Source organism: Grammomys surdaster, unplaced genomic scaffold (genome assembly GCF_004785775.1).
Source record: "Grammomys surdaster isolate TR1022 unplaced genomic scaffold, NIH_TR_1.0 125941, whole genome shotgun sequence".
Lineage (NCBI taxonomy): Eukaryota > Metazoa > Chordata > Mammalia > Rodentia > Muridae > Grammomys > Grammomys surdaster.
Window position 1 is genome coordinate 1,065,643 of NW_021620763.1, and position 72,089 is coordinate 1,137,731.

At 44.1% G+C, this 72,089-nt stretch overlaps 1 protein-coding gene across 1 annotated transcript; it reads right to left on the reverse strand.

Moving 5' to 3' along the window:
* Positions 1–1,157: 1,157 nt before the first annotated feature.
* Tspan2 (tetraspanin 2) lies at positions 1,158–39,017 on the reverse strand. The gene is made up of 8 exons (XM_028752983.1): positions 38,911–39,017; positions 24,242–24,344; positions 16,731–16,828; positions 15,900–15,974; positions 14,705–14,803; positions 13,131–13,202; positions 8,841–8,924; positions 1,158–4,870 (listed from the first exon to the last, which is right to left on the reverse strand). Exons 1-8 carry the CDS (start codon positions 38,977–38,979, stop codon positions 4,805–4,807), a joined length of 666 nt encoding a protein of 221 aa, XP_028608816.1. The 5' UTR covers positions 38,980–39,017; the 3' UTR covers positions 1,158–4,804.
* Between the last annotated feature and the right edge of the window lie 33,072 nt (positions 39,018–72,089).

Genomic DNA, 72,089 nt, shown 5'->3' on the forward strand with positions numbered 1-72,089 from the left:
TATTCATTTATTTTATGTGAATAAGTGTTTTACCTTTGTGTATGTATGTACAGCATGTATATGCCTGGTATCCACGGGTCAGAGGAAGGCATTGTCTCTCCTGGTTGTGATGGTTGTGATCTACCATGTTGATCTTAGGAACCAAATCTGGGTCCTCTGTAGGAGTAACAAGTGCACTAAGCCCTTAAACTTAATTTTCTCATTGAAGATTTTTTAAAAATAAAAAGATCCATCCCCCCCATGTGTGTGTGTGTGTGTGTGTGTGTGTGTACATGTGTGTGCCTGATGCTGTATTTGTGGAGGTCAGAGGACAACTTGTGGAGTCTATTGTCTCCTTCTACTACATGGGATCTAGGGTTGAACTCAGGCTTGGTAACACGGACTTTTGTCTACCGAGTCTCAAGCCTCATATTTTCTCCTGAGTGTCCTGTAGGCATTTCTTCTCAGACTGTTACCGTCTGCTTCTCCTCCTGTGTATCTCTCTCCTGGCCACCAAGTCAGAAGCCTGAGTGTTAGCCCAGGTTCCTCTTTCTCACGCTTTACTTCCTATCTCTGTTGTGACATCTGGTGAGGGTTCGAGTCTATCGCATCAGTTAAAAATCTTTACGACTGATCTTTGTCATCTGATCTCGTCCTTCACCACAGTTATCTTTAAAAGTCTTCATACTTGAAAGTTTAGTTTGTTAAAAGTTTTATTTATTAACTCACTGTTTAAAATTTTCTTCATTACTTTAGGACAAAACTAAGATTTGTATAGAACACAGATTAGACACATAGAACCAGGACTCTCCTTAATTCTGTTAGTTTGGGACAGGCCCTCCCAAGATGTTTTCATGTGCTATTTCAGATCTTCTTGTGTTTTCTTTAGAAAACAAAACCACACTTTTTTTCTTCTCTCTCTACCAGAGTGTAAGTTTTTTTTTCAAGATTCAGGTCAGAATTACGAATATCAAGGAAATCTCTCTCCTGACCACTCTTTCCAAGTTTGAGCGGGACCACTCTTGGTTAATGATTATCATAGTGCTTACAGTAATACAGGCCTGCTTTTTCCAAACTCTGCTTGTCAGGTCAATATTATCCTAAGAGATCATCAAATCAGTAAGACAGTAGCCTCAAACAGTAAAAACCCAAACCAAACCAAACAAAAAAACCATCTCTTAGATCATGTAGAATGTGTATTATGAAGTTCAGGCACATAGAAAAATATACTTATGCCAGATGTGAGTACTATATAGCTTTTGAATAAAACATAATTGGGGAATGTATTGAAGGTTATTGATGAGTTCAGCAAATGTTTCTATAGCTAAATGGAATCATGTGGAACTATCTTCAGTTTTGCATGATTTTTGGAAAATGATTTATCACAGAGACCTCTTTGTCAGAGTATCAACATAATTATAACAGCTAATATTCAGTAGTTCGTAGCTATTATATTTATATATTAGTTATTGACTTATTTAATTAACATGCAATTTAAATTTCTTTAACTAATTTTTTTTTTTGCTGTTTAATAGAAGTAAAAGAAATCATATAATATACAGGAAAAACACCACAAAACACAAAAAAGGTTCTGTCATATTAACTCAACAGTTTCTGAAGCCAAGCTTTGGGACACACAGGACTTGTTACTTGTATTTGCTGTGTTTTCCCTGTTTTCAGGGGGCAGCATCTGAGCTGTGAATCCCTTGGTTGTTATAAGGACACCAAACAATAACATTTTGTATTGCTGTAGTATTTTCACTTTTAAAAAACATCTATATACAAAATACCTTTAAAGAAAAAAAAAAGAAGGATGCTTAAAGAAAATAGAAAATCTTCAGTCTTAAAATACACACAAAACCCAAATTGATTCAGATGAGTGTAAGCTGTTTCTACCTTCAAGAGACACAAATTGGTCTTTCCTGGGTATGGGGAAATGGGCTTGGTGTTCAAGAGCGTGTCAATGGGGCCTTGAAAGCTGGGCTGTGGGGAGTACTAGTGGCTGGCCTCTGAGCCATAGAAGCCACCTTTACCAATGACAAGAGAGTGAATACTCTTTGAATATTTGGTAAACTTATTTCAGAAGGGAGAACATGCTATCTTCTTTATTGATTATTATTGAGATTATTATCATCTCTCTCTGAGTCTCACTCTCACCTAGCTACATCGATTAGATTCTCAGGAGGAAAGGATGGCTGTTGGTACAAGAGGACCACATTGGGCCCAGGATTAACTCGACAGGCTAAGCCATAGATGACCAAGTTTTTCTGGAGGAAGAAGGAACAGTTTGGGTGAACTGGTGTTAGCTGAAACACAACTATATGTAACTAGAACCCCAGAGGTCTTGTTTTTAAACCCACCACACAATAACAGCATGGAAGGATTGCCAGTCTGTTTTTACTATATTGTTTGGGTAAATTGGTAGGTAACACATTTAAGTAAATCACGTGAATGTGTTAAGAAGATAGATTAGGATTTTAAGATAACTCAAGTAGTGTAAGTTCATAGAAACTTTAATTTAAAATAACTTAAAATGTTTGGGTCTGTTCTCAAATTAGTTCAGATAAACAGAAATAACTGTAAATGTATATACATGTACATGTGTATGTATACAAACATTTATCTCCATAGTTTCAAACAGGTACACATGTATTAAATTACATATGTATATATCCTTAAGAAATATGTACTTAAGATATGTATAGGTTCAGGACATAGGGGTTATATATCTCTATAGATATAGCTTTATCCATTCACATAAAGATATATATCCATCTTTACTCAGAGATGGAACTCTCTAGTTTTACCCAGCACATTCTTTGGAAAGCTTAACCCTCAAAGAGGTACACTAATCACACATGACACGGATTTCTAGACTTATTCCTCTGTGTTAAAATATTATTTTATTCTTCTGTCTATAGTTACTGTGGTTTTCTTTAAACTTACTCACTCATCTAGGGAATGAAACTCACTTCTGAGGAACAGGAAATAACTCTGAGCTGGAGGAACCTGAGTACACACTTGAGCCTGTTCTCTGTCTTTAGAAAGACAGATAAACTAAAGCTATAGGAAAGACTGATCACTCTTTGTTTGCTTAAAAAGCTGGCATTTGTCAACCACTGGGGTATAAACATCACAAAGTGATTTTTTTTAAAATACTCTTTTGCGTACATAGGTAAAGTAGTCATACACAGTTACACTTATAACTCCCTCAGTTTTTCTCTGAAGCTAGTAGCAGTAGCAAGAATATCTGAAAAGACAGGTGGCGCTCTGTGGGTGAGACATCCCAGCAGTTGTGCGTCCTCAGCAAAACACTTTGTAAAAGTTTCCTGATGCATGGCACTTTGTTCTAGCACATACCAAAGTCTTATGCTCTTATTGGCACAGAAGCTACCCTGATGGTTTCCAGAATCCCTCACACTGTGTAAGGTCAAATACAATCTTAAGAATCCACAAACTTATATCGTTTAACAAGCCGTTCCGTTATGACAAATATGGCAATACAGAGCCTGCTGTGGGCTTTCCTACTTGCAGCCAAAAGACTGAGTAGTGGCTGGGTTTTCCACTTAAAATCAATCACTCAGGCTTCCAAAGAACCTGAGCATTTATTTATTCCCACAGGGATTTGCTGAGAAAGAATATATTTGTACCAAAATTGTATGCATGAAAGTATTTTTGATTCATTAACTTGCCTTTGTTGTGTGTATACATATTGAAAAAGGTGTTTATCTTGGTTTAGCCAGGGTACTCATGTAATATCTGAGTTATGGGGGATTTGTTTTTATTTTAAAGGATAAAACTGTATTCTTAATCTATGAAGAATTCTCTGCACAGATAAATAAGAAAAATGGGAAAAATGAGGAAAGTATGTAAACTCAAGTCATGAGGTATTCCAGAGGTACAGTGCCAGTGAGAGTCCCCCTCTGTCACTCTGCATGGTTCCTGATTTCCTCTGTCACCACATCTGAAGAAGCAGTAAGGAGGATGAGGGAAATGCCTGTGGGAAGGTGAGACTTCCAGCACTTCAAAGCAGGGAGAGAAGAGGGATGAAGCAACGTTTACATGTCATTGTATAACAACGTTTCTCCCCCTTAAAAGTTGTTATTTTTAGCCCTAAAAGTACTCACTTTTATGGGGCACATGCTTGTCTATGCGACTTCTTTTTCCAGAGAGGGGTTTTCTGTTTTTAAATGCTAAGAAAGCATGACTTTTTCAAATTAGATTTTTGCATGCTATATTTACTTTTACAGATGTGTTTAGTTCTGAAACTGTGGTTTACTGTATTCTGGGGAATATATAATATATATATATATATATATATATACATATGTATATGTATATATATATATATTATATATTCCCCCCCCCAAGAACCATTTATACTCAACTCAGACACAGTCAGTCTATGGCCCTTCAATTCTTATATCTTATTGCTTCCGTTAACTAGAAACCCTGCATTCTCTTTATGTATCTAATTTTCATGGCTAAAATCTGAGAAATGGACCCATTATTAAATTTCCTGAATAGCAAAGTTTCAGACATCTCTCATTGCTTTTTTTCTGGTACTTAAATAGGTTATTCTTGCATACAAGAACTAGGGTTTTCCAGGAAACAGATATCAGTATGTGCAATGCATATACTAGAAACACACATTCACTCAAGGGGCAAATCAGTAATGAGTCAGACATACATACATGTGCAAATATACAGTTGACAGAAAATTATTTTAGCTTCTAATATCCTGAATAATTAAAAACGAGCCGAGAGAGCTCTTGTGATAATTAGCACGAAAACTCTAGATTGCAATTTTCATGATGAAGTCTCTTCAAATCACATCGCGTGAGTTCCGTATTGCACAGCAAAGCACCATGCTGAATATCATGCCAAAGATCTGCAACAGAAACAGCCACTCCTTAGCGACTTTCACATGTGGATCCGATAAAAGATCAGCAAACTGTGGCACTGTCTAGCTCAAGTTACTCACCAACAACACTGGCTGTAAATGACATTTTCATATGTTCCTTAAGGAAGGCAACTAAGCAAGGCATCTGTGTCTGCCTTGCCGAGCTCCTACGTTATCCTTAACAAAGACGTCTGTTTTAAGAAAGGGCTCTGTGTCTGGCTTACGGTTCTCAACAATTATGAAAGACTGATACATTTCTGGTTTTTGAATTTTAGATTTAAGATGAATCTCAGATCTATTTTACTCATTCAGAAAATATGTTCTTAATTTCTTAGGTAGAAGTGCTTATGGTCTAAGTGTCAGAAAAGCTTTCATCCCTACATTAGTGGAGCCATGCCAAATAGCTTCCCTTCATTCTTGGTCCATTTCTGTACAAATGCTACATGGCTGCTTAACTCAACAGTTCTACCAAAATATAAACGGAAGCAACTGAGCTACAATATTCCTGACTTCTTCATCTCCTGGATAGTTCTCTGAGATGCCAAATATCTGGATGGAACCACTGCCCCTGTGGTTTGAAGAGAACACCAGAAGGTCCTTTAGGTATTCCCAGTCACCTTTACAAGCCCACAGCCAGAGGAATCCTGTCTGTGAGGACCTCAATAATGACTGGTAATGTTCGCTTTGAGAATTTGGCGCCATGCCTCTGGATCTCCTCAATCCCATCTAAGACAGACTAGGAACTGAGGATGGTTAATGCATCAAGGCAGGAATTGTTCTAGGAGGGCAGCTGGAGGTAAGGACTCGGCCAGCAAGGATTTCAGGCCCGCAACCACCAATCCCAATAGCACTGTGTGGCAGGGAAACACCCAATGGGCCCTTGGTTAAATGATTACACTGCAGTACTACCTTATGGAGGAAGAACTCAGGAAGAAACTCCTGGGGTGCTAACTCAAGACAGACAAGCAAGAACATTTCTCATTTTCCATGACTACAAGTCTGGATGCCCCCTGGGTATAGTCTGAGGGGTTCCTTCTGAGAGACTCCTTCACTCTCAGATTGCTGTGGTCACTAGTCAGGGCTGACTGCTTCCATGCTGTATAATTGTTAGTAGAGTCTACTTGAAGCCTCCATTTTGTGAAATGTTTTCAAATTGCTTGTGCTGGCTAGTTTTATGTCAACTTGACACAAGCTAGAGTTATCTGAAAGGAAGGAACCTCAATTGAGAAAATGGTCCCATAAGATATAGTTGTAGGTAATTTTCTTAATTAGTGGTTGATAGAGGAGGGCCCAGACTATTGTGGGTAGTGCTATCCCTGGGCTGTATAAGAAAGCAGGCTGAGCAAGCCATGATAAGCTAGGCAGTAAGTAGCACCCCTCCCATGGTCTCTGCATCAGCTCCAGGTTCTACGTTCCTACCCTGCTTGAGTTCTTCTCCTGACTTCCTTCAGTGATGAACAGCAATGTGGAAGTGTAAGCCAAATAAACCCTTTCCTTCCCAAGTAGCTTTGGCCATGTTGCTTGACTGTCACAGCAAAGTAACTCTGACTAAGATGTTGCTTCAGGCCCATCACTGGGGAGCTGCAGCTTTGAAATGAGGTTAGCCCCAGAGCATGTGGGGGAGGGTCTGTGAGATATCACTGGATTTGGAGGGCCTCAGCACAGTATTTCCAGTCACTGCCACACCCTGCGTTCTGGATACAGAGAATAGAAAGTGCTTGGGTATCCCCTAAGAACTACCAGTGCATGGATTTCTTCAATATCCTGTAGCCCTGCCTTTGAGTAGACCATGAGATAATCTACACATAGACTAGTAAGTAAACTTTATCTTAACATTAGTCACCATTGGCTCAGATTCTGCACATTAGAAATCTTCTCTTCACTGGACTCTGACTTCACTCTCACCTCTTTCCTTCCTCATCCATTCTGCACTACAGGTCCTTCAGGCCTAGAAGGTGCCTGTGGTGGTTTGAATAGGTTTGTTTCCCATAGATTCATGTGTTTGAATGCTTGCCCATAGGGAGTGGCACTATTAGGAGGTGTGGCCTTGTTGGAGGAAGTACATCACTATGTAGGTAGGTTTTAAGATCTCAAATATGTTCAAGCTACACCCAGTATGGTACCCAGTCTCCTTCTGTCTGCAGATTAAGATGTAGAACTCTCTCCTCCAGCACCATGTCTGCTTGCTTACTGCTGCTTCCCACCATGATGAGAATGAACTAAGCCTCTGAAATTGTAAGCCAGCCCCAATTAAATGTCCTTTATAAGAATTACTATGGTCATGGTGTCTTTTCATGTCAGGGGCAGCCCTGCTTATACACTGAAGGCCTAAAATCAGCCATAGGCCTAAAATCAGCAATAGGCCTGACATACATGCCTGCTAACACAAAGTCTTGGGTCTCTGTGGAAAAACACTGAAACAGATGCCTTAGAAGCTATTGTAAACAAGCAGCTTTGGTGGAAAATTGCCAGGCTAAATACATAGACCTTGTAGATAGGTAGCCTTGGTGGATAGTACCAACTTAGATAAGGACAAGTGAATCATAGTGATCTGTCCCCTGAACCTTCACCCAGCTGACACTCTGTTCTGGAAGATATCTGTACTCTCCCTGAACACCTATGTTCCTGCGTCATCCCCTTCCCCACATCCCGCCTTTTTGTGTATATAACCTATGTGTGAAAAAGTAAAAATTGCGATCTGATCAGACTATAGACAGATCGTCATTTCTTGCATTCACCTGTTTCCCCCCATCTTCTCTTTCAGGTGATCTCCCCGGACCCCTGTTTAATGCCCTGCTGGACAGGACATCTTCATAGCAATAGGACCCTAACTAACACAGTGCCTGATGCTCGGCCTCTCAGAAGAGTACACAAGACCTTAAAGTATGTGGACCTGATGGTCCTCCTTGCCACTCTCACCAAACCTGACCAGGGCTACCAATTCTTCCCATATACATTTCTTTTTCAAACAAAACAAAACAAAACAAAACAAAACAAAACAAAACAAAACAAAACAAAACAAAACAAATATAAAAGGTCTCATGCAGCTAGCCCAGGCATGTCTCAAACTCACTACATAGCAGGAGATGACCTTAAACTTCTGATCATTTTGCCACCGGCTCCTAAGTGACTGGACCACAGGTGTATGCAATACTGGGGACTGAACAAAGGGCTTTGTAAATGCCAGGAAAGCTCTCTAACAATAGGGCTTAGTTCCCAGCCTCTCTTCCACACTCTCTTCTTTTGTGCTGTAAAAGGACTGAGCCACCAACCAGTGATGCCAGAGCATGCTTCTCACCTTTGCAGATGATATTCCCTTTGTATGGATTCTGGGTTTGCCCAGAATAAAAGTATATAGAAAGATGATACTTCTTAAATGTAACACATTCAGATTTTATGTCAATTAATTTATAACAACAGGTTATAGGCAGTATTCCATTTGACCTTCATAGTAATCCTGTAAGGCTGGTATGTTTAAAATTTATATTCTACAAATTTCAAAGCTTAGAGAAATTAAGAAACTCTCCTTCAATCTTGGGGCTTATAAGAAAGTAATGGAACCAGAAGGTGAATCAAGTTTGTGTGATGTCAGTGTTTGCCCTATGCTGCCTGTCAGTGCACCCATGAAGAGACTTGCTATCATGTTACTGTGAATTAAGATCACTTACCAAGGTTATGATGGCAGGCTTACATGGGAAGTTATTGCAATGACAAAGTCAAGGTCATGATTGGGTGGAGACTGGAATTTGTGTCATATTTTATACAGTTGCTGCTGATGTATGTCATTAGCTTTGTTCTTAGGAGATGTTTTGTGAACAAAAGTCTTTACCCATTATCAGAACTGTCATCATTTAAGATACTGCCATTTCAAATTTGAAGAGAAATACTATGTAAGGGAGAAATACTATGTAAATCCTTCTTAGAAGGTAAACAAGGTTGCATTCTAGAACTTTCTTACCGTGAGACCCGCAATCCCAATACCAACAATTCCAATGAGCTGGAGCTTAACGCTGATTATGGTTTCAATTTTGTCGATGCAATTCTGTTTTGGAAAAAAAAAAGCCAGCAGTAAAAACTCAGGGTTAGGGTTAGGGTGACTTTGTGACTCATCCGGTGACCTAATCCTTTCCTTTGCTCTCTGGGTCTGTAAGTTAATCTGTGTAGGCTTCTGCTCATATGCAAACCATTCCTCATGGGTAACCTCAGCCTGACAACTGTAGAGCAGAAACATAATGTTGGGCAAATGAGATTCTCTTCTTTTGGGTAAGCTTTTCTATTTAGGCCAAAGGTCTCCTTCAGAGCTTTGAAATATGGTGCTACAAAGCTGTTTCTAGATACCCACTCTGCTTTCCAAAACTTAAGCCTCTTCTTACTTTCAGCAAAGGAAGATACAATATTCTCTAAATTATAACCTCATTTACAATTTAAAAGGAAATTTATACACTTGACATATTTGACTACGTAAGGTATGTGTAACTTATTAAGAGACTAAAAATCTGCATGGGGTCAAATTACTTATGGAAAGACAATCCTTAGGAAAACCAGGTCTTGGGAGTCAGAAGAGCATTCCCTATAGTGTCAGCTGGACTGTGGTTCCAATCTTTGACCCTTAGGAGATCTGTGAAGCATGGGTTGGAAGAACATTCATGGACAGGGCAGGTAAACTGGGCAGGGGACAGAGGGGATCTTCTGTAACAATTACTAGCTTCTCAGTGCCAAACACTTCTGCTTGGAGACTTCCTACACAGAGGCATACTCTCAGCCCAGATGCATCCTCAGGGCACACAGATCTTTAGCATCCTCTGATATCCACATATGTTAGGAAATGGTAACCACTTTCACACCTCCTCTTATATTTAGTGACTCTGCAGACCTCATTTAAGTCACTGGAGTTCACTGGTGGGTGTGGAGCAGTAAGATATCTTCTGCTCTAGGGAAGCATGGTGGAGAGGATGCAGACCCCAAGAGGAATGCTAATGCATCCGGTGAGGCCTAGAGCATTGCTGGAGACAGCAGCTTCCTGGCATGCCAAAGAAAGCCACAGTCCATCTGCAGCCCTTCCAGCCTTTCTCTCCTCACCAGAACTCAGGACTGCCTTGCTTCTGTGCCAGGCTCTGTGTAAGGTAGTGAGTGAGTGTGAAAAGGTACAAGGATCCCTTTCCAACTTCTCTTCCTTTCCTCAGAGCCAAAGCAGCGGCCTTCTCTGTGGAAGATTAGCTCCTTCTCTGGCTCTGGGTCTCTCTCTCTCAGGAAGCCTGCCAGTCATTCCCCTTCCTTTCGATGCACTCAGCCTCTTTATCTCCATTAACGTTTCCAAGTGACACCATGCTCAGTGTTTTCAATCTAAAGCAAGCAAAGCAACCTGTCTCCTGCTGCCCCGCCTCCAGCTCTGCCAGCAGCCTCTCTTTCCATCCACAGACGGCTTCTTTTGTGAAAAACAAATTACAAAACATGTACTGGCTCTCCTTATTCACAAGGGAGTACAGAGTCATTGAGATTTGGAAAATAGACATTAATAACATGAAAATAAGAAACATCTGTCCTCTGCTAAGATCATAACTAATACTGTTGATGATTCTTGTGCATAAAAGACCCACACACTCGGCCCACTTTCATATTGATCTGTGTGCTCTTACACTTAGCAGAAGAGACTAAAAATACCTTCTTACATTAAATATTTTTGAAATTGTGATTCCTAGTGGCCATAAAACATATCCTATGAAAGGATCATAATTTTAACAATATCCTGCTTCTGCATGTTAAGAAATCAGTATTTTGATTATTAATGTATATCTTGTAATAAATACCACTGCACAAAAATTTCTATCTGAATTTTCCTCCATTTTTTCCTTTGTGTATGTGTGTGTGGCACAGGAGCTGCCAATCTTGTCTTTTGATGCTAGCTCTGTCATGGAACTTGGGGTTCACCAGTTAGGATAGGCTGGCTGACCAGCGAGCCCCAGTGATCACCTGCCTTCCCAGCACGGGAATCACAGGCAGTTCCAACCCACCTGGATTTCTGTGTGGTATCAAGGTCTAAAGCCAGGTCCTCATGCTTGTCTGGTGAACAGTTCATTAGCTGAGCTATCTTCCCAGCTCCTGCACAGGTTAACACATTCTCTTTCTTCAGAATAAATTCTGAGAAATAGACTTTCTAGATCACAGAGCCTGTGCATTTAAGACTCTGGGTTCCATGACTACCCTAATCTCTACAATGACCAGTTTTTATAAGATGTTCACGTCACGTCATTCTCACCCGTGTTGTGTTATTACAAGAGGCCAAAGGTTTAACCTTTCACAGGTTAAACAATGGGGTCTTGTCATTTAAAGTTGCTGTTAATTTAAGATAGCTTCTGATTGCCCGTGCTTTTTATGGTTTACAAAGTTTAATAGTCATCTGCATTTCATCTTTTGTGAATTCATTTTTCTTGTACTTGGCTGACACCCCATAATTACTGCTCAGGGTAGAAGACACAGCTGTGCCGTCATCTGCACCACACTCAGCCTTTACCCGGCCACCCTTCGGCTGGTGTCCCCTACATGCCTCTCCTGGGCTCTCAGAGCACCACATAAACTCTGTCCATACCCCACTGTGCACTGTGTCAACGCTAGTGTTTCCATCTCCCATTGGACAGTAGGTTCTTTGTTGGTAGGGACCTTGTCTCATTCATCTTTGTATCCACAGTGCCTGACAGGTGGAACCAGTAAACACTGAGCCAGTCTCCTCCATGGCACTCCCCTCGTGTCTGACTCCTACTCCTAGTGTCCCTCTGTGGCTGATCCTCCTTTTGCCCAGTGTTAAATGGTATTGTTTCTTAGACTTTTATTCCCATTTTCCATTTCTTCAAAATCTCATGAGTGAAATCCATATCTACAGCTCTAAGATTACATAAGTCATAGATACACTTAATGTCTCTTTTAAGCCGCACATTGGATTTTCCAAACCACAGTGTTGAAAACACTGAATTAGGAGCTAGAGAAAGACCCATGGTCAAGAGTAGCAGACCTGAGTCTGGTCCCCAGCACCCTGTCAGGTGGTGCCCAACTGTCTGTAGCTACAGTTCCAGGAGAATCTGAATTCTCTGGCCTCCTCGAGTAACTACATCCATGGCATATCTGCATCCTTCTTCCCCATATATACATAATTAAAATAAACCTTTTAAAGCACTTAAAAGGCCCACATACAGTTTCTTTTCTCTATAACTGGTCATCTGTCCACCAATCATTAATTCAGTGAATGACACCTTCTTCTGTACAGGTGGAGAAGCCAGAACCCAGTGGTGGCTTCTCATCTTCTCTGATATCCATGTGGTCATTACTAGTGAACATGCTTCCTTTTCTTCTGCATTCTGTCCAGCTTTCTCAGTTAACTTCATGTGGGTGGCAAGGAGCAGAGAAGTCTATTCAAAGGGGTCACCTCAACTTCAGGATATTCATCATTGGTCAGTCTTTCTCTTTCCTATCACAGAAACTTGATAAAACAAAAACCCAACCCCTTGTGTGGCTCCCTAAGCTAACAGCACAAAGGCCAGACTTTTGGTTTCATGGGAGTATCTAAGGCCCTTAGCTATACCTCAGAATTGAAATAGTCTCTCCTGGAGAGAGGACTTTTTCAAGGCAAATGTCATAATTGCTTCTCAGTCCTCTGAGAGTGATGGCTTCCTCAAACCTCCAGGTGTAAAGCCCAGCTTGCCTCTCCCAGAAACGTTAGTTCCTCTGGGCTCCTGTTCTACAGCATGGCCCTCTCCCGGCTGCCTTCTTGGCCTTCCTTTGCCAAGAGTCATATCCTTCCATGCAAAGCTTCCCTAATTCTGCTGCGTCTCCGTGTTTCCTTGGACAGACTTTTTGCATATCACTACAGACATGGCCTAGCCTATGACGCCACTGAGGAAGAGACCATCTTATCTCTTTCACTTATTGAATACCTGACAGAGTTAGATTTATCAGTGCTGTGACTGTCTCAGAAAGATTTGGAGAACTCAGAACTCTTGTCCTGGTGAACCAAATTAATATACCTTAAGCACATAGTACAGTTACGGGCAAGCAAGCCTCCTGTCATTCCCAGAGTATGAGGAACCTGATTCGGAGTTGCTGTTTATTTCATATGGCATGAGTAAGGCTCACAGTCTACTGGGTGGCAGCCTCCTAGGATCCCTAGAAAGAAGGCCTGGGCCTCACTGGCTCTACTGACATAAAAAACCTCCTTACAGTAGGGGCTGCTGAAGGGACCCTGGGACACCCAGCTTACCTTGTGGCCTGGAAGCTCCTTTGGACACGTGGGCTGGACTTGTTCAGAGTTTTCTTTTCCACAGCACTGAAACTAGAGAGCAAGAAGAGGCTTTAGGACGCAGGAGGCAGGAGTGCTGGCCCCAGGGCCCCCGTGTCATTGCCAGCTGGCAGTGCCAAGGCTGCAAAGCAGCTCTGAGGCCCAAACTGCTATTTCTGGAGAGCAAAGGAAGAATCACAGGATTGTGCTAGCAACCCAGAAACACGACTTTTCCAAAGCTGCAAACGTGTTATGATATGAAGCGACTTAAGGCAGGGTAGGGCAAGGAGCTAACTGATGGGTCTTCCATAAAGCTGGGAGGCAGGAGCAGGGCCTCACATGCTATCTCCATCAGACCTCAAGTCCAAAAACCTGCTGAGGAGCAAAAGCTCTATGAGTTTTGGGAAGGGCTTGTTAGCCAGGGTCTATCTGAGAAGAGAGAAGAGGGAGCCACGGGAAAGCCCAAGGCCAGAAGAGCAGCCATGAGTGCTGGCTGGCAAACAGGAATCCTGCCTCAGGGCTGGCTGCTTAAGACAAAGGGATCTTTGTGCTGCTTGACATCTCTGGGAAACCTTCTAAGATACTCTTGTCATATAGAGCCAGGGACCTGGAAACACATGGCCCAGAAGTTCATAGTTACTTCTCCAGAATGCTGTGCTTAAGAAAACAGAACGACCTTAGTCTGGCTCATTTCCTCTGTAAGCCTTTCTTGACTATATGTAGCTCTAAGCACAGCACTCTAGCGCATTCCCATGGAACATTCTAGAAGGAAATATAGTTGTCCTCCAGTGACTTTCATTTTATAGATGAGGAGTGAGCTGAAAGATATCAGAAAGGTCTAACTGACTCATTCAGTGTCACAAAGCTACTAAGAGACATGTGGCGCTGAGCTTTCCTGGCTTGAAGATCACTGTGGTGGTTTGACTATGCTCGGCCCAATAAGTGGCACTATTAGGAGGTGTGGTCTTTTTGGAGGAAGTGTGTCACTGTGGGGGTGGGCTTTAAGACCCTTCTCCTGTCTGCCTGGAAGTCAGTCTTCTCCTGTTTGCCTTTGGAACAAGAAGGAGAACTCTTAGCTCTTCCAGCACCATGCTGCCTGGATGCTGCCATGCTTCCTGCCATGACGATAACAGGCTGAACCTCTGAAACTGTAAGTCAGCCCCAATTAAATGTTGTCCTTTATAAGAGTTGACTTGGTCATGATGTCTCTTCACACCAATGGAAACGCTAACTAAGACAGTCACCATGCTTGCTTCTGTCACACCACAATGCCACCTCTGAGAGGAATGGACACACATTTGGGTGGCTTTCTTAGTGTCCTGCACTTGCTTTTTTGTCTCTCTTGGGTACACGCCTGGACTTCTGGTGAATCTGTGGTAGGCCTCTTTCTAGCTAAAGGTCTACACAAAGCACAAACTATGGTTCTCATCAGAGTTAAAATCAAAGGTGGCTGCTTCCATTTATTTTATTGATTTTTATTTTTAATCTAGGTGATTAGAGAGCCTGGCTCATGCATGGCCAATAGGAAATGTGATGTCAAAGAAGAAGTTACTCACTGCTGAGTGGAAGGTAATGAGAGTTCCATTTCCTCTTCCCCTGTCTTTAAGGTAATCGCTGTACGCCTCCTCATACATGGTCTGTACATGTCGTATAGCCTGAAAAAATACCAAGACACGATGAATGGGAAGTTGCAGACATTTTTATTTTACCAAGAAAATTCCCTCTTCTGTGTCCCTTGGTGACACTGATTTCCTGAATACTCCTCTGTATTTTAAGAGCCTTCTGCATAGATAGAACAAAACACAGATTCTAGAGATCCTGAGATGCTTTTGAAAATGGAAGGACAAATTGACCAAGAATGTTTTATTACATTAGAGCCACCTCTTGGTGTGGGGATTTGTAAACCCAATGGGCTTCACTGTCAACTAGGCCCGTGTAGGAGATCCTGATAAGCCACTTGACGTAGACTCTATGACCGAATGTTCCCTGCCAACTCGCAGGCAGGTGTCCATTGCCAAGGAAGATGTTCTGCATTCAGATATCACACACAGCTGAGTAGATGCCTTTTCTAGTGCAAAGACATATGACCCCTAAATCCATAGGCTTGAGCTCTATGTGGAACTAATCTGAGACTTGTAACCTCTGGGTACAAGGAGCCATGGTAGGAATGTTCCATAGGGTGCAGTCACTCAGTTTTCATGTTTACCAGTTTTACACTTAAGCTCATACACCCAGTATGGACAGCACATGGGTTCACTGAAAATACAGTGCTCTCAAGGGGAACTTTCTTATCTTTCTAAAAGGCCACATGCCCTGTGGGCTCTCCTCATGACCTCTTCTGGGCTCTGAGGATTGCTACTTGCATGCAGCATGCCAGGATTTAGCTTCTCATAAGAGGGCAGCCCCTGTCTAGGCCAAGGATGAGAAGGTGGCTTCTTTCTCCTTCTTCTTTGCCCCATTCTTTTGTCTGAAATCTAATGCCTGCCTCAGTTTGAACTAGGAGCAATCTTAAACCAGAAATTCTAAACAAACAAACAAACAAACAAACAAGACTAGTTTATACATGAACTAGGAACCATATGTTACCACTCATATACACGATGGACTCTGTACACTACTAGGTTAAAAGTTCTACTTACACAATTTGGGGGGGTGCTATTTTGTTTCTTAACGACATTTTCGGGTGGGTATTCTATATCATTTGCCATAAGAAAACTGTCTTAACAACAAAAATGTCTAGGTTTTACTTACTACATCCTTGCCTATAAACGCAAATACTCCAGTGGTTACTTCAGCAGCAAATATCACCAGAAGACAGGTAAAAAACTGGGGAGAGAAAATACTAATGTTATTAATTTAATACCTTTTCAATTTATTTAGCCCATTTACATTCTCAGTTCTGTGTAAAACAAACTCAGCTCTGTGATACACAAAACAGCTTTTCAGCTTTATTTAGAGAAAGAAATAATGTCTGTCACACAGCCATAGATGAGAAGCATCAGGCGGACATGGAAAACTCAAAGACTGATGGGAACGGGAAGTAAGGGGTGTCAAACACCCTGCTTCAGGCTCCCTGTGAGAAGTCCAGAGCCATTTCTCTGATGCCCTCTCCTCCTTGGAGGTTCAGAGCATCTGCTGGATAGCAGGTAACAGAGACGACTTTTGTTGTTGCGTTTTCAAACAGAAGCTGGGGGTTAAAATAAGGCACCAGAGGGATGTTTGGCTAAGTTATTGATCTTAACCAGAAATGCTTTCCTTGTACATAACAGTTCTTTCCTGGCTGTGAGGATCTTTAAGCTGTCTCATCCACAGTGAAATATTATGTCTTAAAGAACAATCAATTCTGAAGCACTCTTCCCCAAATGTCTTTCCTCTGATGACCTCATTGTTTTCACATTTTCCATATGAGACAGGAACAAAGATAATATTCTTCTCATGCTGGAGATGGAGAAAACAGACAGCAGAGGATCCAAAGCCAAGGCTTTATGTCCTAGAGGAGCTAGCACTTCAAACCAGGCCTCCTGACTCCTTCTAGGGAAGTCTGCCAATCCACCCCGTGCCCACCCCATAAACCCCACTTACTGATCCGAGCACACACTGTGACTCACGCATGGCTCCACAGCACCCGAAGAAACCCACAGCCATCATCAGGGCCCCAGCTCCAACCAGCACATACAGCCCTGTGGATGAGAGGTCAGGGAGACCATTCAGTACCTGACTAAAGATAGGGCAACCAAACCCAGCACAGGAGACAAAAGCCCCGCCTCCCACACCAGCAGGGCTCTGGCTTTCATCTCTGCAGAACATTTTGCTGCTACCTGTACTGGTGACACTTATTGTCTACACTTCATACACACTGGCTCACTCAGCAAAGCAATCCTATCTACCATCATAACAGTGGACATATCAGGAGACTGAACCTGAAGGAAGCTAGGTAACCTGTCTGAGAACACACAGCCAGTGAGGGGAAGAGGCCACCTCTAACCGCTGCTCAGAGCTGTTGCAATGAATGGCCACCACACGCCTCCTAAAGTAGAAACACTTCATCCTGGACTGTGCACCTTTGTGCAGAGGAAGCACTACCACCCCCACAAGGCCAATGATACTGTATCCGGGGTAATTAGAAGCTGGCCTCACAGCTGGGACACAAGTCCAAGCCTTCTCTTGAGCCCCAGAGCCCCTTGTCCTCTGGACTTAATGGCTGTCTCCACCACTTGGACTTGAAGCCAGGGATGTGGGAGGCAAGAGTAGCTGCTGGGTAACGAGAGGGGAGCGGACAGACCTGGGATGCGGGTAAGGACAGGAACATAGGACACGCTATCATTAGTTTTTTGTGATATTTTTGTCTCCTTTCGAGGGCGGGGCCACAGATATTGGACACACAGGAGGGCTTGTTATAAAACAAAAATCAAAATAAACAACCCATGGGGTTGAACAACAAGGCAATAGAAACCCCCAATATTATTAGCAGCACCATGTTTGAACCAAGAGTTAACTGTCCTTTTGAGAATTTTAATACAATTGCTGTGTGTGACAGGGAGTTCTTGTCAGGCCCTGTTGCAGTCACCTAGTGCAGGTTTACTGAAGCATCTCTCCTGAGGTCTGTGAAGTACCGAGCCACACTATTACCTCCTAGACAGAGGAACTGGGCCCCAGAGAATCAAGTTATTGTCCCAAGGTCACATGTTGCTGCTCTCCCCAAGAGGCCATCCTGCCTCCCAAGCAACAGCCAGAGCCTTACTTTGGGTGGTTGGAGATTTTAGCCTCCCTAGTCAAGCTCCAGGAAGATTTTTTTCACAAAGAAAAAGGACAGCAATCATCAGCGTGCTGGTTCTGGCAGGCCGGGGCCAGGCCCTCCTGACTTCCTTCTCCTATCCTGAGATAAGGGAGAGCACAATGCTAGGGCTGGGCCTGGCACTTGACTCACTGGGAGTAAGGCTAACGATCTCTGTTTTTTCCTTTAGCATTTTAGTCAGATGACTCACCCGGAAACCATTTTTATACACCCAGAAGTGGTGGTGGTGGTGCACTTGGGTCCCACCCCTGTGGGGAACCCCTGACTCTGGTATTCAGGCACTTCCTGGGGGCTCCTCTGGGTTGCTCACAGCTGGTTTGTGGGCAGGTCTATCTGAACAGACCTAGATAGGGCTGGAAGCTAGCAACACTGCTTCCTGCACCAGCCCACACCAACCCAGACCAAAAAGTCCTCAAGATACCTGTGAGTTCCTGAAAGGGGAAGCGTTGGCTGTGCAGTCTGGAGGGATCCCCACGTTTCCTGCTGTTTCAGCCCCATCGACCCCTTTCTCTAAGTGGACCATTTCATGGGGAATGGATGTGGTTACAAGAGAAGTGATACCATTTAAATACAACAATGTTGTTGGCTCCCCGCCTGAACACCTTATTGACGGATGTCGTCACTTTTCAAAACGCTTTTATTTCTATCATCTCCTTGGTTTCTCAAAGCAGCTTGGTTGGGTAAAGAGGACACCCCTGTGATTTCACAAGAGGCCAGAGGCAAGAGTCCTGATTCCCACCCTATACTCCTTACTGAGATAGTTGAATAAGGGGCAGTGGCGGCAATGAAAGCAGCAGTAACAGCAGCAGCAGCAGCATCCAATCAGCGCTTTTCCATAACGCCTCAAGGGAGAGCCATCTTAATGTACTGACTTCGTGTTTACAATGTCATTGCCTCCTGTCAGTACTACTACTACAACTGCTGTTTGATCCAGTGTGAAGGTAAGGTTGGGCTCACAGCCTACAGTCCAGCCCCCTAAATCTTCATCTGTCGTACACTGCACTCCAGGCAGCTGGTGACCATGCCCTGTTCTAGTGTGAATTAGACCTTTGTAAATTCCCACAGTTTTCTGAAGATTTAAGGTCTACAAATCTTCAAGTAAGAACCTTCAGTCAGTATATATTTCTCCAGTGGTCAGTGAAATAAATTCAAAGTCCTGGACTGATTGCCTCATCCCTCCAAGCATCTGTGCTTAGACACACATTCTGAGATCCCATTGCAATGAACATGTATCAGGTTGTGTTCTCCAACATCAGCCAAGTGGGATGGGACCTCCGAGATAGGAAAGTGATGTCATGAAAAGGCAGGCTCCAAGCGTATAGGGGCCCGAGAGCTTAGGACAGAGGGTCTCCCGGGTGGGGACAGTTCACTAGGTCTTTCTGGCAACCATCAGGAGATGTGCTCGCTTGAACTGTATGCAGCACCCTGGTATGGGCAAAACAACCTAAGCGTCTCAGCGGCGTCTGCTCCTGAGGCCTCTCTATAGCAAGCCTCTGTTTGCGTGAAAGGATACACCTGTCCTCCTGGTTTGCAATGAGACTCTCTTTGGAGCTGGAGAGAATCACAGAAGTTTCCTGCAACAAATTCCTTGGGCCTGCCAAATCTGGCTGTAAGAGTCTGCACAATGGAGAGCCTCCTAAGGCTTTCAAGGATACCTTATTTAAAGTATGGGTTTAAAAAGAGCTGCTGGTAGATCAATTAACTTCTAACTACATCTTAATTCCAAAATGGCTTCCATAGAGTCCTTTCTCCCCAAGAGCACACAAGACAAACATGTGACCTACATAATAAGTCTCTTATGTTTTCTCAGCCCCTATTTTCCTTGATTTGAAAAAGGAAAGTCCTTTGAAATTGCATTTTATTGTTAACGGCTAGGCTTTGCAATGCCAGTGAGATGCTACCAGCAGCAGCTTTTCCAGGACCACCTTCTTCCCTGATGATTCTGTCTTTCCTCCTCAGAGTTGAGACCCTTCCAGAGGCATTGTTTCAGCTAACAATCGATCATGAGGGCCTGTACAAGGCCCATCAGCACAAACTCATCTAAAAACCCTTTTTGGGAGTGGATATATTAGCATGCTCACCACTGCCAGTGATCTTGGCAGCAGATGATCTTATGCAACCTGCTAATTATTGGGTTTTCATCTAATTTTGTGTGTGTGTGTGTGTGTGTGTGTGTGTTTGCAGAAGTTTCCCTTCCATTTTCCCTTGAAAGCACATAATTACAGCCATCATTCACTCAGTATTCATGGGGTTTAGTCCCAGGATCCTTCACATACCAACCAGTGCATGCACGAGCCATTCATGAATGGCATTCTATTTATACATAATTCACTCACAACCCCCTGCATCCTCTAAATCATCTCTAGGTTACTTATCATATCTAGCACAACACAAATGTTCTACAGTTGTTAGGCTTATTATTTAGGCATTAATGGCATGAAAAGGTCTGTACATGTTCAGAAGAGATGCATTTTTTAAAAAAGATCTTTGATCTGGGGTTGCTTGAATTTGTAGATACTGAACTGATGGATGTGAAGCAATTCTATGGGCTGGCTGTATCTATATGAGTCTGAGCTCATGGGAAAGGGTTAGATGCTTTCTAAATAACAGCTGCAGCCGCTACCAGATAGCAGTTAGTATTCTAGGTGCTTTATGTGTCTCACTCCACATCACTGGAGGGAAGAACCCCTTCCTGGTGGCTCAGCCCTCTCCAGGTGTACCTGTACTCTGCACTTGACACATGTCAAGAACCTACTTGATGAGAAGGGCCTTGTGATAGCTGGTCCAAGCCCACCCCAACTGCTTCTCTATCCTGCAGTCTTCCCTCATCAGATGGCCTTTCTCCCTCAGTACATGAGTAGTGAGAGTTAGTTTTTGTTCATAACTCACCACTAGCTGAGTTGGCCCTGCACTTACATAAGTTCACAGTTCACAGCTAAAGAATTGGAGATGCAGCAAATGAAAGTTCAAAGCTATAACAGGTAAACTGGAATCTAGCCAAAGTGTGAACCCCAAACTCTCAGGCTAAGTTTTCAGTAGAGACTCAGAACAGAGAATTTCTTAGTTAGAAATCTGACATGTATAAATGGTAGGGGAGTTCCTGGGGTTTCTAACATGGCTGCTTCCTGGGTGATTCCTCCAAAAGAACAGGCTAGAGTCCAGAACTCTGGGCTGCTGAGACTGGATATAAGAAAGTCCTCTCCTTCTGGGTTGTGATCTGCAATTCTGGAATAATTATCTATTCTGATTCTTGTAGAATGGCTTTGGAGAAACTGTCCAGACATGGTAGTCTCCGTTATCCAGCTAGCATAGTGTCAGGTATGAAGTTAAAAAAATATTACCAGAGTGAGTCAGAGTGTTTATAAAGGCAAGCCAGCCTCTGGATGTTTAGCAACGGAACACTTTCCTTCCACACAACCTCCAGCCACAATCAAAGTCAGGCTCCAGGACTCGGAATTCAACAGGGAAAGACAGATGTAGCCAGGCTGTGACTCTGAGGCGCCAAGTGGCTCCTGTTTGTGTGGGCACCCCCAGTGGAGAAACCTGCTCACATCCTCAACTCACAGACGTGAGCTCATGTGCTCCAGCTTCCTGGGGCAGAGAGGACCACTCCCCACTCTATGATCCTGGAAGACCCTGAGGCATCCACCCTTCCAAAACACGGGGAGGGGCCAGTACAGGAAATCAGATTGCCAGGTTGTTGGAATTAGGAAGAAAAAAAGTTTCTGAGAGTTCCCTGAAAGAAACTGGAACGGAGAAGGTCTAGGAAACCCCAAGTAACCCAAGTCCTCTCGCTGCCAACTCTACTCTTGCCAGCCTCTTCCTTCCTCACCTAGGCAACCAAGGGACACAGAGACCCTGGGTCAGCTGCTTGGCCTTGGCCTTGGCCCAGAGGGACACCAAATGGAGGCAGCAGGCAGCAGTTGGTCTGACTACCTCCCTCTATGTCCTCATTTCCCTGCAATCGTGTCTCCCTGCTTTGGCTAATGCCTACCACCCTGTCTGCCTTGGACACTGGGTACAGAGCATTAGGACAGAGAGAAACTCCATTATGATAGAGGGAAAACAAGGATGCTAGAAGGGAGAGCATCCTTGCAAACATGGGACAATCCCACAAAGCCTAACTGCTGCCTACTCAGAGCTATGCCATGTGTCTTTCTGGAGGTTTCCTCACTCTAGACTGAGTGGCTCCCCTTCTCTTCTGCCTGTCTCTGTGATCCTCTTCAATTCCCAAGAAGGTGGGGCTACAGGAAGGTTCCATTGCATCTGGCCTTGGCTTTGTGTCTTGAAGAACCACATGAACATGGTAAGCCTGTTTAGGACAGTCTTTAACCAAAGGGCAATGGGTATGAGCCAATGACTCTGAAACATATTCTAAAGAAAAATACACAGAACATTTAGGCTTAGTGGCCCACACCTGAGGTCCTAGTACTTCGGAAATGGAGGCAAGAGGATCAGGAGTTCAGTGAGGTCATCAGCTATTAAGCTCCATTCCAGCCCGGTCTACATGAGACTCTGCCTCAAAAAGCCTGAAAGCAAAATCAACAAACATTACCTCCCCCTCCAGGTCAGTGAGCTAAGGTGCCTCCCATCCAGCAGGAGGAGGGTGATCCTATGGGGCTGGAGAGACAAGCGTCCATCTGTGTTGCCTCTGGTTTGAGGTGTAATAAAGTTTCACAGGTACAGTTTTAGATTCAACCTAAAAATATCTTGTGAACTCTTAACTCAAAAATGTTGAACAAACTTAGTCAGGCTAAAGTGTTCTGTTAGCATTTAACCATGGTGACAAAAATCAGGGTTGAGTGTTTACCAATCCCAGAGCTCCCTGTGGTGACCGTGAGGGTTAGCTGCTCTACTCAAACATTCCTGCTCTCTAAGCTAAGCCAAGTGGATGGACATGGCCTGAGACACAGAGATGCCTTTTCATGTCACGTTTGTGTGGACATGTATGTCAGGAATCTTTCTACAGTGACCAACCATAGGAACCTACTCCACTGGACTTGAATAGAACGGAAATTTAGTGAGGCACATAACTGAAAATCCAGGCTAGTACTCATTGCAGGGACTCAAATGATGCTGTCAGAACCCAGCTCGTGGCCATCTTGGCTCATCTTTTTTCTGTCTCCTTCCTGCTATGATTAAATGGCTGCCAGAAGCTGTAGGCTTCTAACTCCAGTAAGACATGCTTCTTTCATTTCTACAGACCTCCTTATACTTCTCAGTCTAATGCTAGTGGCAGTCACCAAACTGCTGGCGTAGCCCACTGCTTGTTGGCCTAAATACCCATAAGCTAAGCTGACTGAGAATGGATGAGTTACCTAGCAGAGCAAAAGCAGTAAAACAGTCCACAAGCAGAGCCTGAATCCTTCTTCTTCGTGCTGTGGGAGTGAGTATGGGTGTGCTCACCTTGGTTCCTCAGCCACCTCTCCCCTTGCTGTTAGCCCAGGCTGGGTGATAGTGAACAAGGACACAGTCAGTGCTTAGACGTTGGAGGACTGGGTTTTCGTAGGAACAAAGCACCAGGCACAAGGGAACTGAGGACCAAGAATTAGAGACATAGCCATTGCTGTCCTCTTCTGGGACAAGGTTGGCTTAGGCATAAGTATATGATGCGATCCTGGTCAATAGACTGCAAGAGGACACTTTTGGAAGAGGACGGGAAAAGTGGAACCTCCTTTTTCTCCTTTGGATTGTACTGATGAGGACACAGAGCTAGAACCACCATAGGAGGGCAGAGCAGGGCTAGAATACTAGAGGGACCGGAGCCTCCGAGAAGAGCACCAGCTTTATCGGTGTGTCACCCCATTTCTTGGCAGGAGATGTGGCTGCTGCCCCTCTTCCTGCTCCCCTTCTCCAGGGACTCCTGTCCCCACGATGGGATCCTTCCCTTCTCTCAGCAGTCTCTACTGACTGAAGTTTTGAGATTAGCACCCCAAAACTTTGAAGTATCTCTTCATTTTGAGTTGTTTCCATGTTAAAACACCAGATCGCAAAGTAAAATATTGACTCACTGGGGGCTCCCCATGAAAGTCTTAATGGACTGGTGAACTACTCCAGAGAGGAAAGGTGTTTCCTAACTCCTTAAGATGAACTTTAGTTACATTTCCTTGATAATTCTTTAAGTAAACAAATCAGTTTTCCTGGGCTTTCTTCTATCCTGGAGAGAGGAGGAAGGGACCACAGAGCCCCCCCCCCCCCCAGTATTAGTTGAAGTGTATAGGTCTAGAAACTCAAATAGTGGCTCTTGCCTCTTCTCTGTCCCTCAGACCCAACCTTTAGGGAAACTGAAGTCACTCACCCACATAGACATACTCTGGGGACTTGTCCTCTGATGATAAATCCTTTATGGCACCTCCAAATCGAAACCATAGTCCAAATGCAATAACGGCTGATCCGGCTAGCTGGAAGGGAAACAGCAGAGTTGACTAAGGAGGGAGAGGTGTACCTAGGCTGGAGAGCGGGCTGCAGGCAGGGGATGCCCAGGCTTGGAGGGTCACCCCCTGTAGAGATCATCTTGACTACTCTTCATGTCTTGCCAGGAAAGAAACCAGGCTTAGAGGCAAAAGTATGGGCTCGGTGCCCCTCAGGGGCCCGAATATGACTGATTAGCTCTGGGCTGTCCTGATTCCAATCACAGGGTTTGCTGTGCTATTGGGCTTTCCTGTGGTTATTTGGTACCCATGGAATGAAAGTCCCCCCACCTCTCGTGTGTGTGTGTGTGTGTGTGTGTGTGTGTGTGTGTGTGTGTGTGTAAACCACTGTTCTAACCTTCTCCCTGCCAGACATCTGCCCCTTTCAATATTGTCTCTTGCTGGGTATACTGGACTTCCTCACCAACATCTTAGTAAGTGACCAGTGTCTCAGGGGGGAAGTCACCAAGAGCAAGATGAACTGTAAGACCTGGGGGAAGCCACCTTCTAAATTAGAAAAACAAACAAACCCACTCCAGCCTTGGGCCCACCTACACTTGCTGATGCAATTTCCAATTATGCATTTATATGCATGTAAATATCTATGATGTAATCCCAAGTCTGTTCAGAAACTCCCGTAACCCCCTCTTCTTGATTCCTACATGGTGACCGATACCCTGCCCCTGTCTGGGAGGCAGTGAAGGAGGGTTTTTTGTTGTCGTTGTTGTTGTTGCTATTTTGAGCTTCCATGGAAAGTGAGAAAGGGAAAAATATGTTTCTGAAAAGGCATAGTCTGCATGCTATGTGGCTCATGGAGAGGCTGTGTGGCTGGCACAGGCAGTAGCTGGGCAGGCTGGCGGCTGGAAGAGTCATCATTGGGCTTTCTCTCCTGAGGCTGAAGGCTGTTACAGGCTTCACATCTAAGCTGACAGCCCTGTATGTCAATCACAGGACTGTCCCAACCACAGGCCCACAGGCTCCAGCCAAGGTGCTCTCCCCACAAACACCACTTGGACATCACTGTATCAATCAACACTTATTTATAGGGTACCTTGTGAGTGCAAAGCACTATGGGAAAAATCAGCAGAGATGTAAAAAAAATATCATCCTGCCTTTGCCTACTCTTCCAGTTACTGTGGGACAGCCCTAGCCTTTCACCAGACAGTGAAGATCTGCTCTTATCTGTTTAGAGGAGGGTACCTACAGATGCTGGCAGCAGAAGCCAAGGAGGGAAAGCAGACCAGAGGTGTAAGAAGGAAAAATCCAGTTGGGATTAGGCCAGAGGCCTTTCCAGGCCTTTCCAGGAAGGCTCCTTCCCTCTTGTAGGGCAGCCTATAAGCAAGCCGGTGCTGCCCTTGGAAGGTTACCTGGTTATATGCATGAGGACTTCTCTTCATTTTCTGTTTCTCAAAGCCAACTCCCTATGTGGCTGGCTTCTTCAAACTATTCAGGCCTGCCTTCAGTGAGGGGGAGTGGGTGACTGAGTTCCACCAGCTGGCTACTCCCAAGGGGAATAACTAAAGGTTTCCAGCCCTCAGAGAGGACACTAATTGGATAATTTGTGGGGCAGCTAAAAAAAAAAAAAGACAGACTCAGCCGTCTTTTGAAAAGAGCAGGCTGGCATGGAAACATGAGATGAAATCATGCTATGGCATAATAGTATTTATCTTTGAAGGGTGGAATTACAGGTGACGTTTTCCTTCTGTCTTCTAAGGGTTCTACATTAATTATGCATTAGTCTTCTAGGCTTCAAAACCATAGCTTTTGAGAAAGCATTGCATACTGGTTTTTATGTCCAATATGGAAAATGGAGAGTCTTCTTGTTCTGTGCTTAACTCAGGAAGGTGCCAGCTTTGGGGTTCTGGCTGCTATGCACGGTGAGGAGTACTGTCTTCAGTCAAACCTGTCCCTAGAAATGCCTGGGACTGCCTGGGATGAGTCTGCCCAGTGAACCTCACAGGCTTCCCTGGTTTCCTGTCTCTCTGGTGCCTTAATGGAAAGACAGAGTTTCCAAACACAAAGCAAAATCTATTGACAGAGGCCCTGGGCCCAAACCAGCAGCCACCACACAGAGTATGGAGGAGGTGACTGGTCTCAGGGACACCCTACCACAAGACCACATTTTTGGAATCTCTGAACACAAACTCTAATTTATTGCTGTCTGGATCATCCTCCCAGACAGAATCCATCCGACCAGTACTGGCACAGATGTGTTTGAGACATAATGGAAAATGAAAAGAGAGGTTGCAGTTTAGAGCCACTGGGCAATGGGGAAAAAATCTGCACTTGCTCATCCAAGACCCCAACCCCAAACCACACATACATGGCTTTCCTCTCTGGGTCAAGGAAACTATGGCTTAGCTGAATGTCATCACTGTGTGGCAGGGAATCCTCCCAGAATACTGTGGGCTGTGTTAGGGATGTGTTGGTGTGGAGCCTTCCAGGGCCAGAAAAGTCTCTGCTTTGGAGGGAGGCACAGCAGTTACTGGGTAGCTCTTCGGCCCCTCTGAGCACTCCAGATCTGTCAGGCTCATTGAATGCCATGTTTGTGACACTTGGGGTTGGTGAGCTACACACTGGAAACTGATCAAGGGTGGCAAGAAAACCACACTAACCCCATTCCAGTGAGAGCAGAAGAGGCAAGCCTCCTGTCAGGCACAAGGTTCTTGTCACTGTGAGCATTCTCTACAGCAGAAGATGCTCTCCTCGGCACTCAAGGGAAGCTTTCAGGCCTCTGTAGTCCCAAGATTTAACTCAGTAGGCCCCACATCCCCTATGCCATAATGTTTTTAATTTCAGCCCATTTTGTATAGACAAACTGCATCTATACTCAGGGAAAGCTGAAGCAAGCAAGAAATGAGCCAGTGCCTCTTCTCCATTCTCTTTTTGCCCCCACTTCTATCTCTCTTCACTCTTTCTCTTTTTCTGTGCACATTTAGTAACAACTAATCATGGTCCGACCGAGGCCAGGCACTGTGCTCCATGTCAAAGACTTGGAAGACAGTCACACAAAGTAAGACACGCAAGAAGATGCAGGAAGTGTGCTGAAGGGAGGAACACACACTACCAAGGGAGGGGACAGGGCACCGGTGGGTGGCAGTCATACCTACTCTGATATATGTCTTGAAGAATGAGTTGAATTTCATGGAACAGCAAATAATTAGTGGGGTGAGAAAGCTTGAGGCAGAAGGAACAGCACAGGGGAAAGAACCATCCCTTACCACCATGCTACGCTGAGAAAGAGGCCAGTGTTGGGGAGCACATTGCATCATCATCACAGGAGTGTGGGGGCAGCCTTGGCTTATGGCTTCTGCTTAGCCTGCATCATCCTGGGAAGCCTACCGCAGGGCCCCATGGGAGGGCAGATAGGAACTCAACTCTTTTGATGGGAGTGTACAGGAGCCGAATGTTGCTTGGCTGCCAAACACAGTGAGTACCACAGACAAATCCTCACAAGAACCACAGAGAGGATGCCAAGGAATGGAGAGGAGACCCTGAGGGCCAGTGAGAATCAGTGTCGAGAAGGAACACTGCTGAGGGCTGTTCTGCCCCTAGGGCAGGCATTAATACCAGTATCCCTAGCAGAACTATAAGAAAAAAAAATGCCATTGCTTTAGCAGGAATGGGCTTTTCTTCTTATATTCATTCGCCCATTTTGTATGGGAGCACGAGTGTAGACATCAAAAGACAATGTGTGGGAGTTTGTGGTCTCCTGCCACCATGAGGGTCCTGGGGACTAAACTCAGATCATGAGACTTGGCGGCAAACACCCTCATCTGCTGAGGCACCTCATTGGCCCTGGAATGGACTTCTCATGCAATGGAGTGAGCCGAACCTCCGTGGTACTTACTAAGAACAAATTAATTAGAAACATTAAAAACAACCAGGGAGGTGGTGGTACACACCTTTAATGTCAGCACATGTGAGGCAGAGGCAGGGGGATCTTTGTGAGTTAGAGGCCAGCCTAGTCTACAGAGTGAGTTCTGGACTAGCCAGAGCTGCATAGTGAGACTCTGTCTTAGATAGGAACAGGAAAATCAAAAGGAAGGAGGAAAATGTTATAAGATAGGGTTCAACACAGGGGAACCAACAGCATAAATATGCATAAAGTAAAAGGGGAAGGGTGACTAGAACACCACAAGGACCAGATGGGGCCCAGCAGCCATCACTGAACAAGACAGTCACAGACATTCTTTGTGGGCAAGTTATTTCAACAGCTACCAATGATCTAGAGAGTTTGCTGGACACAGAAAACTGTCCAGATGTCTTTAGCAAAAACGTTTATGGTCTCAAAATCAGGAGCAAAAAGGATGGAAAGCAGATTCAAAGTATTCTGAAGCAAAGCGGACGGACAGAAAGTTTCTATCACGTAATAACTGTCTGCAGAACACAAGTCCTTCAGCTTGAGGCAAAACAGCTCATACATTTCAATTGTATTTTACTGCTCTTGTTGAGCCCCCTCCCCCCCATTATGAATTGCAAACAAGGAAGGCTCATCCAGCTGCCATAGTACTGAGATGCAGACACTACTCCGCCTTCTCCTCCTGGACACAGTCACCTGCATAACAAGGAGCCCATGTGTGCTGCTACTCAGCTCTCTGCTGATGAGACCCAGGAAAGAGGATCCTTTCTGGGCCAAAAGCATCCCCAGCAGGAGTTCTAGCCAAGCATGAGAGCTTCTACCCAGGTGGGACACAGTGGAAGGGGCTTCAGATGCCTGAGTCCGGCTCCCTGTTTTTTTCTCATGTGGGGACATCTGTTTTTGCTGTTTCATAAGCCAGAGTGCTCTTCTGCACTGCCCACAGAAGGCTGGCTCTCAGGTCACCTCCTTGGGGAAGCCTGTCCTGGCCTAGATATACATGTCGTTTCATAGCTCACATAACTACTGCTGTTTAAATATTTCTGGGTTTTAAAGGCCTGAGCTCTGTGAGATGCGATAGCTCTCAGTTGTTGGCTGCTAAGTGTTTCCTCTCTGCCTCATAGAGCCGGCTAAGCTGGGGCAGGGGAAGCAGAGGTACCACTCATTCCGCTGTGGAAAGAATTGTTTTCTCCTTAAACCCATGTTCTAAAGGCTACCCTCAGCATGATGGTTTCTGGAGCTAGGACCCTTGGTGGGTATGTGTGTGTTGGTAATCAGCACTAGGAAACTATGTTATGGGTGCTCAGCAACCACTCCCCCACAGAAAAAGACACTACCACACCTGCACTGGCTATCAGGTTTCCTAAGCTTCAGGGATGTGTGCTGAGAAGCACGCATGGTCACAAAGAGTAAACCTGCATGCACCTCTTCCCGGGCAAGATTTGCACACTTCATATGGCTACAACACAGACAGGCATGCTGTTCTTCAGTGAAAGACAAATAAAACCAGCCCTATGTTCTTGCCTCACCATAGCGAAAGCTGTGTGCACACAAACCCAGCTCATTTTGAGTCTCCATTTTGGGATGAAGCCACATAAAGTTGAAAATGAGGCTTCTATTCTAGAGTCTCCGTTAAATGCTTTCAAGCTAATACTTGCTCATGGTGGCAACGCACGTCCTAGATGGACTCATAATGAGCGCTCATGATTCTGATCTGATTGAAGCCCCATTATGCCTCAGCTTTGCGGCAGGCAGATGTCACAAGCTCATTTGCTTTGGAAGATGACACTAATTTGCTCAAAGTGGAAAACCGGCTCCCAAGACTTTCATCGCATTACACAGCGAAAGCAAGGCCAGGATTCAGATGGTGCTTTCTTAAGAGCAAGGATTTTTTTTTTTTAACCAGACAAAAACTACTGAATAGCATATGACATTCATACCAAACAGCCTCACAGGGACCTGATTGCCCTGTCCTTGACATCAGGACCAGGTATAGACTAGGAGGAAGAACGGCTGTGACAACAGATGCTGATAAGGCTGTTTGGAAACGGCTGTGGCTTCTGCATCTCCAGTGTGATTTGCCCTCTATTCCTTCATAAGGGCAAGTTTGTGCTTCCTTCAGGTAAGAGCATGTTTTGTTTTCTATCTATCTATCTATCTATCTATCTATCTATCTATCTATCTATCTATCTATCATCTATCTATTCATTTATTTGATGTGCATGTGTGTATGTACGGGCACATGTGTGCACTGCCTATGGCGGGAACAGTTGGCTCTCATGGCCTGGGATGGAGCTCAGCCCACTAGGCTTAGTTGCAAGCCTCTTTGTCTACTGAGCCACCCTGTGAGCATGCTTCAGAGTGACTCAGTGTTTATTTTCTGCGCTGCAATTCAAACTTTGATAGAATCAGAAGTGTTTTGTGCTCTGGAAAGAACACTTGACTGTGTATTTGTGACAAACACGCCTTTTTCTGTTTGTTGAAGCTGTTATGAAGTGAAGTTGAGTGGGCCAGCTGAGCTTGTTGGGAGGTGGATTACAAGTGCTGGGGGTGGGGAGGACTGGAGTTTTAGGAAAGAGAAGAACCTGGGGGAAGAAGCTGGGAGGGAAAGAGGGTGCTGAGAACCTATTAACATTTGTGGACAGCACGGTGTGTGTGTGTTTATTCAGTACATGGACACAGTGCCTTCTGGTTGAAAGTATGGGCGTGTGTGTGGGGGGGGATATTAGGGAGGAGCCAGAATTTGGAGGAAGAAGATGGTTTCACAGTTTTCCCTATCCAGCAAAACAAAGTCACAGGCCACTGACTTATGTCAGGAGCAGACAGTGATCATATAACCCTAGAGCTACAGCCCAACTCTATCAAGCTACAGCCTCAAGTTAACCCCACCATCCACCGGCTGCCTTTTCTCACCCAGGGGTAAGCTGTCTTTTCTAAGTCTCTGTATTTCCTCTCTATAGCTGAGTCTGCACCTCTTGTTTTGCCCTCTGCATGGACAAACACTGAACTTAGAAACCATGGTGACTGATGTCATATCTTGACTCTACTGAGCTTTACAGAAGCTGAGAGGAGATATTAAACAATATTATCTGATACTTACGTGTTCACCTAACATTCAAAGAGGCTGAGAGAATGACTTTGGAGGAAATAAATAGGATTCTTTTTTTAAAAAAAAGGAATCTATGTTATTTTAACTGTGTATGTCTGTTGTATATGTGTACAGGTGAGCGCACACTCAAGAATGCATATGTGCTCTTGTGCACTTGGGTGCAGGTGCTCATAGAGGCCAGAAGGGAGTGTCAGACTGGAGTTCCAAGCAGTCATGACTTTACTAATGTGGGCATTGGGAACCAGAGGGCCATCTGTAAGAGCTGTGCTTTTAACTGCTGAGCCATCCTTCCAGTTCCAATAACCAGGACTCTTAAATAGTGACCAGTATTAGTGTTCTTTACCAGGTTTCCCATGGTTACAGTGAGAAATGGTAGCAGAAAGTAAATGCCGTGGGTAGAATTCATACTGGGACAAGCGGAAACACTGTTGCCAGGAAGTTCCCTTGGGTAAACTACAGTAGATTACCACAAGACCTAGATTGTCATTCTCTAGACATTTTCTTAACCTTAATTTTCTTACACCCTGCTTTGAGGTCACTAAGGAGCTGTACCAGTCCCTTTCAGGATGAAGGATGTATCATCCAGTTTTCTACACAACATTCCCTGGCTCTTGCCCCACAACTTAGTGCTGTAACCTCTTGTTCAATACCAGGTACACTTGTGCACACATGTACACACATGTACACACATGTACACACACACACAGAAAGAGAGAGAGACAGAGACACAGACAGAGAGAGGGAGAGAAATTTCTCAGTGTTATAAACATCTGTCATCTGTGCTGTCCTGTATTGTAGCCACTCGGTACTAGTGGCTACTGAGTACTTGAAATGTGTAGGTGGCACTGAGGGCAAGAATATTACATTTTACTTCATTTTAAGCCTAACAGCTCCATGTGTTCAGTAGCATGGCTGCCATATTGGATGAGCAGGCGTAGAAGTCACTTACAGGTGCATCCTAGCTCCCTGTTAGTCTGGGGACTCAGAAAGGCTAAGGACAAAGATGCTGGACCCTCAGCTGGAGACCCAGCTCTGCTGTTGGCCACTTTTGTGACCTAGAGAAGTCTCTGAGTCTCTCTTCCCTCTGGTGGAACTTGGAGAGAGCACTTACTGCTTTACAGAGCTGAAGGGGCTGACACAAGGCTGTGCTCACAGGAGCAGCACCGCTGCGCTTACACTTAGGCAGGGCTCTTCTCCTTCAAGCCTCTGATCCTGAAATTAATTTTTAAAATAGCTTCTTGAAAAAAAAAAACCGTCACTTCCCCGTGTATCTTTTCTCAATTTCCTTCTTATTTTCACTTGTCTCAAGTGGATCACATGTTCCTTACCCTTCTCCTGTTTCAGCCACAGGTTGGGGTGTTTTATGGACCTGTTTGTTCCAGTATTTCTAGAATGCTTCAAGACTGAACCTGACACTGGCTACAAGCTAATCGTAGACAATATATTTTCCAAGCCATCAGAAGATTGGTTTTGTTTAGTTTAGTTAGTCTTACTTACTTACCTGATCTAGGTAATCCTTCTGTCTCAGCCTTCTGCATGCTGGGGTTATAGGTGGGAGCCACCATACCTGACTCTAGTGGATTTTCATTTCTTTTTGTGTGTGTATGTAAATCTGTGTATGTGAATATGTGTGTGCCTGGTGCCCATATATGCAAAGGTCGAAGGATTATGTCGGTTTGCTGTTATTTCTGTCTCATTCCTTTGAGGCAAGGTCTCTCATTGAATCTGGAGCTAGGATAGTAGCTAGTAAGCCCCAGTGATCTCTCTGTCTCTGCCCCCACACAGTGCTGGGTTACAGGAGGATGCTCAGCTTTTAAGATAGGCTCTGGGGATCAGAGCATGAGTCCTCCTGCTTATGCAGCGACTGCTCTGACCCACCGAGCCGTCTCCCCATCCTCTGAAATATTCCCTTATATGTCGTATTCCACATTCCAATATGTCAATAATGTGAGAATGTGGGAAACGAGAAAACCTTGGGCATTCTAGCTACTGTACCTTTCAGCTTCCATGCTTGTAAAATGGGACTAATTAAACTATTGTGAAAATTAAAAATATAAAGACTGTGAAGACAGAGGTCACTAACAATTCATTATCAGGTGAGATCATGTATGTGAAAGCATTTTGTAAACCAAAACATCATATGCATGTTAATTTGTCTTGTTGATTTCTCTTAATGAAAGCTGGGGACGGTGAGAAAGGCAGGCCAACGTCCTCCTGTTCATCTGTAAAGTGTGCTCCCACCTGCTGGACATTCCCACCTCATTTCTACCTTCCTCCATCTTTTAGAGACCCTAACACAGTTTGCTTCAGTCAGGGCAGGGACATTTGCTTTAACAAGGATAACAAGCCTGTTGTGAAGGTCCTGTCAATGTTAAGAGCAGAGGATAGAGGTTACCCAGGGATACTCCAGGCACAGTGATCTGGAATAACACTATGAGATGCATCTTGTGATGGTGATTCTAGGACTACCAAGGACTAATGTAGAAGAACCATTAAAACAATAATGATAAAGTGGTAACTGAAAAAGCCACCCTGCCATCCAGAAACAAGAGTCTTTGAGCTCTTGAGACTGCATCTCAAACAAAGGTCTTCAAAGTGTCTTTAGAGCACCAATGCCAGCCTCACCAGGGGGCTTGTTATAGGTGCAGACCTACTAAGTCTGAATATATAATTGAATAGGGTCTCATGTATTAACATTCACATTATACTAGGAGAGGCCTGGACCACCAAAGCTTGTGCCATCTCCTTCCCTTGGCCTCTATCTGGTAGCACAGAAGCATGGCAGGTACCTAGCAGTTCTCCACGTGAACTTTTATCTAGAGCCCTGTTGAGTCTTTCAGATGCTGAGGGACCAGAAGGGAAGATGCCAGCTAACAGTCTTTGCCTTCGAAGGGCAAAGACCAGAGAGGGGATGAGCTATTATCAAGGACAACATGGCAGCTAGGCAAAGGGTTTTACTCTTTCAGTCACAGTTCAGGATGTCAGACTATAGCAAGCACCTAGCACTTGCTGGCTGAGTGAATGGATCATAGAGGGAGGACACCATGCCTTTTGGAAGCCGTGAGACTCCAATTATTTTGATTGGCTGGATGTAGGGCACGTGTGTGCTCCCTCTTGCCTTGAGGAGCCTCCAGAATTATAGGTCCTGCCTTCCCGCCTGTGCCTTTACTGTTTGAACCCCACCATCACTGACAGAACTTAGGTTATTAAGCATGTGCTTTGTGCAAGCTGGATTCCTACTGTACATGTATTAATGGGCTTTATCTACATAAAGATCACAAGGTGACTTGCATACTACTTTACTATGCTCATTTTACAAACAAGAAGATGGAAGCTCAAAGAGGTCAAACAACTGAACCTAGTCCCCAGGATAGTGAGACCTACAGAGCTAGGAATAGACTCCAGCAGGCTGATACCACAATCCACCCTTCACACTTTAGTTTTCTGGGTTTGAATGGCTATACTGCATACACCCACTAAGGTCTACCATGACACTAGGTCTACAGCTCTGACCTCTCCAGACTGGCCATGCTGTGCACTCTGCTCTGCCCATCATCTCTCGGTCCCCCTGGTTGCACAGTAGGAGAGGCTGGCCAATGCATCTGTTTTCCCACTTTAATAGAAATCAGCAGTGTAGACTATGGATGGACAGCATCTGTCTAGCAGGCTGTTCTAGAGACTCCAGAGGCTCTTTCCCCACCTCCTGCACCACCCTTTCTAACAAGTGTCTGCCCTTGCTGTTTGAGATATGTAGGACAGAGCAGGAACTATAAGCTGTGAGTCAAACAGCATTCACTCCCAAGTCAAAGAGGCAAGTGTTTTCAGAAGCATCTAGTAGGCATCCCCAAGTGAAAACCCAAAGATCATCAGTCATGGTGAGGAAGAAAGGACAGCACCTTCCCACACGCCATATATGGCATGTAACTTTCGACCAGGAACAGCCTTGCTTCCTGTTGGAGTCAACCCTGAGCAGCCCAGAGAGCACAATGATAGGAAAACGCTGAGCAGACAACAACAAACCAAGGAATAAACAGTGCCTAGGCTTTTCTTCCAACCAACATATGTGGCTGGCTGGGTTGTACTGTTTTGTTTATATTGCTATGCAACAGAGGGGAAGGAAAAACAGGTGATTTCAATGTAGTCAAGACTATACCGAGCATTGTGATGGTAGATCCTAAAATCAGACCTGGCAGACGCAGGGCAGACACCCCCCATTAATACAGTAAGGACAAGGACTGGGCTTTACTTTGGCTTTTAAAGCAATCATAACTCGATGTGAGTCCAGCTGGGTTTCCTGTGCTGGTTCTCAAAGCTCTGACTGACGGTTAAGAAAACCAGAGGCGCAGCTGAGGGGACTGGCAAGCCAGCTGCCGGGATGAGGCTCCAAATCTGACTCTCAGACCACAAAACACACACTACAGCCTCCGTGCCTGCCTCCTGGCCAACTTCTGTCAGGACAGGAAAGACTGTCACCAGGGGGACCCTTGACCTCCGAAGGGAAGACATCGATGGGTGTGTGAGGATACTCAAGTCCCAGCTGAAGGTTTCCTTCCAGGGAAAGCTCCCCAATCAGAAAACAAAACAAAACAAAAACAAACCAGTAGAAACCAGGGTCGAGCTTCTGTGGAACTGGATTATATATGAATAATTATCCCATACAATCTACTTTCCCAAGTTAATAGCTCTTAGTTTCAGTCTGTCTCTTCACTTTACCGGGAAAGCTGAATGTACCACGGCTCATCCACGGCTTACCTTCTCTCAGGGAACCACTGAGTAGTCCTCCTACCTCTCCTGGACTCAGTCTATGAGAGCAAAGTTCAACATCTCCACAATGAACAGGCGCAGGTATGCCAGTTCTCCTGATAAAGTTGACAGCTAATGTCTAAAAGTCAAGAAGGCTGTTCACATCCAGGTGTCTATCCTAAGGATTCGTTAATTCACTCTATAGATAGTTACTCAGTACCTCCCGTGCTGGATATCCTTCTAGGGGCTAGGGAAATGTCTGTGAAAAACAACAGAAAAAAAATTCCTGCTCTCAGGGAGTAGGCAATTTAAGTGGGGTGGGGGATATCCAAGTCTGAGTTGAGAAGATAATGTCTAGCTATCCAGCAAAGAAGTCACATGCAAGCCATTTGTCATACATAGACACCATTTGCCAACAGTAAGGACACCAGGAGAAAAATTGAATGCTTCCTGTGTGCTAGGCAGTTAGTAACAAAAATAACACATACCTTCAAGCCTCTATTATATATGACTAGCTTAGGATACTTCATACATTTCCTTAGAATCCTCGGCACAACTCTGTCCCTCTAATTGTACAGATGGGAAGCTAGTCCTAGAGGTAGAGCTAGCTGACTCTGGTACATCGCCTTATCCAAGCACACCATGCTTTGGACCTCTGCACTCAGGCCCCATGGCTTTGCCACAAAGATGGCTCACAATCCTTTGCTCTGCTCCTCATCTGGTGGCTTCCCTTTGCCCACCTCCGTTCTCCTATATTGAGCTCCAATGTCTCTCTGGACAAGTTGTTTAGGCTTCTCACTGGTACTGGGATTGCTTCTCTGAACTCTGCATTCAGATCACCTATAGAAAAGGCCACCTCCAATCTCAGTGACAGGCACTCAGACTTCACTAGAGTGCTACTTCATCCCTGTGCTTATGACTCGAGTGTGAAACTTGTCACTTGGTCACCCTTGTTCTTGTTGTCCAGTAAGGGCTGTTCTCTTAGCTGCAGTAGCAGCTTTGGGAACAACATCTATCTAATATGGTTCTGAAACATGCGTGTGGGTTAAGATTACTGGGATGCCTTCTAGAATGGCTTGCTGGGCCCCTCCCCCACACTGTCTGTTTCAGTGAACCTGGGCTGAGTGAGAATGTATGTTTCTGAAAAATCCCCAGGGAGCCCTGATGCTGTTGACCCAGGAGCCACCTTCTGGGGACAGCTGTGAACCTCCACAGGATGAAGATGGAGGAGGTAGCCTTTGAGTTCTGTCTCTGCCACTCAACAGCTGTGGAACCTGAGCCTCTGTGTCTTCAGCTATGAAAATGAGGACGCCCTACTTCCACGTGAGCACCATAGTAAGGTAGGGGTGCAAAGATGGATAGAAGGTACCCAGCACTGTCCCTGACCCACTGCAAAGGTTTGATAAGTCTGGGGAAGCTGGCACAAAATAAGCGCTAAACCCAGCCTGAGAGATTTCCCTTTCTGGCTCACACAAAAGTTTGACGCTGTAAGCAGTGAGAGAGTGATGGTGTCACTGAGGCATGGCACCTACAATTAACAGCCTTTGAAATTAAGCCAGACTTCAAACAAAACAAAAACAAAAACAAAACCCCCCACAGTAGCACTCAGAAAGACTTCTTCCTGGAGTGTGATGGGTGCAAATGCCAAGTCGTACAAAGTCTATGTGTATTTTTAAAATACAGAGGATGTCCCCAGGTACCTCCTCCAAACTGCCCCTTGCTGACCAATGTTGGTCATGTCTGCGTGGTCTCTGTAGAGCTTAGAGTTGCTGGAGTCACCCAGGCTTTAGGGCTAATGGGTTGGTAGTCACATGTGGAGCCCATCGTTCAATAATTTATTACTTATGGTCCATACAACCTCCTCAGAGCAGATGGGACAACCGTTGCTGCCAGCCTACTAGTTTCAAAGCATCCCAAAGCATCTCTGTTCCTGCTTTCCCCGGAGCAAGACTCATGTCTTCCCTCAGGGTCTTTCTGAGCAGAAAGGCCAATAGGGACTATGCGGAATGGACCTCTGACAGTTTTCCAGGGCTTGGGAGAGAGTATTCCCTCACTATGCCCTGCTAACACAGGAGACCTGGTCCATGGCTCTCTCTCCGGCTGTCACTATGCATCTCTACCCGGGGAATGCTGCCAGGTCTACGCCACCCTGCAAAGTTGAATGAGATCATTTCAGGAGTACTGGTTGTCCGCAGGGACCCTGGGGATGTTGCTGCTCTTCCAAAACCCCTCCATTTTCCAACCCCTCATGGAAGAGTACCCACCACTGCTCATCCAGCAGTACCTTTCCCTAATGCCCAAGAAAAGGACTATCCTCCCCCACCCCCATAATTTTCTCTACTCTCCGTTTATTTTCCCAACAAACCACCAGAGCCAGGCGGCGTGTCCGCACACTCTTGGTTGGGGCGCCACCCCAGGCAGCCCCACGGTAGGGATTTCCCTCCCAGAGCCTTGGCCGGGCAGCCCGGCTCCCCAGAGAAGGCAGCGCGAGAAGTGGGTGTGTGTACACAGCAGGATGCAGAGAGCACGGGCCACCAAGTCCCCCAGTCCTCGGGATGTGGGGGCCGGGTAGGTCCCCGCACCTGGCGCCACCCGCCGGGCGATGCCGCCGAAGATGATGGCTCCTTTGGGGGCGGGGGGGGGGGGGGAGCATCGCACCGTGTCTCCTCTTCTCACCACCTCCGGTAGCACAAGCTTCTCTGTGTCCTCTCCCCTTTCATCTGTCCCCTCCCTCTTTGTCTGCTTAGCGCCTCTGAATATCCTGCCCTCTTCTATGGCCCAACTCTATTGCGGTCACCTCCCCGGGGATCCTGGCCCCCTAACCCGCCCGCCGGTTCGGGTCTCACCCAGAATAGCAGGTTGAAGCCGAGCAGCAGATACTTGATGCACCGCAGGCCCCCGCGAAAACGCCCCATGCTGCGACCCCGGCGGCGGGCTCCCGATTCCCCAGGCCCGCGCCGAGCCCCGGGAGCGACGGGCGCCGGCGGGAGGGGCGGGGCGGGTTGGGAGGGGCGTGACCTGTGGGCGTGGTCTACGGGGATCTGGAAGCGAGCGGCCAGCTGGCTGGGGCTAGGGCGTCCTGGGGTGGAGATCCTGGTCCCACGCACCCGCTCCGGCCCTTGGAGGTAGCACCACCTTCGTCCACGCCGGTGGACTTGGGCTCCTGTAGCTATCGGAGCATCTGTGTGCCCACCCGGGACGCGGGGTCCATTTAATCAGTGCCGGGTGCCCAGACTCCCTTGAGGCCCTCGATGATGGTTGAAGTTATCCTGGGTGTCTGTGGAAACCTAGGGAGGTGACTTCAGATAATTAAGCTAATACGACCGGTGAAGCCGGTAGAGACTCGGTGGTGAGGCGTCAGGCAGAGGGTCCAGGGCTGCGGTTAAGCAGAGTCCTGCCAGCGCCCAGGCCGCGAGCAGGAGGCCGCTGCTGGGGACCCTCCCTCCTGCTGCTGCGTTCCTAGAGGACTGTTACCTTAATAGGCAAGAGCTAGGAGTAGGCGCGCCAGGCGGCGGCTCTGAGCCCTGACACTGCTTCCCACCCTGTCCAGTCCAGCCCATCAGGCCAGGGAAAGAGAGTCAGACCTCTCACTCATATCCAGCTAGGTTTGACAGACTGGGGCCCTTGAAAGAAGTCCAAATTCTCAGGGTCTAGACTGAGATGTGTAGATCAGGGAAAGGGGGCGAGGTCTGTTTTGCTTTGTTTTTATCAAGCCTAGGCGCTGGTGAAGAATTGGGCACCCACTTCAGTTGACTAAGTGTCTACAATATGTGGTGTCAGACGGCACGGGGGAGACGGAAAAGTGTAAAATCAGGGAACAGGGAACGTGTGCATTAATTTAGCAGCACTCTAAGTGCCAATTATAGGCCAAGCATAGTAGCAAGCCCTCGGGACATCAGAAGAATGCCAGGCTTGCTATCACGTCTTTATTGGAGGGCACAGATTATTGGAGCAAGGTGAGGTGGGTGGGCTAGGTGCTGGGCGGGAGCCTGGCCTCTGCCTTGACTAAGGAAGGCTTTTCAAGAAGAGTGGACCTGATCCTGATTTGTAAAATAGGTGCCAGGAGAGAGGGCAAGGGGTTGGTGAGGGGGTCAGAGGAAGAAGGTGAGAGGGAGAGGAGAGGAAGCACAACCTAGCCTGGGAGCAGGAATCAGGGAGATGGCCAAGGTGAGGGGAGTCAGGTGGGCATCTGAGCAGATCATGGAGGGCTAATGTGCCACTCTATCCCGTTATCCTGGGGCCTCTCCATCTCAGTATGGAGACTGTAGTACCTGCTTCAAAAGAGTTGTGAAAATTAAGGAGTTAATGCATGTAAAGTGGCCAGGTCAGTGAGGGGCATCAAGTATGATATAAGGTAGCTAGGGCATTACCGACCAGTCATTCAATTTTTACCGTGTTACCGTCAGGCATATCTCCATCTTTGAAAAGCTAGTGAATTTTATTTATGAAAATGAGAAGGAGAATGAAAGTGCTCCTCTGGTAGTAACAGTGAACTGGGGACAAAGATGGAAGTCATTAGGTATGCAGAGGCAAAGCTCGGGTTTCAGTGACACTTCTATCACCTCTGTTTTGCTTTGAAAGAGGAACTAAATTAGTGAGTCGTCTCTACTATCCAATAGGCATTCAGTAAATCAACTGAGGGAACAGTGATATTATACTGCCGTGCTATATTGTTGAATTTTATGTCTGTAATATTTACAGATTATATATTCTGTAGTCTCTGGGAACAGAACTCCTATTATGATATATAATAAATCCATTGTTCTTCTATCCTATAAACCTTGTGCATTTACTAGAAATGTTTCATTGCATGCCTAATGTGACACTTTCAGATCTGCAGTATATTCTCAACCCATATCTTAGTAACTTTTCCTGTTGCTGTGATAAACTAGCAAAGGAGGAATCAGCTCACAGTTCAAGCATACAGCCCATCATGATGGAGGTCACTGCAGCATGTAGCAGAAACTTGAGGCAAGCTGGCCACATTGAATTCAGTGTCACAAGTCAGAGAGTTACAAATGCTTGGGTTTGGAACAGAATTTCAACCCGGGGAATGGTGCCACCCACACTGGGCAGGTCTCACCCTAATTAACCTAACGAAGCTACTCCTTCACTTGCATGACTAGAGCTTCGTCTCCCAGTTGATTCTAGATATCATCAAATTTTTGATTGAAATTAATCATAAAAGCTCTCCTTCACAAAGGCTGCTTGGCAGGGCTAACTTAAGATAAGGGTGAGTCACCATTCCCCACCTTAAGGCAATCCTTTTCCCTTATAGCTCAGAAAATAAACAGACAAGTGTTGAAGCTAATGGGATGGGAGTGGTGGCTCCTGGGAACTTGTTGCTCCCTCTTCTCATTGTTGGGCGTGGATCTTTTACTTGAAGTTGTATCCTTGATATCAGGCTGGGGACAGACCCAATATTGAGGAGAACAAAACAGAATGTTGAAAAACTCTAGGCTATAGATAGCATTACTTCAATTCCAAAGGCACTTTTTTTTTTTTTTTTTTTTTTTAGTTTTTTCGAGACAGGGTTTCTCTGTGTATCTCTGGCTGTCCTGGAACTCACTCTGTAGACCAGGCTGGCCTCGAACTCAGAAATCCGCCTGCCTCTGCCTCCCAAGTGCTGGGATTAAAGGCGTGCGCCACCACCGCCCGGCATTCAAAGGCACTTTTGACTCTAGTTTTAAACTCCCTTCCCTGACTCCCCCCCCCAGTGTGTGTGTGTGTGTGTGTGCGTGTGTACAGCCTCAGAGGCTGGAAGAGACTGCCAGATCCTCAGAAGCTGGAGTTATAGGTGCTTGGAAGTCACCTGACAGGATGGTAGGAACAGAATCCAGGTCCAGCGGAAGTTCAGGAAGCGCTCTTAACCACTAGCCACTTCTCCAGCTCTACTTTAGTTCTTAGTATATGTGTGTATCATGTGTCACTGTAGCTGAGAGCATTCTAGATAATGGCATATTTTAAGATACTTTATTATGTTCAAGTAAAGGATACATTAACTGTCACAACAGGGACATTAACCTTTAAACTAATTGTGAGTGCTATTGTGCTATAGTGCTACATGCTCAAAAAATGATTATGGAAAATATTCCCTCTTGCCCATCCCCTGCAGCATTTTGTTATTAGTATTTTCAGATATACAACGAACTCAAAATATCAGGCAGCAAGCATCATATCATCCTCACGTAGATTTCACAATAAACATCCTGTTTTCATCTCCTTATCTGTACAGCTGTCGGATTGTATTTCTTGTTTTTTGTAAGACAGGGTTTCTCTGTGTAGCCCGGATGTCTAGGAACTCACTCTGTAGGCCAGGCTGGCCTTGAACTCACAGAGGTCCCCCTGCTTCTGCTTCCCAAGTTCTGGGGTTAAAGGTGTGTGCCACCACTGCCTGGCTGGCTGTCCCCCGTGTAAACCCCTTACTCATTTTGCATTACAAGTGTTTCATCCCAATCTCTTTAGGACAGGTGACATTAAAGTCCAAATGTTTGCTTATGTTTTTTCTCTCTGTTAAAATAAATCTCCAAAAATGTGTGGATTTTAGGTCTACCATTTGATAGCGTTTGGGAAATATCTAAACCCTGTTGAGTAAAGAGTGTCATCACGTCCAGGAAGGAAGTCCCTGAACTTCCTTGTAGGCAGTCTGGCCCCACGTTGGAAGGCAATCTTGCTCTCACATAATTGACATTGTACAGCATTTATCCTCACACATTCAAATGGATATGTAAAATGATTTCTTGTAAGTTTGAGTATTTTTAATGGATGTCATTTTTGGTGTATTTCAAATATTAAACGTCTTAATGAAGATTGTTACAATGCTTGGTTCAATACTCGAAGTAGAAACTGCTTGCCAGTGTGATCACCACCCACTGTCATCTCTTTGAAAGCAAATGAACAAGCTCTTCTTGAACAGGAGGAATTTTACAGCTTTCCTCTTTCTTCTTAAACACATATTTTCAGGTAAATCTAAAATAAAGCATCTTTATGCTTCAAAGATTTTTTTTCTCGATTTTCTGGACAAAAAGGACTGGATGGTGGTCAAAATGAATTACGTTTTTCTCTTGAGATCTGTAAGACTCCGAGTGTTAATTAGCTTCTTAGGGACCGAGATATCCTCAAAATTATTTTTAGAGTACAGTTGACTAAAATAGCATATAGTTTTAAATGAACAACCATTAAACATCAAGATAAGATGCTACTGATAATTCCTCTCTTTTGATATGACACAGATTTACTTTTATTAATAGTGGGTTTCAACATGGCATCTTCACACAGATTTGTTTATGAACTTTGTTCTTTTTCTTTCCCTCATTGTCTTCTCTCTGCCCCTCCCCCTTCCAAATAGCTCCCTTCTGTAAGTCTTGCTTTCTGCTTTCTTATTAATATATTCCATTACCTATTTCTCACTTCCCCTAGATCCTTTGTTCTCCTTTTAGGATTCCTTTGCTAGTTTGATGACCTACTCATATACAAACACACACACACACACACACACATGCACACACATGTATGCACTCATATATGCATACATTTTCTCTTAGATCTAGGCTCCACATATGAGGGAAAACATGGCATTTATCTCTTTGAATCTGGTTTATTTTGCTTAACACAATGTTTTCCAGATACGTTTCTTTTTCTGCAAAAGTCATGACTTCATTTTTTTCCTATGGCTGCAAAATTTTCTATGATTCATGTGCGTATGAAGCACATTTCTTTATCCATTCATCTGCTGGTAGACATCTAGGCTGCTTCCATTTCTTGGCTGTTGGGAATAGTGCAGTGTTAAACACGAATATGCAAGTATCTCTGTAGTATGTTGACCTCCCTGGTTCACAATAGCAGTGCAAAATTGTCCCTTCCCCCATATCCTCGCCAGCATTTGTTGTCATGTGTTTCCTTGGTGATAGTCGTTCTGATTAGGGTTGAAATGGAATCTTACAGATGCTTTAATTTCTATTTCCCTGTTGGCTAAGGATGTCAAACACCTTTTCCATTATTTATTGTATTGTTTTAAGTGTTTATTGGTCATTTCTAGTTCTTGTTTTTTAACAGTCTAGTCAGTTCACTGGCTCACTAATGAAATGCTTTGGGGTTTCTTTTGTTTAATCTTTGGAGTTCTTTGAGTGTTCTGGCTACAAATCTCCAGTCTGGTGTACAGAGATAAATATTTTTTTCTACTCTGAAGGCTCCTTTTTCATTCTGGTGACCACTTTCTTTGCTGTACAGAACCTTTTTAGTTGCTTTTAATCCCATTTGCAAATAGAACTATGAAAATTCTTCCCTTGACGGGATTGGTGTGGTTAGTGTTTTCTTTTATGAGTTTATGTATTTATGAATGTAAGTTATATATTGTAGCCACACAACACGAAGTTCCCCATAAATTCTCTTAATATTTTGGTAGTGTTTTTTGTTTGTTTGTTTGTTTGTTGGACAAGATCTTATTACATGACCCAGGTTGGCCATGAACTTGTGATCTGCTCTCACAGAGTACTAGAATTATAGATGAGCACCACTCTGGGCTTCTTTAAACTCATGAATTAAATGTCTCATTCACCAATTTATCCATTTTAAAAAATATTTATTATTATATTATTTATAGATTATTATATTTTGTTTCCTATTATTATTATTATTGAGACAGAGTCTCCCTCTGTGGCCCTGACTGGCATGGTAGAACTTGCTTTGAAGACCAAACTGGTCTTGAACTCACAGGTGCCTGCTTCTGTGTCCCAAGTCCTGGAATAAAAGGTGTATGTCACCTTGATCAACAAAAAGTATTTTTAATGATTAATCTAATTGGCCATCTTTCTTCAATCTTATTGAAAGCATATTATTGTCACCCTTTTAACTTACAGGAATGATTATTTTTCACTTTTTAGTTATCTTTCTCTCAACATCTACCATGTTTTGCAAGTTGGTGGTCCAGAGAGTTTTACACCCATGGGAAACGTACTACAATCAGGTTCAGGATGGGCAAGTGATAGATCCTTAAAGAAGGCAGGTCCTCAGAGGCACGGTATCAATTGTGTAGGAAAAAATGTTGCTGGAAATGGAGTTTAGAACAGCATCCTGAGTGGGTGGAAGAAACACTTCTAGTAAGATCTACATCACTATATCAGATGCCTGAGGTAAGCAACTAATAAACACTGCTTTGTCTAACAGTGTTGATGGTTCCTTGACCAATGGGTCCCGTTGCTTTGGGCCCCTGGTAAAGCATGTCTTGGTGAAAGCCTATGATGGAGCAAAATTACCCATTTCACCCAAGGAAAAGAAAGGAAGAAGGGAAGAGATAGGGGTCTCATCCCTTTCCAGGAAGATCTGAAGACTCTCAGTAAATTCTACCTCCCAGTAGCACTGAGTGTGGGAACAAGCCTTTCCCAGTGAATCTTGAGGGAATGAGATGTTCACTGTTACTTGTCAACTTGACAGGATCTGGAATCACCAAAGAGACAACTTCTGTGAGGGTTTATTTAGGTTCTGGGCATGCCTTTGTGGGATTGTCTTGACTAGGTTAATTGATAGAGGAAGACCCATCTTAACCTTGGGCCGGACCATTCCCTGTGCGGGGAGGGGTCCTGGAATGTACAAATTGGAGAAAGTGGACTGAGTAATGGAAGGCATCACTCTTTGGTTTCTGACTGAGGATGTGACCTGAGTGACTTCAGGCTCATTCCTTCTGAGTCATGATGAATCGTACTCTTGAACTGTGAGCTAAAAGCAATCCTTCCTCCTTTGGGTTGTGTTTGTACTTGGTTGAAGGAAAAGAAACTAAGACAGGGGGCTTCTTAGTAAACCATAGTAAGCACTTAAAGAAGCAGGGGAAGAAATGCCCAACAAGGTAAGAGGAAAGCTGTAGGCAAAGTGGTTTTGTACACTGTGGAATGTTTACCTTTGTGTTACTCAAATGCTGAGTTCTCTGCTCTCATATCTTATTTCAATCTCATTACATGGCATTGTAATGCTTATGCCAAGAATCTCCTGTCTCAAGTTTGTGGAAATAGTTCTTATCATTTATTCTCTACCTTGTCAATAAATGCTGATCACCCAATGGCTGGGCAGAATAAACAACAGGGTGGGATGTCCGCCAACCAGAGGGAGGAGAGAGGAAGAGAGGGAGATTCAGATCATAGAGGAGGATGGAGGACTTGAAGCCATAAGGAGGGGGTCTGGAGAGAAATCATGGAAACATACCTGAAGCCCAAAGAGCCAGATCCATACTAACGTGCAAGTATCCTGGGATGGGGCCGGGGTAGAGCCAGATTAGCAAAGTCTAAGGTAGATCATTTAACTGCTCAGCTATTGAGGTACAGCCGGAAGGAGGGAGCTCACATTGCATAATGCCTCAGGAATAGCTGTAGCAGTTCATTGGGTTTGGTGACCTGGTTCTTCAGGCACTACTGCCTGGGTTAGGGCCTTTTTGGAAGGGTTGAGGAGAGTCCAGCAGATGGCAGGAAGTCACAGTGATTGACTTTCAAGAAGGTTGGCTGGAAGAGTGGTGGAGAGCAAGAGGCCAAGACTATCTCCTTCTTCATGAGTAAAGTCCCTGGGAAAAAAGAAAATCTGGAAGATGGGTCAATGAAGAAGAAGACAGGAGTTGAGGCAGGACACTGCCAGCTCATCAGAAACAGGAAGAAACAGGCAGAGATGGACTGCCAGTGTTTCCTAACCGTAACCCCTGAGCCCTGGTCATCTTTTATTACCTGCGGTGTTTTCTGCCTATAGTTTTAGTGCCTTGTGTCCTATATAGTGTGTGATTTATTATTTACTTTAACTTTTTGTTACATTTGTCTGTCTGTTTAGTGTGAATTTGTATCTGTGTGGATATATCACCATATACATGTGGCCAGAAGCCAGTTTGTGAGCGTTGCTTCTTCCTCCAACACATGGGTCCTTGGAGTTAGCACTCAGATTGTCATGCTTGGTACCATCTGTACTGGCCCTACTGTGTGGTGTAAAACATTAATTAAAAAACAAGGTAATGTTGCTCATTTTCCTAGTAGGTTGTGAGACAGTTCTGAGTTCTTCCCCCCAGGGGATGTCCCTGGCTTTCTGCAGATCACCTTAAGGCAGTGGCATCTTGCTAATTCAGACAGCAGAGTCGCTAGCTTGTGGTTGTGTTCTCTGGGAAGATTCCTTCACACCCACACCAAATCAAAACACAGGTGTTTCCTTGCCCTTTTTTGCGCAGTGAGTTTATTTTGAATCTTGAGAATGTAGCTCCTGGGATGGAGCAGGTTTGGGTAGGGCATTCCAACAGACTATTTTAGTCTACGGTTTCAGGCTTAATGTCACAAACCCTAAGCCATGGAAACTTAACAGAAACTCTGGGCAGAGGGGTGGCTTTGCCATCTGCCAACTTCCCAAGGTTCTTGTTTTCACTTCGTTTTGACCTTCTTTTCTTTTTGTGGTAGCTCAGCAGTGTGTGTGTGTGTGTGTGTGTGTGTACACCCATTTGCATTTATGTATTTGTGCATGCATGGCATGTATGTGCTCACATATGTATGTGTACACCTATATGCATTTGGGTGTTTGTTCATGTATATGCCCTTATGTGTGTGTTTGTATGTATACCTATTTACATTTGTGTGTTTGTGTATGTGTGTGCATGTGCATACATGGCAGGTATGTGCCCGTGTGTGTGTGTGTGTGTGTGTGTGTGTGTGTGTGTGTGTGAAGTGCTGATGTATTCCACACAGGATTTTGCATTTAATGGAGAAGGTAGCTCAGATGTCAAATATGCCCTCCTGTTAGGAAAGGAAGTCTGGTGTGTCTGCTGTCATAACTCTGGGTTTGATAAACACAGCATGAGTGATTTTTAACTGTTGGGTTTGCTGTGTATGGATCTGGTTGCTATGTAGCTGCTGGAAAAAAGTCTGTGGGCTCAGGGTTTCTAAATCAACCATTTTATGGATGCCCAGAGAAGGAAGGAAAGCAAGGGATTGGGTTTGCTGATTACACACTGTCGCCATGGTCACCAGTTGCAGGGCTCTTCTCTTGCGATCTTTTTCCAGTGGCTTTCAGGCAGCAATGGCTTCCCCCTTTTTTTTTTTTTTTTTTTTTTTTTTTGCTTCTGGTATTTGCTGCTGAGAGAATGGGTTGTTTGTATGCTTGTGGGGACAGGTGGCTCAAAAGACAGGGCAAAGACCCCGGAGAAGAGAGTTCACGGGAAACAGAAGCAGCCTGTGGCATATATATAGGGATTTGAAACAACTGGCCTGTTTTAGTTTCACTTTTGCAGGGGTCAGATCACAGAGGAACAGAACTGGCTCAGGTCTGAGTACTAAATCTAAATGTTTATTCTGCCTCATAGGTGACTCCCACAGGAATCGTGTGAATTAGAAAAGGCTCCTTTAAAAATTACAGAATATGAGGCAGCAAGATGGCTCTGTGAATACAGGCATTTGCTGCCAAATGTGAATTTAGTCCCTTAGGGCCCATATGGTGGGAAGAGAGAAATGACTCCCTTGAGGTATCCTCTGATCCCCACACATTCTTTCTTTCATTGAATAAATCTAAACACAACATGGACTAAGAAGATAGCATACTTTTAGCATGATTCCCTTCTTGTCTATATGTTTCAATGAGCTCCAAAGACCAAGACAGAAATTATCAGTATCTAAGTCCTTCTACATTCTAGAAAAGACCTGTGTATGTTAGCCATTGTGTATTTATGCGGGAGATCTACTATAGAGAATCGGCCTCTGATGGTGATGAATGATTGAAGATTCCAGTTGACTTGTTGAACCAGGAGAACACAGGATGTAGATCTATTTCTATTCCAGTGGCCTTAGAAGCAGGAGACCTAATTATATAAGCTCTGGACTGAAAGCTGGGAGGCCAGAGACCCATAGGAGCACAGCTCTCCAGTGACACTCCCTTAGCCAAACACAGCCCCCCACCTCAACCAGCCAGGCATAGGTCAGCTAAACCTGCATACATTGAGTTCATGAGTGAGAAGAATTTTTGTTTTCAGTAACTGGGTGGAGCTGTTGGTTGACAATAACCAATGTACTGAATGCCATACAGGAAAATGTTTACATAACTTCCTAGTTTGTCTTGACCAAAAGTCTGAGAAGTGATTCTAAATTCCTATTAGGAAAATAGGTTCCCTAAGTGCATCACAAATTATCCACACACTTTAAAGAGCTAGGCTAAGATGATGAGCCTCTTATGCACGTAAGATACTAACCAACTAAATCCTATCATTACAGAAGGGAAGGGGGTGCTTAGAATTACTCAACTATAGATAAAAAAAATTCCTCCCCAGTGCCCACACAGACAAAAAAAATGCAGAAAGCTGACCCTTTGTGTCCATGTCTCTATCTGTGGATATAACCAATTGTACATCAAATGCATTTTTAAAAAGTTGTGTCTGTACTAAACAGATACAGATGTTTTGTGCCAGCCTCTGAAAACACAGTGTGATGACTGCTGTGTAGCATCTCCATGTATTGGGTGGTGTAAATAAAAGAGAGATGGTTTCAAGTGCACGGGAGGATGTATACAGATTATACACAAATGTGCCTTTCCCACAGGGACTTGGACATGTGTGCATTTGGATATCTGCAGGAGGTTGAGAGATCTTGATACACTGGATACTGAGTGAAAACGATCTCCAAAATATTTTAAAAATTCCTACTTGGAAATTAAAGGCAAGTGACTCCACATTAAAGAGAGTGAAAAGACTTAAGAAGCACTTGGTAAAAGGGAAAGTTAAACAGACAATTGTATGTTTTCTCAGTCTCAGAAAACAGAGAGGCACACATCAAAATCCTAGTTGCAAGGTAGCAGACTAAGACTCAAAAATAAACTGTTGCTTGTGAGAACATTCCAGTCTCAAGGTTAGCCCAGAAACTTAAGGAAAAGGATGCACAAGACTAGCCCAGAAACTTAAGAAACAGATGCTTGACACAAATTACCAAGCATGCTGAGATGTGCGGTGTTTTAGCCATCTCCTGGTTACAGGGTGGTCCCCATACCTTGGACCAGTAGCATTTTCTCTGGGGATGGAGAGCAAAGGCCTCATGCTAGGGCTAGTATAAGACACAGAATATTGCCAAGAGGTAACGGGCTGAATGGAACATGCGAACTCAACCACAGTATAAAAATACTGGCAACTTCTACGTGGGCTTTCCCCCTTGCTTTATGATGTGGCAGCCATGTGTTTAAGGGGAAGGCTGCCTCCACTTACCTGCAGGGACAGAATGTGATAAGCCTGAGGGGGCCATTGACCACAGTCCCAGTCCCACTTCATTGGCCACAGATGGGAATATTCAGACTTCTGATCTGTAAATTCAACCAATTGGGAATATAAAGTGTTGGGGGGGGGGAGTTGCATCTGCATTTAATAAGATGTTTTCTTGTCATTTTCTAAATAGCATTACAACTAGTTACATAGCATTGACATGCATTAGGTATTATACATGATCTGAGAATGATTTAAAACATATGGTTGTATGCAAATACTATACTATTTTATTAAACACCTGCAAATTTATCTCTTTTTTAAGATTTATTTTTTATTTTATGTTAATGAGTGTTTTGCCTACATGTATGAAGTGTACCACATGCATGACTGGTGCCCTCAGACACCAGGAGAGGTTGCTGGATCCCTAGAGTTTCAGATGATTTTGAGCTGTCATGGGGGTGCTTGGAATCGAACCCTGGTCCTCTTAACCACCAGGTCATCTTCACAGACCCCCATCTGCAGATTTCTATACCTTGGGGTCCTGGAACCTCACTCTGCAGACATGAATGCAGACAACAAGATTTGTCTATACATGGAGATCAAGTTATGGTTTATTAGTTAGCTGCTTATGGTACATGGGAAATATTTGAACAATAATGAAAATATTGCTTTTGATGAAGCAAATTAAAAAATAAGATAACTGAGTTGATCAATATTCAGGAGACAATCATAGACCCAGATATGATAGAAGTCGTCAGCAGGGAGGGAGTTACGGTCCCATGGTGAATGGGTTCACTTTAAGAGGATCTGTACAGCCGTTCCTCCATGTTCTTAACATAGACTCAGTTCTTCCTTTAAATGTGTGTGTGTGGGGATATGCACACATATATGTACAGGTCCGTGCACTAACAAGCCCCCACACATGCGGAGACAGAAGGAAGACGTCAGGAGCCCTGCCCAGTCACACTCCACTTTGTTCCCTTGAGGCAGGGTCTCTCACTGAATTTGGAGCTACGTTGCCGGAGAGCAAACCTGAGTGGTCTTCCTGTCTCTCTCACCCTGACCTATGGCCCTGGAGCTGCAGACATGTTTGAGGATGCCAGGAGTTTTTAAAAAAGCATCTTATCTCATCTCATCTGTTCACCATTGCTTTCTTCAGACAGAACAGAGAGGGCATCAGACCACATTGCAGATAGTTGTGACCCACCATGGGGTTGTTGGGAATTGAACTTAGAACTGCTGGAAGATCAGTCAGTGCTCTTAACCACTGAGCCATCTCTCCAGCCCATGGATGCCTGGATTTTTACATAGGTTCTGGAGACTTGAAGTTGAGTTTACACAGTGTACTCGTATCCACGGAACTATCTCCCAGCCCACATTTGCTTGGCTCTTATTGTAAATTCATCAGCTTGTTTCACATGGGAGTGACATGTTTGTAAATGACAGGCGTTCTGAAAACCAGACAGCTCTTGATTCTGGCATTGATGTTTTTAAGATTTGACACATTACACACCACAGTCTCATCTGTCTTTAGAGTCAGGCACTCTTACTGCACCAAAACGTTTTCATCTAAATGCAGCGAAGGAAGTCTCCACAAAAGTGAAAAGGGCATTTTTCTTCCTTCAGAGCTTGTATACTTTCTTTGAAGCATTGCGGATTTCTTAAGATACTGCAATCCACATTAAAATGTTCTTCTTGTGAAAATTATGTGTTGAATTAGCACATTTTGGGCAAAGCTTGCCAATTCAGGAAGGAAATTGCTATTCTAGTCCAACAGATAGATCTCCTGAGGAGTCATGGTTCTGGCTCATCTGGGGCACTTCCTTCCTCTGGGATCATTTGTAGATCCCACAATTGGGTTTCCCTGGTATGTTGTTCTACACACCCAGACTCTCATCTATAGCCAGAAGAGACACCTTCTTCTCCCTAAAAACACTTCTGGGTCAGCCTTCATCCTTGGATGAATAGGCTTACCTGTAGTTTTGATGACATGGTAGGCTTTCTATTTAGTTTCTCCTGCTGTTTCTTACTGTATCTGGTGGCTTGTGTATTTCATGGTGGTTTCTCTCTTTGAAAGCTACAGATGAGTCAGAGAACAAAGCCTGTGGAAGAGCTTTTATGATGTATGACCTCATTTAAGGTGCCATCTGGAAGTTTCTTTCTCTACCTCTCCCAAACTTCCAGATGACTTGTCCCCTTGGCAAGTTGCTACTTAGAAAGAGGTTGGTCATTTCCTTGGTAAGACTGTTCGAACCTCTAGCTTGAATCTGATGACCCTATAGCCTTTTTTAAAAAAGAATCTACAGTAGACATTGATGGCCTTTTTTTCTCTTTCCCAATTGAGGTGCTGAGGGTGGAAGTTAAAGTCATGGGCACGCTAGCAAGTGTGTGTTCTACCTCAAAGCCATACCACAAGCTCCTGATGGATTAGTCTTTTTCCAGAATTCTAGTGTCTTTGGGACTGTCACCTAGCTTCTTTGTGACTTTATCTCTTAAAAGCAGTTTTATCGAGAACCCATCAGGTGTTATCTGGCCATAGTGAAGTGGGTTGGCAAGCCAAGCTCTGTGCCTTCAGGTCTGCCCCTGGAGAACTTGAGTTTTGAGAGGAGTGACTGAGGACTGGAGGGCGATAGAGCCATTCATTCTGTCAAGAGCGGATCATTCCTGGCTGGTTGAGTCTATGGCACAGCCTTTGCCCTGCTCTGCTTTAGTCCTTCTCTCTGACGTGAGCTGTCTTCTTCCAATATGCTAGCTTTATATTGAAGACAGCAGGCTCTGATTCTGTGCCTTATAGCCAAAGAACCCCAAATAAGCTGCTTCCAGTTCTCTATTCTCGGTTCTTCCCTAGGCTTCATCCCCATTAAGGCTCTTTCCAGGCACTGGCGCCCAACAAAGAACCATGAGCCAGAAATCTTGTAAACAGTGAAAATCATTTTGCATAGTTCTAGAGCAGCAGTTCTCAGCCTGTGGGTTGTGATCCCCTTGAAGGGGTTGAATGACCCTTTTACAGGGATCACATATCAGATATTCTGCATATCAGATCTTTGCATTGCAATTCATAATAGTAGCAAAATTACAGTTGTGAAGCAGCAAGGAAATAATTTTATGGTTGAGATCACCTCAACATGTGGACCTGTATTAAAGGGTCACAGCATTAGGAAGGTTGAGAACCACTGTTCTAGAGGTGAGTAGAGGAAGACCAGGATTACGCACCAATAGACTGGTGTCTAGTGAGGCTCTTGTCTCACAGTGACACTTTCCAGCTGTGGCTTCACACAGCGGCAGGAATGGAGACTCTGTTGAGGTCTTTTATGAGGGCATGGATGACATTCATGAGGGAGTCTCATCCAGGACTTCTCAAGGACTCCTGTAGTAGAAGTAATCTAAGCTTATTCCTGACTAGCTTACACATAGGTTATGGTTATTTTAGTTTTTATTTTGGCTTTGACAATCACTGGGGGGTCATCCCTAATCTACTCTGCTAACTGCTGGCCTGAATACTCCCCAGTGGTGTACCCCAGACACTTGCTGTTTCTTCCGGCCCCGTGTTCATCATCCATCTCCCCTCATGGCAGCTTCCTCCTCTCCCTCCTGGTCTCTCCTCACTCCTTCCCCTCCCCTGCAACCAGATAACTCAAAACCCACCTACCTCTAATCCCTCCAGTAACTGGTTGTAACCAATTTTATTTAACCAAGGAATTTTATTAATCAAGGAACAAGGTTTGCACAATAAAAGCTCATAAACTTGAGAATTCACTCCTAGGCCTAGACCTCCCGGACAGAGTTTAGTGTTACAATACCTAGACCTCCTGGACAGAGTTTAGTGTTGCAATACCTAGACCAGACCTCAATTATCTCTCACAAGCCTCACATGGCTGGACAGCTTTTGTTTGGTGTATGCATTGTGACTAAAACTCAGAACCCAACTACAGTCTGCAAGGCCCAAACTAGTCCAGTCACTAATGGTCTCTCCACCCCACCTTCCCACCACCCTCCTCCATGTCTCTTGAGACTTCTTGCTCATTTCCCTTTTCTCGGACACTGCATGCTCACTGCTGGGATTTTGCAGGTGCTCGCTCATGCCTGCAGTGCTCCTCAGTGCTCCTTGAGTGCTCCTCAAGCACTCTTCCCAGCTATTGGCCAGGTTTCCTGGGATAGAGGCTTTCCTGGGACACACCTGATACATCTCTAACATAACATATACCAGTTTGTAATTACAGTGAGCCTCCTGTGTGCATTGATTTCACACTCATGGATTCAAGCAATGATGGATTGCAAACGTTTGACCAACAACCTGTGTCTGTTCTGAATGGACGTACTTTCTCTTTGAGTCATTATTCCCAGCCCCTGCCCCCAAAGAGAATAATAAAAATCGACACAACATTTTCAGTATATTAGGTAATAAGATGATTTGAAGTGTCTGGGAGGATGTGTATAGTTATAAAAACACTGTGCCTTCTTACATGTGAGATTTGAGCTGTAGACCTGATGGGATCCTGGAACCAGTGTCCCATGGATGCTGAAGGAGACTGTGCACGTCTCTGGGTGAATTATCTGCTTACTGCTCGTCTGCCTGACTGGCTGGTAAGCTCTACAGAGGTACGATCTATGTGTTTTCTCAGTGACTGTATTCTTGTGTCTGACATAGCTTGCTGGAATAAATGTATTCAAAAGACTCATAGCTCATCTGAGGTATGAGCCTGTGGTGCCAGTCGTCTTTTCTCATGAAGAGATCTCAGTGTTGTTCTCTTTGGGGCTTTTGTCTGTAGAGGACGGTGAAGGCCACTGGCTTGATCAAACTTGTATTCATGGTTCTAGTGAACATGCTTCCTTCTGTCTGACCAGTTGTGCCCTCGTTTGATTTCATCCTATACGATTTGATCAGTGTCTCTTATTAAGTCCCATCTCATGATAGTAGTATTCTATCATCGGAGGTAGGAGTTAGAGTTATGAAGAGTCATTTTTTTTTCTTGGTTCTTTTCCTGAGCAGCTGAGTGGCTGGACTTTAGCTAATTCATTTAGTCTCCTTGAATCCTAGTTTCTTCATCGTTTAAATGGTAGTGAAGTGTGTCCTGCTGAATATTACCTGGTGCTGGTAAATGTGCAAAGAAATATGGCTATCAAAGCAACCAGAAAATTGCTAAATAAGCATAAAATCAAAAAATATTTATCATCATTTTATGACTTTTGGAATTCATTATAATGCCTGGCCCTTTGTAGGCACCATCCAACTGGAGCGCTTCCATCTATTATTTAATGTGGTGAGGGGATATGCTATAATACTTGTCACCACTAAGGAGCCACTAAAAGCCACATTGGGTATGATGTCATCTCATTCCATTCCCCCCCCCTCCTTGTTTGATAAAGAGAAATCTGAGACTAGGAAAGGTTAATCAACATATTCAAGGTCATGCAGCTTAGAAGCTGCAGGGCTAAGAGTTGATTTTGAAGCACAAACTTCAAAGCCAGTGCCCTCACAGGGTTTCCACGGCCTCCTTTCCCTGGCCTCAGAACAGGGACAGCTTCTGGTCATGCTAGGAGGTAAAGGATTCAGCCAGGTCCATGAAGCTAATTAAACGCATATCTGGGACTGTCGTGAGGCCCGTTGGCTGTCGGTCCAGCGCTTAGCTCCAGGTTCTCTTTCTGTCAGAGGTAGACACCTGAGCCTGAAGGAGGCTCTGGAAATAACTTCTGTTCTCACGTCTTGGGAGCATGTCTTTCACGTTCCAGGGTTCTTCTTTGTCATTGAATGTATTTATATTTATATTCCTTTCACAAAGGAGAAAATGGGAGCACAGAGAGATCGCCTGAGCTTTTCACTTCCAGGTAGAACACTTCCGAATACTGCATTAATAGGGGAAAGCTGGATGGTTGGACTTTGAATATGAGGAGATGTGTTAGCAACAAGCTCTAAGGCTGAGCTGGAAGAAGCCAGCCAATCCCCTTCCACTTCCTTCCTGAGGTCTTTGCTTCTTCTGAACTTGGCTTGGCTCTGACCTGAGTGAGCCCAGATACTACTGAAAGAGGAAATAGATTGTGCTTGACTGTGGTGCTAGAGTAAGAAGACAGAACTGCAGTCACCCTAAAGGCCAGACTGGATTTCCCCAGGTGATATTTGCTTTACTCGGGGAATCGATAAGCTGGGCTGCCACATCCACAGAACCTGGGCCTGAGCTGCCTCCATCACCGGCCTGTTGGATTTCAGTTTTTTCCAAGGTTTCATTTCCTGCTTGTTTCTCCGGCAGTTTCACCTGCAAGGTTTATGTGCCAGGCGTTTACCAGGTGTTGGCTCCCCCTGCTGTCAGAAAGAAGGGTTGCAAGTCGCATGTATCTCAAGAACCAAGGAGGGTGCTTTTCTCTTGGCTCCTCAACGTAACATTGACTGTCCACGTGAGTCGGTCTCCGCCAGATCCGGTAGCCATCAGTGCTCAGTCCACACTGCTGTTTATGCATTAAGGGAGTCGGTTTATGGTGTGCTCAACATGGTTTAGCACGTAATGTTTTCTAATTTCTGAGAACATAGGCGGTTGTGGGTGCTGTTGTTAGGGCCACCTCCCAGCCTTCCTGGGCTCCTCTGAGCAGGCAGCATGGGTACTTCTGATCGTGGTGGGAGGTGGATCCATCTTAGGTGCCTTGAGACTCTCAGGCTTTTTACAGCAGGGCACCAGAGACTGGAGTCCCATCAGAGCTGAGGAAGAGGAAGGGTTTCATCAGCCTACTGGCTGCATAAGGGCCTCAGGGTTGTAGAGGCTAAGCGTCCTTCTTATTTACATTGCTGAACTGTCTGTCCTAGAGCGATGGTCCTGGCCTCAGTTACCCAGCTACACAGGGTTGTCTCAGCCCTTAGGACAGCAGTTCTCAACCTGTGAATCAAGACTTAACCCCTTTCACAGGGGTTGCCTAAGACCATGGGAAAATATAGATATTTACATTACAATTCATAAAGATAGCAAAATTACAGTCGTAAAGTAGCAATAAAATAATGTTATGGTTGGGGGTCATTACAGCATGAGGAACTGTATTAAAGAGTTGCAGCATTAGGAAGGCTGAGAACCACTGCCTTAGGAGGAGTCTACATCTTCAGCTCAGGTCCGTCTCCTGTCTGGGCTTCTTGTTCTTCTGCCTTTCAGGTTCCCATGTTCTAGGATTCTTTGAGGAGTCCTAGCAGCCACAGGCTCCCCAAAGTTTCTTTCTCAAGAATAAAGATCACTGCCCACTACTCTATATTGTAAGCACACACTGTCTCTTGGGCTCCTCCCCATTTGTGTGACTTACGCCTTTCTTACCTACATGGGTACTACTTGGGACTCTCTCTCAGGGTGCATTGCCTCTGCTCCAGCTGGAGTATAAACAGCTGGCTGTCCAGTCCCTGGGCCATTCCCTCAATACTTCGAACTGTGCTTGCAAGGCAGGGATTCAGCCAGGAGCACACACAGAGATGGGTCAGAGTCTCTAGCTTTCCAGTCTTGCTCAGTCAGCCCTGAGCATCTGTAGATTCTAAGAAAACTTTTTATTTTGTCCCCATCTGCAATATGACATGGCTTGTGATTCACCCCCCCACACACACACACACTTATCAAGTCTCCAGTGTGCTGAGTGTCTACAGTGTGTTCAGGATGAGGCTGGGGCTGGCCCTGTCCTCTGGACAATGTTTCCTATAGGTGGTTTGTGCTTTATCCCAAAACAAGTGCAGCTTCTGGTCCTGTTAAGAGGTAAAGGATTCAGCCAGGACCATGACTCTGATTAAAGGCAGAGGCAGGTCCACCATGGGGCCCGTTGGGTGTCAATCTAGCGCTCAGCACCAGGCTTCCTTTCTGGCAGAGGTGGACACCTGAGCCGGAAGGAGGCTCATGAAAGGCACCTCTCACCGAAGATGACAGAAAGTTTCAAGGGCAAATATTCACTGGAGGCAAAGTTTGAACACTTCAAACAAGAGTCATTGAAACATTCCTTTCAGGGGTTGGGGGGAGGAGCGGGAGGGATGACACTCAGGGCTCAGAAATCCCAGCGGGTTGTGTGCAGATAGCCTGGCCAATCTCAGTAAGATGGACAGATACCTTCTGTTATTAATGTTCTGAAATCCCTCCTTTTTTTCTTCCACAAAGGGAGAAAAATGTTGTTCTCAGGGCATGAAGTTGATGTGGCCTCAGGAAGCCTGTGATGAGGGAGGGAGAGAGAGAGAGAGAGAGAGAGAGAGAGAGAGAGAGAGAGAGCCAGCCAATGCTTCTTGATTTCATCCAGCTTCCAGCCAATGCTTCTTGATTTCATCCAGCTTCCAGCCTTTTGTCCCTCTCAGCTATCCATCCACTCCTCTTCCCTCATCCTTGGGAGCCTCTGCAGAGGTGCAAGTGGGAGCAAACACTCGCTCTTCCTCAGAAGTACAAGCTCACCTTAGTCCCCTGTTCCCACGGGACCCTTCTGAGAAGGTATCCCTTTCTTCAAAAGTGCCACTTTCTCTGTTTCAGCCTTGCCTTTCCCCTCCCCCGTTATCCCCAGCTTCTCTGTTATGGTTTTAACCCAGCAAGTCCTCTGTTGGGACTTGCTCACATTCTCCTGACTCTCAGGGGTCTTCTTGCCTGTTGCTATATCTCTCAACAGCAGCCCCTTCCCTTGGGCTTCCCCACCCCCTTGCCCACTTGACAGCTTCGGAGGGGATTAATGATAGAATCTCTCATCCAGGTGCTAGCGGGCAGGAGTGGGAAGGGGCTACATGAAAGTGAGGGGGTCCTGGCTCTGCGAGTGGGTGGGCTTGTCTCTCCAGAAGGGGCCCCCAAGGTCATTTATAATACCTTGACTTTAATATACTGATCCTTTTGTGGTCAACAAAGTAAGTTTAAAATATTTTCGTTGAAATTAACTTACAGAAAGGACATCTCCTACTCCCTCACCCCCAATACACACAGCATTGATGCCCTGGCAGGAGAATACTTCTAAGACACAGCAAGAATTTCCAAAAATACTAATCATATTAAAGGAAAAGGATTCTGTTTATTAGACATCTTAAAGATGAGTAGCATACTGAGAGAAGGTATCTTGGCTGGATACTGTAAGCTGTACGTATAGAGCTCCCATAATTCGTGTACAAGAGCTGATGTGGGAAGGGCTTCAGAGAGAAGGAGCATGAGGAAATACAAAGAAGTGTTGGCCACATTATCAAACAGTTAAGCAAGGCAGCCAGAGAGGGATGAATTGATGCTTGTGCACTAGGCAACCGTCACAGCCTGTCACAATAGGAACTGGGACGATCTAGACAGTCACTTATTATTCGGTGAAAATGGATTAAGCCTGACTTTGCATTAGATAATCTTCCAGGTGCTCAGAACATAACAGGAACCATGAAAACAAAAACACCAGTTCTTGTGCTGGCTTGTGCTCTTCTACGAGATGGAAAGTAGGCCATCCATGTGATTATTAACTAAAATAATTGAGAGGAAGGTATAGAAGGGAAAACGAAGACTATTAGGAAGGTGATAGTAACTCAGGTTGAACACTCAGAGGCTATCTTATCAAGGCCACACTGGAGAAAGATGTGAAGGAATGAGGGACTCCTCAACTGTACACATCTCCCAGGGCAGAGACATAGTTATAGAACCTTCAGCTCATGGGGCATGCAGTAACAGACCCCCCAAGAGTCACTGGACCATGGTTATTCTGAAATCTATTCAGGCTTTAGGTGTTGTAAGTATTGGGCTTACTTTTCTCAGAAAGGCGTTTTGCTCTCTGGATCCATTCCTTTCTTGATTTTATTCTTTTTATATACAAAGTATCTCATGTTTTCAGTTGAGTGGTTTCTAACCCTACTGTCTGCATGGTAAAGTTTTGGTTCTGAAGCTGTCTTATTTTGTGCTGTCTCTCATCTTTAACCCAAGATGTGTGATTTAAAAAAAAAACTTTGTGGACTTTTTATTTATTAACTTATAATCTATTAGTTAAGAACCATCTTGACAATGATCTTTGAAGTAAGGTTTTAATGACCTTAATGTTTTAAGGTTCTGCTCCTCCCCCTGCCAAGTCTTACTACGTAACCCTAGGTGGTCTGGTACTCATGGAGATTTATCTGTCCTCTCTCCCCAGTGCTGGGATTAAAAGTGTATACCCCCCCAAACAACTAAAAAGCTCTATTTTAAAACAGAGTGTATCTGTGTGTCACAGGGGATACATACCTTCACACTCTTACAGCGGAGACGTATCTTCACCCTTTAGAGGGGTAACATACCTTCACTCCCTTATGGGGAGATATACTTTTCCCTTTATGGGGAGACACAGCTTCACCCCTTTATGGTGAGATGTACATTCACACCTTTACAGGGGACACATCTTTACACTCTTATGGGGAGACACACCCTCACACTCACAGGGGACACACCTTCACACCCTTATGGGGAGACACATCCTCACACTCACAGGGGACACACCTTCACACTCTTACAGGGCAGGATGCACTAGGAGTGTCAGAGATAGGAACCCCTGAAGATCCATTTCTCTCTCAAAGAAACCAGAACTCTGACAAAAGGGACATAATTGATGTTTTCAGAATTCTGTAAACTATCCAAAGTCTTGAAATGGTCTGAGAAATGTTCACTAAGGAGAACTGGATGAAACTTCTCAAGAAAGCAAATTCTGTGCTGTGTTCATTTGTCCCATCCCCATGCCCCTTGTCTCAACTCCATGGTAGCCTGGTGTTTCAGTTTCATTTCTGTTGCTGTTATAAATTTCCGTCCCCAACCCCCAAGAAAGAAAACAAAGATAGTGGGGAAAGGGCTTCTTTCAGTTTATAATTCCAGGTAATAATTCATAACAGCATAGAAGCCAAGACACCAGGAACTTAAAGCAGCTAGTCACATCATATCCAGTCAAGAACTATCAGGCATGAATTTATGGACACTTACTTTCTTCTTTGCTTATGTTCAGTACAATTTCTCCATGTTTACATAGTTCAGAACTCCTTGCCTAGGGATTGGTGCTGCTCACAGTGGGCCTGTGTATTTCCATATTAACTGACTTAATTAAGGCAGTTACCCTGACATGTCCACATGCCAACCCAATGTAGACAATCCCTCACTGATAGACTTCCTGGGTAAGTCTAGGTTGGGTCAAGTTGATAATCAAAACTAACAGTCACACCTTGAAAGCAATATCCTTAGAAGCCTGATTCGTGTCAAAGCCATCAGTCTAGCAAACACTGGAGGGGCTTGGAGCATCTCTCAAGCTCTATCTCCAGAGCACTGTTAGTGTTTGACTCCATGAAAAAGCTCTCCAGTCCCTGAATTTATCTTTATTTCACTCAATTAGGAAAGCTCCATTCCTAGGTCATTTTCCAAAAACAGTCCACTGTACTCATTTAATATTAAGCTATATGAGAAAGAGAGTCCCCTGGGGTAAGAAGCTGGACAAAAATATGAGAATGAGATGTCAATAGGGGACCTCACCAAGCTATCACCTATTCTTGTGGATCTAGAAGGCCAGCCACAGGTGTGGGATATGCACAGGCCCAGGAGAGCCCCAATAAAACCATGGCCTTTTACCTCCAGCTGATGCTGAGATGGTTCTCCAGGGAAAAAAGGTGAAAAAAGTTGTAAACAACTGGCATACTGACATGTTCCAGAGCTCACGGAGTGCATGCATGGCAAAGACTAAGAGTAGTCTATTACTCCAGGGCATTTACAGTTAAGTCTCTGTCTGTTGATGGCACTACAGGAGAGACAGTCAACTATTTTAAAAATGTGGTACCCTGTTGATCCATCCAGCACCAGGGCATGGCCACAGACCTGTGACTATATGGGCAGCACAAACAAGATCATCTTAAAACCAAACCAAACCAAACCAGGAAAGAGGCTGGAGAGATAGGTTAGTGGTTAAGAGCACTGACTGCTCTCTCAGAGGATCCAGGTTCAATCCTCAGCATCCACATGGCAGCTCACAACTGTCTGTAAATTCAGTACTAGGGAATCCAGTGATCTTTGTCCCCCCATGGGCACCAGGCACACATGCAGGCAACCCCCCCCCACATACACAAATAAATAACTAGATAAATAAATAAATAGATAAAATAAAAACAGGAAGATTTGAAGTTGAGAGGGGATAGGAAGTAGGGGTAGACCTGGGGAGAGTTAGGGAGCAAATATGATCAAAATATATTGTGTGCACATGCTCTCAAAATATTAATACAAATACACTTAAAATAATACTGAATTCTGTCTAATTATTAGCTAACTCTTAAGATAGCTAAGTAGAAACTGTCAGGTCCAGATGAAATTTCATTTCCCCAAATTCCAAAAGGCAGAAGGGACAAGTGACAATCTGTGAAGCCTATTAGCATACCAAAGTGCATGCTGGCCTCCAGGATCCCAGTACCTGTTGCACATTTCAAAGTCCGTGCTCTTTTCACCCCACCCCTACCCTAAACCCCTCCAGCTCCAGGACTTCCCTGCCTCCACCCACTCACTCTTACAACCATTCTGCTTCTGCTCCTTCTTTCTTTTTCTTTTTGTTTAAACCTCAGCTCTCTTTGTCTTCCTCTCCCCTCTCTGTTCTCTGGTGCTCTCCTCTCTGTGTCTTCCCTTACCCCTGCTCTGCTCTTGCTTCTGTCACAGGGCCAGGCCCAGTCTGCTGGTCAGGGTCAGTGTTCTACTTTGTCTTTTTGCTCTGGATTCTTCCAGATGCTGTTCTCTCTCTCATATCTACAATAAAAACCTCCCTTTAACCATGGAGTGGTCACGTCATTAGCTCATACAAAAACTTCAGTGACTGCATGTGACAAAGATGACAGAGTGCAGAGAATCATCCCAGGAGGCAAACAGGGCTACTTATTGTACTAAACAAGCGTTCCTGGCAGTGGTGGCAGCTATGGCAGGACAATGTGGACAGTACAGCTGTGAGAAGGGCCACTTAAAAAAGAACTGTTCTCAACCAAAAGTTGGAAGATGAACAACCATGTTATTTTGCTGTAATCACAGGAAAAAAAAAAGCAGTTGAACTCTCCCAGGACGAGAGGCATGTATGTTGGGTTTGTTACACAAATACTTTAAATTAGAGAAAAGAAAACCGTGGTCCAAGATTAAGGGTAAATTTGGCAACAGTGTCTCACCAAAAAGAGTATATTAGTGAAACACTGAAGCTATAAAGAGAGACTCACAGAAAGTCTGGAATTGAAAAATTTAGTAAGTGATATAAACTATGATCAGACAGAAGAATCAGCTAACTCAAAGACAGGGGAGTTGAACTAGACTTGCAGGAGCCTTTCTTTGATCAGAGCACTCAGGAGGCAGAAGCAGGCAGATCTTTGTGAGTTCTGGGCCAATCTGATCTACACAGTGAGTTCCAGGACAGCCAAGGCTACATAGTGAGATCATGTGTCAAAACAAACCAAGACAGACAGGCAGACAGAAAAGTATGTTAAAATTACCCAGTCTCAGGAACACAAATAGTAAGTAAACTTCAGAGATTTGTGCTTCTTTATTAAGCATACAGATAGACTCACAATGATGCCTATAAGAGAATTAAGAAAAAATATTTAAGGAATGTAAAAAAAAAAAAACCCTTAGCAAACTCGAAGTAGAATCAATTCAAGGGGATTTAAACATTACCACAATGCTTAAAAGTCCAGATAAAGAGAAAATACTGAAAGTGGCAACATAGCCCAGCTTTTTATATGTGAGCTCTTCCCTGAGATTAAGGCTAAAAACGTCAGGAATAGTTGACATCAGAAGACAGTGAGATGCCAAACTGCTGAGAGAATTAGGCTGTCAAAGAGCTTTATATATTAAGTGCAGTATTGTTTAAAAAACTAACAAGAACTTAAAATGCCAAGACAAAAAATTAATGAAAAGTGGCTTAGTGTAAGAATTCTCTCATAAGAAATACTAACAGTGTTATATAATATTAACAACAGTTCATTCCAGCTGAAAGGAAGGGTGGCCGGTGATGGCTCGCCCCACATGGGGAAGAAAGGTTTCCTTGCTAAGGGCAGCTAAACAGCCAGCGGGGAAAGAGAGCACACATAGACTTCTGTTTGTAACTTTCTTCTTTTTCTATCTTGATTTTTTTTTTTTGTTAATCTTATTTTTTTTTATTTTTTTATTGGATGATTTATTTACATTTCCTATGTTGTTCCCTTACCCCATCCCCCACCACCCCCTCGGAACCCCCAATCCCCTCGCCCCTCCTCCTTCTTCTCTGTGGATGTAACCTCTATCTACACCCCCCCACTCCCACCTCCCCACCCTCAAAATTCCCACCCCCTGGGGCATCCAGCCTTCATGAGGTCAAGGTTCTCTTCTTCCACCTATGCCCAGCAGGGCCCTCCACTTTTACATATTCAGCTGAAGCCCTGGATCCCCCCCTAAGTGCTCCCAGGCTGGTGGTTTAGACCCTGGGAGCTGTGGTTGGTTGGTATTGTTGCTCTCCTCATGGTGCCACAAACCCTTTCAGCTCCTTCAGTCTTCACTCTAACTCCTCTATTGAGAACCCCATGATCAGTTCAATGGCTAGTTGTGAGCATCTGCCTCTGAATATGTCTGACTCTTGAAGGCCTCTGAGGAGATATCCATATCAGGCTCTTATCAGCATGCACTTCCTGTCTTCCACATCAGCATCTACCTTTGGTGATTGCACATGGGATAGATACTCGGGTGGGGTGGTCTTGAGACGGCCCCTCCTTCAGTTTCTGTCCCTCACTTTGTCTCCATATTTGCTCCCTTGAGTATTTTGTTGCTCCTTCTAAGAAGGACCGAATCACCCTCACTTGGTCTTCCTTCTTTATGGGCTTCATGTGGCCTGTGAGTTGCATCTTGGGCATTTCAAGGTTCTAGGCTAATATCCAATAATCAGTGAGTGAATACCATGTGTCTTCTTTTGTGATTGGCTTACCTCACTCAGGATAATTTCTAGTTCCATCCATTTACCTAGGAACCTCTCGAATTCATTGTTTTTAATAGCTGAGTAATACTCCATTGTGTAAATATACCACATTTTTTGAATCCATTCCTCAGTTGAAGGACATCTGGGTTCTTTCCAGCTCCTGGCTTTTATAAATAAGGCTGCTATGAACATAGTTGAGCATATGTCCTTGTTATATGTTCGAGCATCTTCTGGGTATATGCCTAGGAGTGGTATAGCTGGATCCTCGGGTAATGCTATGTCCAATTTTCTGAGGAACCGCCACACTGATTTCCAAATTGGTTGCACCATCTTGCAGTCCCACCAACAATGGAGGAGTGTTCCTCTTTCTCCACACCCTCGCCAGCATCTACTATCACCTGAGTTTTTAATCTTAGCCATTCTGACTGGTGTGAGATGGAATCTCAGGGTTGTTTTGATTTGCATTTCCCTGACGACTAAGGATGCTGAACATTTCTTTAGATGCTTCTCGGCCATTCGAGTTTCTTCCGTTGAAAATTCTTTGTTAAGCTCTATACCCTATTTTTTAATAGGGTAATTTGGTTGTCTGGAGTCTAATTTCTTGAGTTCTTTGTATATATTGGATATTAGCCCTCTATCAGATGAAGGATTGGTAAAGATCTTTTCCCAATTTGTTGGTTGTCGTTTTGTCCTATTGACAGTGTCCTTTGCCTTACAGAAACTTTGCAATTTTATGAAGTCCCATTTGTCAATTCTCGATCTTAGAGCATATGCCATTGGAGTTCTGTTCAGGAACTTTTCCCCTGTGCCCAAGTATTCGAGGCTTTTCCCCACCTTCTCTTCTATTAGTTTCAGTGTATCTGGTTTTATGTGGAGGTCCTTTATCCACATAGACTTGAGCTTTGTACAAGGGGATAAGAATGGATCAATTTTCATTCTTCTACATGTTGTCTTCCAGTTGAACCAGCACCATTTGTTGAAAATGCTGTCCTTTTTCCACTGGACAGTTTTAGCTCCTTTGTCAAAGATCAAGTGACCATAGGAGTGTGGGTTCATTTCTGGGTCTTCAATTCTATTCCATTGATCTTCCTGCCTGTCTCTGTACCAATACCAGGTAGTTTTTATCACTATTGCTCTGTAGTACAGCTTGAGGTCAGGGATGGTGATTCCTCCCGAAGTTCTTTTATTGTTGAGAATAGTTTTCGCTATCCTAGGTTTTTTGTTATTCCATATGAATTTGAGAATTTCCTTTTCTAACTCTGTGAAGAATTGAGTTGGGATTTTAATGGGGATTGCATTGAATCTGTAGATTGCTTTTGGCAAGATGGCCATTTTTATTATATTAATCCTGCCAATCCATGAGCATGGGAGATCTTTCCATCTTCTGAGATCTTCTTCAATTTCTTTCTTCAGAGACTTGAAGTTCTTGTCATACAGGTCTTTCACTTGCTTGGTTAGATTCACACCAAGGTATTTTATATTATTTGCAACTATTGTGAAGGGTGTCATTTCCCTAATTTCTTTTTCAGTCTGTTTATCTTTCATGTAGAGGAAGGCTACTGATTTGTTTGAGTTGATTTTATAACCAGCCACTTTGCTGAAGTTGTTTATCAGGTTTAGGAGTTCTCTGGTGGAAGTTTGGGGGTCACTTAAGTATACTATCATATCATCTGCAAATAGCGATATTTTGACTTCTTCCTTTCCTATTTGTATCCCTTTGACTTCTTTTTGCTGTCTAATTGCTCTGGCTAAGACTTCCAGTACTATATTGAATAGGTAGGGGGAGAGTGGGCAACCTTGTCTAGTCCCTGATCTTAGTGGGATTGCTTCAAGTTTCTCTCCATTTAGCTTGATGTTGGCTACTGGTTTGCTGTAAATTGCTTTTACTATGTTTAGGTAGGGGCCTTGAATTCCTGATCTTTCCAAGACTTTTATCATGAAGGGATGTTGAATTTTGTCAAATGCTTTCTCAGCATCTAGTGAGATGATCATGTGGTTTTTTTCTTTAAGTTTGTTTATATAGTAGATTACATTGATGGATTTCCGAATATTGAACCATCCCTGCATTCCTGGGATAAAACCTACTTGATCATGATGGATGATTGTTTTGATGTGGTCTTGGATTCGGTTTGCTAGAATTTTATTGAGTATTTTTGCATCGATGTTCATAAGGGAGATTGGTCTGAAGTTCTCTTTCTTTGTCGGGTCCTTGTGGGGTTTGGGTATGAGTGTAATTGTAGCTTCATAGAACGAATTGGGTAGTGTTCCTTCTGTCTCTATTTTGTGGAATAGTTTGAAGAGAATTGGTATTAGGTCTTCCTTGAAGGTCTGATAGAATTCAGCACTAAAACCATCTGGTCCTGGGCTTTTTTTAGTGGGGAGGCTTTTGATGACTGCTGCTATTTCCTGAGGGGTTATGGGACTATTTAGATGGTTTATCTGCTCCTGGTTTAACTTCGGTACCTGGTATCTGTCTAGGAAATTGTCCATTTCATCCAGATTTTCCAGTTTTGTTGAGTATAGGCCTTTGTAGTAGGATCTGATGATTTTTTGAATTTCTTCAGTTTCTGTTGTTATGTCTCCCTTTTCAGTTCTGATTTTATTAATTTGGATACTGTCTCTGTGCCCTCTGGTTAATCTGGCTAAGGGTTTATCTATCTTGTTGATTTTCTCAAAGAACCAACTCCTGGTTTTATTGATATTTTGTATTGTTCTTTCTGTTTCTATTTGGTTGATTTCAGCCCTGAGTTTGATTATTTCCTGCCTTCTACTCCTCCTGGGTGTATTTGCTTCTTTTTGTTCTAGAGCTTTTAGTTGTGCAGTCAACTTGTTAGTGTGTGCTCTTTCCAGTTTCTTTTTGTAGGCACTTAGAGCTATGAGCTTTCCTCTTAGCACTGCCTTCATGGAGTCCCACAAGTTTTGGTATGATGTGTCCTCATTTTCATTGAATTCTAAAAAGTCTTTTATTTCTTTCTTTATTTCTTCCTTGACCAAGTCATCATTGAGTAGAGAGTTGTTCAGTTTCCATGTGTACGTGGGTTTTCCATTGTTTTTGTCATTATTAAAGACCAGTCTTAGTCCGTGGTGATCTGATAAGATGCAAGGGATTATTTCAATCTTTTTGTATCTGTAGAGGCTTGTTTTGTGACCAATTATATGGTCTATTTTGGAGAAGGTGCCATGAGGTGCTGAGAAAAAGGTATATTCTTTTGTTTTAGGATGAAATGTTCTATAGATGTCTGTTAAGTCCATTTGGTTCATAACTTCTGTTAATTTCAAAGTGTCTCTGTTTAGTTTCTGTTTCCATGATCTGTCCATTGCTGACAGTGGGGTGTTGAAATCCCCCACTATTATTGTGTGAGGTGTAATGTGTGTTTTGAGCTTTAGTAAAGTTTCTTTTATGTATGTAGGTGCCCTTGCATTTGGAGCATAGATGTTCAGAATTGAGAGTTCACCTTGGTAGATTTTTCCTTTGATGAGTATGAAGTGTCCTTCCTTATCTTTTTTGATTAATTTTGGATGAAAGTCGATTTTATTTGATATTAGAATGGCTACTCCAGCTTGTTTCTTGGGACCATTGGCTTGAAAAATTGTTTTCCACCCTTTTATTCTGAGGTAGTGTCTGTCTTTGTCACTGAGGTGCGTTTCTTGTATGCAGCAAAATTCTGGGTCTTGTTTGTGTATCCAGTCTGATAGTCTGCGTCTTTTTATTGGGGAATTGAGACCATTGATGTTAAGAGATATTAAGGAAAAATGATTGTTGCTTCCTGTTATTTTTTTTATTAGAGGTAAAGTTATGTTTGTATCTTTTTTGGGGGTTGTTGGAAGATTACTTACTTGCTTTTCCTAGGTTGTAGTTTCCCTCCTTGTGTTGGCATTTTCCATCAATTATCCTTTGAAGTGCTGGGTTTGTGGGAAGATATTGTGCAAATTTGGTTTTGTCATGGAATATCTTGGTTTCACCATCTATAGTGATTGAGAGTTTTGCTGGGTATAGTAATCTGGGCTGGCAATTGTGTTCTCTTAGTGTCTGTATGATGTCAGTCCAGGCTCTTCTGGCTTTTATAGTCTCTGGTGAGAAGTCTGGTGTAATTCTTATAGGTCTGCCTTTATATGTTACTTGACCTTTTTCCCTTACTGCTTTTAGTATTTTTTCTTTGTTTTGTCCATCTGATGTTTTGATTATTATGTGACGGGAGGTATTTCTTTTCTGGTCTAGTCTATTTGGTGTTCTGTAGGCTTCTTGTATGTTTATGGGCATCTTGTTCTTTAGGTTAGGGAAGTTTTCCTCAATAATTTTGTTGAAGATATTTACTGGCCCTTTAAGTTGGGAATCTTCATTCTCATCTATACCTATTATCCTTAGGTTTGGTCTTCTCATTGTGTCCTGGATTTCCTGGATGTTTTGAGTTAGGAGTTTTTTGCATTTTGCATTTTCTTTGACAACTGTGTCAATATTTTCCACCGTATCTTCTGCATTTGAGATTCTCTCTTCTATCTCTTGTATTCGGTTGGTGATGCTTGTGTCTGTGACTCCTGATCTCTTTCTTAGGTTTTCTATCTCCATGGTTGTCTCCCTTTGAACTTTCTTTATTGTTTCTATTTCTAGTTTCAGATCCTGAATGTTTTTGTTTAATTCCTTCTTTGTGTTTTCTTGCATTTCTTTAAGGGATTTCTGTGATTCTTCTTTAAGGGCTTCTATCTGTTTACTTGTACTCTCCTGTATTTCTTTAAGGGAGTTACTTAATTCCTTCTTATAATCCTCTATCATCATCATGAGAAGTGATTTTAATTCTGAATCCTGCTTTTCAGGTGTGATGGGGTGTTCAGGGCTTGCTATATTGGGAGAATTGGGCACTGATGATGCCAAGAAACTTTGGTTTCCGTTGCTTATGTTCTTGCGCTTGCCTTTCGCCATCTGGTTAACTCTAGTGGTACCTGCCCTCACTGTGTAAAACTGGAGTCTGTATTTCCAGTTATCTTGCTTATTGCAGAGCTCCTCAGAGTCCAGAGGTCTCTGTGGTCTTATGCTCCTAATCTCCTGGGTGGAATAACTCCTGGGACTCAGGCCACCTCTTGGATCTGGAAATCCTTCTGCTCTGAGTGCAGTGGGTCCTCGATGACTCAGGATTCAGTTTCAGCTGCTCTGAGTGCAGTGGCTCCAGCTGCTCTGAGTGCAGTGGCTCCTGGATGACTCAGGATTCAGTTTCTCAACAGGACAGGAGCAGACCGACTCTGTGTCAGCTGCTCTGAGTGCAGTGGCTCCTGGATGACTCAGGATTCAGTTTCTCCACAGGACAGGAGCAGACCAACTCTGTGTCTGCTCCAGCCCAGAGGACCAGGCAGGGGCAGAAGGGAAGTGGAATTCCGGAGGGGCGGGGTTTGGGTAGCTGCTGTGCCCTGGATGTCCCTGGCTCCCCGATCTATCTCTGGGGTTTAGGGAGTGAGATGGAGTTCTTACCAGCTGCTCTGAGTGCAGTGGCTCCTGGATGACTCAGGATTCAGTTTCTCAACAGGACGGGAGCAGATCGACTCTGTGTCTGCTCCAGCCCAGCGGACCAGGCAGGGGCAGAAGGGAAGTGGAATTCCCTATCTTGATTTTTTAAAAGAAAATGTACAAAGCAATAGTAATTTTATTTATTTATTTATTTATTTATCTATCTATTTTTTGAGACAGGATATCATGTAGCCCAGCCTGGCCTTAAACTCACTATGAAGCTGAGTATGAACCCGTAATCCTTCTGCTTCAGCTCCCTCAGGATTACAGGCCTGGCTTGAAGCAATGGCTATCAAACTACTGATAGCTTCACAATGTATGAAGATGCTTGCGAGAAATTGTCTTTATGGAACACAAGTCTAGGTACAGGGAAGCTATGTTCATAATTAAAAGAGAAAATGTCTACTTGACCCTAAAGATGTCAGTGATGGAGGAACAAAGGAATGACATAGAAAACAGAGGATGGATAGTGACAGGTTAGGTGTAACGTTTATCACCTCAGTAATGAATGAGGTGGGAGGGGGTGTAAGGTTTATCACATCATCAGTAATTGAATGAGGTGACAACAGATTAAAACACTCAAGGAAGAAACCAGCAAATAGATACAAAGCACATCCAAGTGTTGACTACAAAAGACAAATATTAGATTCAATGGCATACATAAGTTCTAAGGAAAAGGACAGTGAAGGGTTTATTGGGTTGTAAACAAGCAAGCTGGAACAGTATGTTAACATTGGGTGAAACAGGCTTTAGGGCAAAAAGTATTACTAGAGAAAAAGACATTTTATAGTGATGGAATATCAATACACTGGGAAGAAATAATTATAAGCATCTATGTGTCTATAAGAAGAAGAACTGACAAAATTAAATTCAAAATTGAATTTAACAGTTCAACAATAATAATTAGAAACGTCAATATTACAGTTTCTTGTGTGTGTGTTGTTATGATTGTATATACATATATGTGTGTGTGCCTGTGCATGCAGAGGTCAGAGGACATTAGATGTCCTGCTCTATCACTCTGGGCCTTACTCCCTTGAGACAGGATCTCTCAGTGACTCTGGAGCTGGGCTGGAGTATCTGGCAGTCAGCACACCTCAGTGATCCTCCTGCCTTCACCTTATACAGAGGTAGGATTAGGCTTGTGTGCAGCCACCCCTGGCTTTTTACATGGTGTCTGGGGTCAGAGCTCAGGTTTTCCTGCTTGAATGGCAAATGTTCTTACCCACTGGGCCATTTGCCCAGCCCCCCAATACCACTTTTTCAGCAATAGGTAGAAGAACTAGACACAAGAATAAGGGAAAGGAAGATCTGCAGATGATTGTAAACCAACCCTCCTGACAGGCACCCACAGGGCACGCCCACAACCACTGACTACCATCTTCTCAACTGTACATGGGGATGCTCCTTAGGCCAGAGAGAGAAACTTAAAGAGGTTAAAATTATACAAAATCTGTTTTCTGACCACAACAGAATTT

Excerpts from the sequence above, each read along its gene's own strand:
- Tspan2 (XM_028752983.1), bottom strand. The coding sequence starts at position 38,979 with ATGGGGCGTTTTCGCGGGGGCCTGCGGTGCATCAAGTATCTGCTGCTC. Across the intron at positions 14,804-15,899 it reads CGTTTATAGGCAAGGATGTA|GCTATACGACATGTACAGAC; the intron begins GTAAGTAAAACC and ends GTATTTTTTCAG. Across the intron at positions 13,203-14,704 it reads TCATTACCTTCCACTCAGCA|TTTCAGTGCTGTGGAAAAGA; the intron begins GTGAGTAACTTC and ends CTTGCTCTCTAG.